The sequence below is a fragment of the Euphorbia lathyris genome, chromosome 8 (assembly GCF_963576675.1).
Source record: "Euphorbia lathyris chromosome 8, ddEupLath1.1, whole genome shotgun sequence".
Classification (NCBI taxonomy): Eukaryota; Viridiplantae; Streptophyta; class Magnoliopsida; order Malpighiales; family Euphorbiaceae; genus Euphorbia; species Euphorbia lathyris.
The window spans coordinates 70,610,975-70,683,063 of record NC_088917.1 but is presented as its reverse complement, the minus strand read 5'-3'; the positions used below and the strand labels follow the sequence as shown (position 1 = coordinate 70,683,063).

General features: G+C 34.0%; 4 protein-coding genes across 5 annotated transcripts; 1 reads left to right on the top strand and 3 right to left on the bottom strand.

The window, feature by feature from the left end:
- Nucleotides 1-6,627: 6,627 nt before the first annotated feature.
- On the bottom strand, nt 6,628-7,811 carry LOC136203773 (F-box protein CPR1-like). Its single transcript, XM_065994999.1, has one exon. The coding sequence runs from the start codon at nt 7,806-7,808 to the stop codon at nt 6,738-6,740; it is 1,071 nt and encodes a 356-aa protein (XP_065851071.1). The 5' UTR covers nt 7,809-7,811; the 3' UTR covers nt 6,628-6,737.
- Nucleotides 7,812-34,799: 26,988 nt separating this feature from the next.
- On the bottom strand, nt 34,800-42,459 carry LOC136203994 (GDSL esterase/lipase At4g16230-like). Its single transcript, XM_065995197.1, has 7 exons — nt 42,454-42,459; nt 41,235-41,543; nt 39,787-40,014; nt 39,436-39,682; nt 38,248-38,411; nt 35,362-35,652; nt 34,800-35,066 (listed from the first exon to the last, which is right to left on the bottom strand). Exons 1-7 carry the CDS (start codon nt 42,457-42,459, stop codon nt 34,800-34,802), a joined length of 1,512 nt encoding a protein of 503 aa, XP_065851269.1.
- Nucleotides 42,460-42,679: 220 nt separating this feature from the next.
- LOC136203156 (glutamate decarboxylase) lies at nt 42,680-50,531 on the top strand. Of its 2 annotated transcripts, XM_065994238.1 has the most exons (7): nt 42,680-42,807; nt 46,335-46,539; nt 46,630-46,830; nt 47,949-48,162; nt 48,307-48,417; nt 48,554-48,606; nt 49,707-50,531. In XM_065994238.1, the coding sequence occupies exons 1-7, from the start codon at nt 42,716-42,718 to the stop codon at nt 50,181-50,183; spliced, it is 1,353 nt and encodes a 450-aa protein (XP_065850310.1). In that variant the 5' UTR covers nt 42,680-42,715; the 3' UTR covers nt 50,184-50,531. The 2 variants fall into 2 exon arrangements, with proteins under 2 accessions (XP_065850310.1, XP_065850309.1); XM_065994237.1 differs by having other exon boundaries at nt 47,949-48,417.
- A 3,843-nt stretch (nt 50,532-54,374) lies between these two features.
- Nucleotides 54,375-67,345, bottom strand: LOC136202489 (uncharacterized). The gene is made up of 11 exons (XM_065993143.1): nt 67,278-67,345; nt 66,298-66,933; nt 65,417-66,185; nt 64,368-64,992; nt 63,665-63,836; nt 59,844-60,153; nt 58,470-58,580; nt 56,654-57,005; nt 56,197-56,422; nt 55,884-56,105; nt 54,375-54,684 (listed from the first exon to the last, which is right to left on the bottom strand). The coding sequence occupies exons 1-11, from the start codon at nt 67,328-67,330 to the stop codon at nt 54,531-54,533; spliced, it is 3,630 nt and encodes a 1,209-aa protein (XP_065849215.1). The 5' UTR covers nt 67,331-67,345; the 3' UTR covers nt 54,375-54,530.
- Between the last annotated feature and the right edge of the window lie 4,744 nt (nt 67,346-72,089).

Here is a 72,089-nt window from a genome sequence, read left to right as displayed (position 1 = left end):
AGTCACAATAAAAGAAACCACTTTAACGTCTAATGTCTCATTCCGAATAAAAGAAACAATTTTGCTAATAATGTAAAGATTTTACCATCTACTCTGCTTCAAATACTCATTTCTTACTTCCTCTATTTTCACGGTTTCCTCCTTTTGGGCATTCAGTTTCCGAAACAACACAATTTTCATCCGAACTCATAATATCACGTCTTTGGTACGAAAGAATTGCAGCAGTGAATGGATACAGATTTCATATTTCAATTCTAACAACCACTGCTCTGTTGCAAACCAGATTAGACTATACACAAACAAATAGCCAAAATTAGTAACTGTTATAACATAAATCTACTTCTCTGTTGCAAGTTCCCTCTTTTATGTGATCCAACTTGGATTGAAACACTTACCTAAGGATGAACAAATTTAAGAAAAACAAACCCCCTTTATATTAAGAGTTAAGATATTATATTATTATCTGCACATCTCATCATTCAGAGAGCCAGAAACTTGCATAATTGCTAGTATCTTTAAGCAGATAATGAATAATAAAGAACAAATTTTAATTAAATAAAAAAAATGTTACCATTTCAGATTGAACAGTTTCGTTGTTCAACACATTTTTTAAATAAGAAAGCAGCTTCAAGTGTCGCTGAATACAGCTCAAGAGGACCATCAAGTATAAATTCAACAAAACAATACATTTTCTGGAGCTTCAGTCTCGCTGAATACAGCTCAATAGGACCATCAAGTTTTGTTGTTATAAAATATCAATCCCAAAAAAAACAGAGCATATCTTTCAGATTCAGCAAACAATCTATTATGCAAAGAATTAATAACAGAACAATCTATGATGCTTATCATCTCCGGTCATTACATACACTTGTGTTTGATATTGAGCCTCAGTTGCTTGAACTCCGCTCACACTAGGACCTCCACCTTGGCCTCCTCGACCTCTACCACGACCTCTGCCAGCACTAGTATCACTATCGCCCATACTGCTTTGTCCCACCGTAACAGAAGGAGTGCTACCACTAGTACCTCTAGCTGTCATACAGTCACGCTGGATGTGACCAAGCTCACCACAACCATAACAAACAATCCTACCAACTCTCCAACATGGTCCAAAATGATTCCTACCATAAGTGACACAAGTTGGTGGTGGTGTAGACCTTCTCTCAAAAGAACCTCCGGCTCCAGCACTGAATGCTCGACCAGTACCCACAGATGGAGCACTATAAGAACTATGCTCACTAGTACCTCGACCATACCCAAGAGATCTCCTAAATCCAGACCTGCCTCCACTTCTAAAGCTAGAAGCTCCATGTGGAAACCCTGATCTACCAGTCGAGTGCTCATAAGACCCCCCTCTTTTAAAAGAAGTATTTTGTTCTCCCTGAGACTCTGTATATCTCCTTTTAGCACCCTCTACACGCCTCTCCTCCTGATGAGTGCGCTCCACTCTAGTGGCTGTTTCCAGTAAGATCTTAAAATCAGTAATCTTCACTGCTAGAAACTTCTGAATCTCCAATCTAAGACCCTGCTCAAAACGGTAACACTTATCCTCCTCGGTTGTCACTGCATCTAGAGCATACTTGGAAAGTTCAGCAAATCGAAGTTCATATTCAGCTACTGTCATATTACCCTGCTTCAGATTATAAAATTCCACTTTCTTCTCATCTCGGTACACTCGAGGCATATACTTATCAACAAACTCCTTCTTGAAGTCTTCATATGTTAGTACCCTAGGAGAAACAACAGCTCTCTCGATAGACTCCCACCAAGTAATAGCATGCTTCTTCAGTAAAGAGACAATGTAGTCCAATCGCTGCTCAAGAGTGCACTTCAATCTGGTCAGCACTCTTTCAGTGTCCTTCAGCCATTCCTCAGCTTTGGTAGGGTCAGTGGTACCCTCAAAGTTTTCTGCCCCCATCTTCCTTAATCTCTCATAGTTAAGATCAATTAAAGGACCCGTCTGAGCTTGAGCCTGAACCTGAGCTTGGGCTTGAGCTTGAGCTTGAGCTGCCATTGCAGTCATCATTTCAGCAAACTGATGTAAGTTTTGTGGCATACCAGCTCCCGGTACGTTTGAAGACCTAGCTCCATCACTAGCATTTAGAGGAGCAAATGATGCATGTTGGGACCCAACAGAATCCTCACTAGACGCTCGGTCAGTATGTGTTCTACCTCTGGATGACATGGTCCTACGATGTATCATATATAACATTAATGCACAGTTCAACAAATAATTTCACACAATCGTCCCTAATAACACAAATAAACAATTTCACGTGATCGTCCCTAATAACACAATTAAACAATTTCACGTAATCGTCCCTAAGAACATCGACCCGCTCTGATACCAATTGTAACACCCTGGTCCAATACCATGTAGATATTGTCCGCTCTGGTCCAATTCCAACACATTGGGCCTCACGGCTTTAAAACGCGCCTGCATGCATTGGATTCACATCTTACTAATAAGCCCCAATTACTCCCTCTCCATTTCCGATGTGGGATTCAGTTCATTCCTGTCCCCATCGCCACCCCTTAGTGCCGCACCTTGCTCAGGCCTTCTACCCCGGCGCCACCCACTCCGGACCGGGTCGTTACATGCCCACCAGCTTCCGCCTGGTTCGTCCCCGAACCACACATCGTACGTGGAGAGTCGGCTCTGATACCACTAAATGTAACACCCATTTTTAAATAGTATAGAATAAAACTGAATCTATAAAATAGCATAAATATTTAAAGATGGATATATATATATATATCATAATCGTAAATAGTATATATTTAGATGTATATACTAATCAAACACTTATCATTTAAGTAGTTCTATACATAATATATTTATATATAAAAAATAAAAATGAGAAACTAACAAGATTTTGGTTTACTGTTAATTACAAACACAAGATCATGTTTTTCTTATATATAGTTGCGCATACACATTAATCACTAAAAGATCAGAGGTAACATTTGTGATCTACTTAAAATAAACTAGATGATATTATAGATAAAAAAAATCGTAATAAATCTAATTAAGAAATTAGTTAATTAAAACTTCAACTTTCACTACTATTTCATATGAGCTTAAAATGTACCGCAAACTTATTCTGAACAAAAATATAGTTTCGATGTCGATTGAACTAATAAAAAAAAAAATTGACATACAAGGTCTCAGTAATCAATCAAGGTAACAAAAATTAAAATCCTAATGATGTCGACTTCACATACTGACTGATCGGAACCAGCGTCCCTAATCTTTTATTCTTGAAAAGTGGTGGTGGCAAGGGGTGAGCTGCCGACTCAATAAGATAGTTAATTAAATACACAATTCAACCACATGCGCATAAAATAGTTTCATACATTTAATTTATAGGTTATCAAGCAACATGTACAACGAATTGCAAACTAATAGTCATTTAATTTAAGGGCCCTACTTATCCTAGTATAGTAATACTCAATGGTTGCATGGCCATAATATTTATATCATGGGTGTACCCTATCGTAACAAATACCTGGTATCCCAATAATATACATTTAGGTACTGTCACACCCGACCCTAGACGACCTCAATCGGCATCGGGCGTGAAATAGAAAGATCATAATCAATACTTAGGAGTCTCCAATTTATCCAAATATCATTTAGTTACAATTGCAATACCAAAGTTCTAACCATAATGCTAACAATAAGCAGCCAACTTCCAAACTTCGCCTAATCGGTCGGTAACCTTCTCTATATCCTGTACTTTCTCACCTAAAAACATTAAAACATTTAAAAACGTGAGACAAAAATCTCAGTAAGAAATCTATGCATAAGGATGCTATGTTTTAAATATCAAGTGATTCGGACGGTCGAATCTCCGTAAATCAAAGAATCGATGGAGAAACGGTCGAAAATGATAATGATGCAGAAGAAGAAAAAGGAAAGGAAGCAAACGAAAAAGAAAAAGAAAAAGAGATATGGATCCCCCACCACCTCCTGGAACATTCAGGATTTATATCCAAAATTTGGCAAATGTCCATTTTGATCCTTCATCTTTATATAATCTTTTAATAATTACCTTAAACTTTTAATTTACACCTAAAACCATTGAATTTTTCTATAGTACGAAATTAATTTCACATACCCAATAATTATAATATATACTAATATCAATATATCAATTCTAGAAATTTAGACACGGACGTGACAGGTACCCTATCGTAACAAATATCCGGTACCTGACACCCTAACAAATATCATTTCTCCAAATCTATCTCTCTCCTTTCTATCTCAAAGCCGAACACCAATTTTTTTGCTTTTTGTCGCCTGATTTCAGCAAAAGTTTAATCGACGATCCCACCGTCTGATGTATGTATGTTTTAATGGTTTCTTTCTTGTCTCTATTTCTAATTCTTTGTTTCTTTTTGTGCAGAGATAATGAAACATATGGGGATTTTCAAATCAAATTTCTAACTCTAGTTTCTTTTTTCTTTTTTTGTGTCTGTTGTTCGCAAAATCGACGATCAAACACTTTTTTATTATTTTGGTGTTCTTTTTCACCCAATTCAATCATGCATATATGGTTATTCAATATAATGGATTTTAATTGTTTGTTTCTTACCTCTATTTGTAGATCTTTGTTTTTTTGGAATTGTGCAGATGATTATCCATAAAAACATATATACGTTGATTTTCATATCCAATTTTTTTTTTTTTTTGTGTTATTTTTTCCTTTAAAATTTCATGGTCTGGTTTTCAGGAAAGATGAAGATTTAATTTTCCTTTCCCATCTATCTAATCTTATTATTAGGGAAGATTAAATTTGAGAAATAAGGGAGAGAGAGAGAGGGTTAGAGAGAGAAAGGGAAAGGGGAGGAAGAAGAGGGTATAAAAATAATTTTATATTAGTTGCTTAAATTTTGACTTTTTGACCGGTCAAACTGCTGACGTGGCACGTTGACCGGTCATTTTCACCGGCCATACACCATAGTGGGAGGTCACCCCTAAGTTCGTACATATTAGTGAGACGAATTGAAGGTTGTACACCATGAGTGAAATTTACCCATACCTGAATAATATAGAAACAACTAATATTATCTATTTCTAATATTCTGGAATTTGAAACTTGTAACCTATGGAACATAAATTATGTTAAATAAAAAGAGGATAAACTTGGAACATAAATTATGTTAAATATCTCCAAGTCCTAAGAGGTAGAATTTGTCTTATATGAATTAATCCATGATATGGTAAAATCTAATTAGAACATATATATATTCAATTGTCAAAAGTAGCATCTCACAAAAGTATTGATGGTGTATAAGAAATAATAAAAAAATATTTGAAATCATTCAGAAATAATAATAAAATAGTAGAATTGATTTCAATTGTTAGCTATGAAAGAGTAATGCTTGGATTTGAAATAAGGAAGCTATGAAAATTAAAAACCAAACATCTCCTGTGAAATAATTAATACCTGGAGATGGTTTTCTTCTCCTCTCTCTTTTTCTCCGTCGAAGGAAAACAGTTCTAAGCAAATCGTGGTTCTATCGTGCGATTTAGGTTTTCTATTTTTTTTTCCTTTTTCTTTTTCTTTTAAATAGTATTCTACAAGAAATAACTGCTTCCTAATATTTTAATTTAATAAATAACACAATTATCACTAGAGAATAAATTAAAACCGATATAATTATACAAACTATGCTAATACAATTTATTTTAAATTTCAGTATATAAATGCATGAACCTAATCAATGTCTGTGTATTATTATTTTACGGGCGTTACAGATTTCATATTTCAATTCTAACAACCACTGCTCTGTTGCAAAAACCAGATTAGACAATACACAAAGAAAGACCCAAAATTGGTAAATGTTATAACATAAATCCACTTCTCTGTTGCAAGTTCCCTCTTTTATGTGATCCAACTTGGATTGAAACACTCATCTAAGGATGAACAAATTTAAGAAAAACAAACCCCCTTTATATTAAGAGTTAAGATATTATATTATTATCCGCACATCTCATCATTCAGAGAGCCAGAAACTTGCATAATTGCTAGTATCTTTAAGCAGATAATGAATAATAAAGAACAAATTTTAATTAAATAAAAAAAATGTTACCATTTCAGATTGAACAGTTTCGTTGTTCAACACATTTTTTAAATAAGAAAGCAGCTTCAAGTGTCGCTGAATACAGCTCAAGAGGACCATCAAGTATAAATTCAATAAAACAATACATTTTTAGGAGCTTCAGTCTCGCTGAATACAGCTCAATAGGACCATCAAGTTTTGTTGTTATAAAATATCAATCCCAAAAAAAAAACAGAGCATATCTTTCAGATTCAGCAAACAATCTATTATGCAAAGAATTAATAACAGAACAAAAAAAATTAAAAGATAAGAAGCAGTGATCAAAGATAAGAAGCATATATGTTTTTGGCAATGCTCTTATCATGGGGACGATCCAGTCGACTCTATTATTTGCTCAAAATTGAAATAGTTAGCTCAATTTTAATTCCATGATAATTCAATATCAAATTTCATTACAAAAAAATGAATCACATAATCCAAGCAAAAGTACTGAATCATAGAAGAAATAAATCATAATAATAATGGAAATAAAAAAATAATAATAATACTCTTGTTTGCTTCAAACACCTCTTCCAATGAATCATCGATCCGCCACTGCTTCTATTTGTTCCTCTTTCCAAGATCCTTCTTTCTTTACTTTTGCTCCTTATATTTAACACATTCTTATTTTAGGACCCTATGGATACAAGACTTTCCACACAGTAACCACAATTGTACAAATCACTTAAAGAAGAGCTTCTTATCACTTCAAGACTTGTTTCTTTAACATCATATGAATACATGTTTCCAGAAAAGATAAGAAGAATCTTATCATCTTCCTTTGAATATCCCAGAGTTCTGAACTCCTTGTTAAATTGTGTTCCAATTTCAAGCATATAAGTTTGTAGTGTTGTAAGAGCGAATAACTTAGTCCAAATAAACTCAACTCCTTCCTTCTTTCTGACATACAAATCAACCTTCCTCTCAGTGAAAAATCTGATAGAAAGACACCCTTCAAAAACCTGCAAACATGTAGGATATGCTTGGTTTTGCGAGATAGGCAAAGCTACCACAGAGAAAGTCTCTTCTGAAACATCAAATGCTACAATTGCATATGATCCCTCTCTATTTCGAGAGCATAAAAAATGCACACAACCATCTACAAAACTATTTCCATCACAAGCAACTTCAATAAAATTATATTCAGTATAGGGAAAAACGGGAAGCCTTCTCCAACAATTCGACTTCAATCCAAGAATCCAAACCTCAAATGATGGATCTGAGTATAAAAGTACTAAAAGCTTGTAATCATCTGCAGTAGCGTCATAACCAAAACCCAACGCCTTTATTCCTCTATAAAATTGGTGGAAAGTGGGAAGTGTCCTGTAGTGTCTGGTTGATGGATTCAGTATAGTAAATTTGTCATCCCATGTATTGAAGATAACCAAACCGTTGCAATAAACAGCAAGGCCGAGGTTTATGCGTGAATTCTGGAAATTGAGCAGAAACTCTTCTTGGAAGCCATCGTTTATATCTATAGCACGAAATACTGTAGAAAGTCTTCTTAAATTGGATCGGCTACTGAGAATCAGCTTGCGATGCAGCCTGTTCTTGGAAGAGGTATGAAGATGAGAATAGATAAAATCACGGCTGTCAATAATTGCACGCCATGATTTGCAAACGCATCTAAACCTAAGAAGAGACTTAACCGGCAGCCGAATCAGAATTTGGTTTCTCAAATCTTGTGGAAGATTTGCCATAATGTAAATCCTCAATCTTTGTCTGATGTGTTTTCCTTTTGTTCAAATTTATATGATAGAGTATAATATTTCTCCTTTTATAGTTTAAGATTTAGTCTATAAGATTTGAATTTTAGCATTTTATTTTCGGTTTTTGAAAATAATTATGGGTTATGTTTTCATTGACTAATCAAACATATTTAAGTTATGTTTTCATTGATTAGTCAAACATATTTAAGGATATACAAGAGTAATGAAAGGCTACAAAATAGGAAATGCCATCTTAGAATATTCACAAAGTAACTCATTTATGTCATCTGTGTTTTTGTTATATTTCGTGGATTCATTCGTTGCCGACAGGCCTGTGAACTTTCATTTCAGGCAATGAAAATGAAGCTGGCAGGCTTGTGGAGTAGAACTTTGTTGAACAAATCATGCGGCATAATTGCGGTTAGGTCTTTCTTATTTACAAGTTTTCCTTATAAAAGTTGGAGTAGGAAAAGCTATTGTTTAATTGTATGTATTTAGCAGCCAATCAATCTCGATTAAAAGGGTACAAAATTTTAGAAAAGTTTTCAGTTTTGAAAGTAATTATGCGTGATCTTTTTTCATTGATTTGTCAAACATATTTAAGGATAAAATTGTGGCTATAAAATAGAAAAGGCTACTAAGGAAATAACTCACTTTACAAATATAGCTACAAACCAGGAAAGGCTATCTAAGGAAATAATTGACTTAACAAATATATTATATACTGGAATATATTTGCATAGTCTAACACTCCTTATAGTCGAAGCAGGAGGTTCCCGAATGCTGAGACTGTTTCGAAATTATAAAAAATGATGCGTGGAAGCCCTTTAATGAAGATATTGTCGTCGATTTGATAACCCATGGTCGGTCCTGGACATAGGTCAGGAGTACGACCGTCCACGGCTGAAGGCCAAGAGGGGTGTAATTATTATATATATATATATTAATTATTTTTTATTATAAATATAGTTGTAAGGTAAAGGCTATGTTTACTTTGTTTTTTACAAAGTAAGTTTTACTTTGTGCACTCCATCATCCAATGGTGAAAATACACCAAGTAACGGTACTTTGTAAAAAACAAAGTAACCATAGAAAGCACATAGTTGTAATATTCATTCAGACCTAAAAAAGATTACTAAATAATATGATATTATAGATTTCAAATGACCCAAATTTTTGTTTTAAACTTTTAAATACAAGTTTTTTATTAATGAACATGAGAATATATAAAATCAGAGCTGTTAATAAATGCATACCATGATTTCGAAATGCATCTAAAGTGAAGAAGATATACTTCACATGCAGCAAAAAGTAGAATTTCGTTAATCAAATCATGTGGCAGATTTGCCATATCAGTTACTATCTAATAAATTAAGGATTTGTTTGGTATGTGGTAATGTAATAGAATAGAATAATAATTCAATTATAATGTTTTATTGACCAATTTAAAGCCGAGTGAAGGTGTGGTTAAGCTTAACACTGATGGCTCTTGTCTAAAGGACGGGAGAATTGCCGCAGGAGGGGTTCTGAGAAATGATGGTGACAGTTGGGTCTCTGGTTTCTCTCAGAATTTGGGAATAGGTTCGTCTTTCTCTGCATAGCTTTGGGGGATTTTTTCTGGCCTTAAGCTAGCAAAAAAATCTGGGGTGAAGAAGCTTCTGGTGGAGTCTGATAACCTTGAAGCGGTCAAAATGATATCTAAGAACAATGTTATTTGCCGAAATAGCCAAAATTTAATCAAATGCATTAGAAGGATTGGCTCCTCCTTTGATTTTCTTAGCTTTGCTCATATTTATATGGAGCAAAATCGAGTAGCGGACCGTCTTGCGGTTGAAGGGCATTCAAGGATGTTGGGTCTTTCAACCTTTTCTTCTCCTCAGTTGTTTATTTCGTCTCTGATCTTGGATGATGTGGTGGGGTCAGTTTTCCCACGCTGATCCCGGGTTAAGCGGCTTTTGTTTATTTGTTTTTTTTCTTTCATTTCCTACAAAAAAAATAGATAAATTTAATTCTAACGTTTCAAGGGAAGAGCAGATTTTGCCCTAATGTATTAAATGGTGTAAATTTAACTCTAACGTTTTCAAGCAAGATCAATTTTAGTCATGCACTATCGAAAATTTAAAAAGACTGGTTTGACTCTATTTAACTGTCACAATTCCAAACAAATTTTTTGATAAATTAAAGCTGCTTCGTACATTTTTAGTTGATTTCTTATAACTATATTAACAACACTGTAAAATATTTAGACAATTATATAAAAAAAAACATGTGTTATACGTAGCAAATTTAGATTTTAGTATTTTATTAGAATTTTTATAATTTTGTTAGTAATATAGTAAATATCTTAAACATAATTGATATCTATAAGGGTTGAAGTGACAGTTAAGCCAGTTTTTTCTAATTTTTAATAACGTAGGTTTAAAATTGATTTTACATAGAAACATTAGGTTAAATATGTACAATTTCATATAATAAGCCTCAGGGGAGTAGGAGAAGGGTGTATAAGAAGCTCTCCCGCACAGGGCTCCAAATTTAAGATGGCCTAATTTTTTTATTATACAAATCTAAATAAATTATTGTTATTAATTAGGGTAATTAATTTATTAGTCCCTATATTTTGACAAAACATACTGTTTAGTTCCTGTATTTTAAAAAACGCACAGTAAATTCCCTAACGTTTTTCTCGATGAACTGTTTAGTCCCTAATGTTTTTCTCGGTGAACTGTTTAGTCCCTCCGTTAGACTCTCATGAAGATTCTGTAAGTCAATTTGGATTTGCGTTCTCCTTTTCCTTTATTTTCCTTTCCTTTAAACTCTAATGCATCTGAAATTAACTTTGAATGTTCTTCTTCTTCATTTTCTTCTTAATCGTTCAAATTCGTAAGCATTGTGTCTGTTCTTTTTCTTATTCTCCATACAAATAGCTTGTTCTTCTAAATTGGATTTCCTATTCTGAAGTTTGAAGGTAAATAGTAAAGGGTAATTTAGTTATTTCCGAAGTCATAAACGGTAAAAAATCTAACAAACAGACGGAAGGACTAAACAGTTCACTGAGAAAAAGGTTAAGGACCTTACCATGTGTTTTTGAAAATACAGGGACTAAACAGTGTGTTTTGTCAAAATATATGGACTAATAAATTAATTACCCTATTAATTATTATGTGAAAAATTAAGTGAATGTTAATTTATTCAGAAAATTAACGCTCTAATAGTCTTAAGGGGCCCAGTTTTTACAATATCTAATTTAATTATTTAATTACATTTATAATGCTAAAAATCAAGTTAAAAGTATTAATTTGGTGTTTCATTTTGTAGAAACGTTATTATTAAATGAAAGTATTCATTTTTTTAATGAATATGGTCCAATTTTTTTTTTCATTTAGCACAGGGCCTCAAAAATGTTTAAGATGGCCCTGATAAGCCTAAATCTACACTTTTCATAAAAGGTTAGGGGTTAAATTAGTTTTTTATGTCTTATATATATAAAGAGGGATAAGGTACAAAAATACGTCTAGCGTTTATAGCCATAAGCAATTTTACCCATATCATCTAAAATTGTGCAATTTTACCCCTAACGTTGGCAGTCAATAGCAATCTCTAACGTTAATAAGTTGGGTCAATTTGAGAAATAATTCATCATACCGTCTTCTCGTTCATTAATCTAGTCATCAACACTTTAAATGTGAGTTATTTTACCACTCATTAATAACATATCAGAAACATATGATTTAGACGTGAATTTTTTAAAAAAATTATACTATCTTTTGTACGAGTTGGACAAAGAAAATTAAAATATCTGACCGAATTTATAAATATTAATATTCAATTCTATTATTAAATCACAAAAACTATGAAATCTTTTTTGGAACAGTTATATCCTTGAACGAATCTTGTGACTATGGATAATATCAAGTCACATATAACGAGACGTTCATTTTACTTGTTCAGGTAGAGCTAATTCTAAATAGATAGATTAAGTGAAATCTCCATTTCGACTCTTAATCTATCACCTTACAAGGATTTAGAGTTAATTCTCCACAAGCGATCATAAATATATCTCCCATTTATCAAGAATGATGAATGCTCAATCCAATATTAACTATTCCACAATTACTTTGTGTGATACCCAACGCCTGCCCGCACACACCCCAAGATCTTTCCTGTTATGGATCGTGTTTGAATAGAGTCAAAGTATCACACTCCGTAATCCAAAATCACTAATTAATATTCCTTTGAGTCTGAGAATTACTTATACCTACTAATAGCAATGCGATAGACATGTGACATAGGATAAATCCATCCATCCTGTTATCTCAAGTGGGTCCCCAATCCTAACGAACTCTTTCACTGGATCCATGTAACTGTCCAGATATCTCCATATCTAAAGCTTGTGAGATCAGGTCTCTGTTCATAATAGAAGACACTATTATGTGCAAGTCTCAACAGTATTATGTTGAACACTTTATAAACATATTAAGTTTATTAGTTTATTATATGAGGTTAAGTCTCACTTCATGCTTGTATGAACACTTTATAATCACTTTAAAAAAACTTCGGGATTTTCTTTTATTTGACTTAATTAGGTCTTAAAAGATGAATGTCTTTATATAGTTAAAACAAACTATATCTTATTAAAACAAACGATAGAAAAGAACAATTCATTTAAAATGTTTATATCCTAAAACAATTGTCTATAACACATAAAACCTCAATAGGTGAGACACTAACAAAGTTTAAGGACTCAATCTACTTTTATGGACAAGTTTAGGAGCTGATGTATTAAGGCTTTTAACAATTTCAGAGCCATCCTGAACTTGATATATAGTTTGAGCAGCAATTTAATGTCATCTATCAAACATCAATTAGGAAATGATTGGTGTAACCATATACCATATGTGGAAAGGAGAACTATAAAACATCGATACATTTTCACAATATGAATGCAATTAAAAATCCGATAGAAGCACCAGCTATGAAACAAAGCAATAGTAATAGAGTATTTAGTTCTTCTTTTCTTATACAACATAATTGTTTTGAAATAAATCAGATTAAATATAAATACTCGTATTTTCTCTTCTATAGATCACATGGTCGGCTCTGCCCTTAGGCAATAGAATAGAAGCACCAGCTATGAAACAAAGCAATAGTTATATATATGCATACCACATACTACCTTGAAATTTCACCATGAACTAATTGATTTCATATGTGCTAAACTAACTACTTAACATAAAAAATTAGATATAGCAACTGAGTTATGAAAATAACACCTTATATTTTTATTCTTTTCTATTGTTATGAGTTAGAGGAATATTCAATAAAATTACTTAAATTTATTCAATTTGAAGATTAATTACCAAGTTCTATTTTACAACATCAAATTCCACAATTGTAATTGTACATGGTCAATAATACAAACAACCATCTATAAAACTATGTCCACTAGGAACTTCATTAATATTATTGTATTCAATATAAGGAAAATCATGAATCTTTTCCAACAACTTGACTTCAATCCAAAAATCCAAACCTCATAAAGCGACTTTGAGGTTATAAGACTTTGCAAGTGTCTCACCAACTCCCTACACTTGCTTATTCCGTAACAACTAAATACAAAAGCTTATTAAACCTAAATTCTAAAAATATCTCTCCATCTATTCGAGAGGTAATTTTTTCGCTTCTCCTACCTTTCAACCTATTATAAGAGTTAGTGTTGCAGGTTTGAGAGATTGAATGGATAAAGATCGAGAGCTAGTATTATTTAGTTATTATAGAACAAGCAAGTTTATGGAGCTGATGAGACACTTGCAAAGTTCAGGGAGCTAATCTCTTTATAGACAAGTTTAAGGAGCTGGTGATACGAAATAAGCAAGTTTAGAGAGCTGAGACACTAACAAAGTTCAAGAAGTCAATCTACTTTTATGGACAAGTTTAGGAAGCTGGTGATATATTAGGCATTTTAACAATTTCAGAGCCACAATGTTATCCTGAACTTGATATATAGTTTGAGCACCAATTTAATGCCACCTACCAATCATCGATCACAAATTATATATATATATATATATATATATATAACCGAATAATAAGGAAAGAGAAACATAACATCTTATTAGGAAATGATTGGTGTAAGCATATACCATATGTGGAAAGGAAAAACATAAAACACCAAGACATTTTCACAATATGAATACAATTAAAAATCTGATAGCAGAACCAACTATAAAACAAAGCAATAGTAATAGAGTATTTAGTTTTTCTTCTTTTCCTATAACAACATAATCGTTTTGAAATAAATCAGAATAATATTTATAAAAAAAATGAGAATAATACAATTTTTTTAAAAAAAATATAATACAATAAATACGAATACTTGTATTTGCTCCTCTAATAGATCACCATATATGGCTTCAAACGTCTCTTCAATGAATCGTGTATTCGTCACTGATTGTATCTGCTCATCTTTCTCCAATATCTTTTTTTTTTTTTGCTCCTTATATTTCACACATCCTTTTCTTCATGACCCTACAGACACAAGACTTTCCATGCAGTAAATAGACATGTAGAAACCACACAAAGAAGACCAAGACTTGCTTCTTTAAGATCATATGAATATATCTTTGTGCGAAAGATAAGAAGAATCTTATCACCTTCCTTTGAATATCCAGAGTTTTAAAACACTTGTTAAATTGTGTTCCAGTTTCAAATACGGGAAATTGTAGTGTTGTAAGAGAGAATAATTTAGTCCAAAAAAACTCAATTCCTATCTTCTTTCTAACATACAAATCAACCTTCTTCTCCGTGAAGAATCTGATAGAAAGACACCCTTCAAAAGGCTGCAAACATTCAGGATAGCCTTGGTTTTGGCAAATAGGCAAAGCTACTAATGAGAAAGTCTCTTTTGCAACATCAAATGCCACAATTCTATGCAATCTCTTTCCTTTTCGAGAGCATAAAAAATGCACGCAACCATCTACAAAACTATTTCCATAACAAGCAACTTCAAAATTAATGTATTCACTATATGGAAAAACCGGACCCTTTCTCCAAAAACTTGACTTCAATCCAAGAATCCAAACCTCAATGAATTGATTTGAGGATATAAGTAGTACAATCTTGTAATCATCTGTAGTAGCATCATAACCAAAACCCAAAGCGTGACCTCGTCTATAAAATTGGTGGAAAGCGGGAAGTTTCCTGTAGTGTCTGGTTGATGGATTCAATATCCAAAATAACCCAAATTTGTCATCCCATGTATCCAAGATAGCCAAACCGTTGCAATAAGCAGAAAGGCCGAGCCAATTGTATGAATGCTGAAAATTGAGCCGAAACTTTTATTGGAAGCCAGAGTTTATATCTACAGCACCAAATTCTGTAGAACGGGGCATCAGTTACGGAGAATCAGCTTGCGATGCAGCCTGTTATTGGAAGAGGTATGAAGATGAGAATAGATAAAATCACGGCTGTCAATAATTGCATGCTATGATGTGAATCAGAACTTCGTTGCTCAAATCATGAGGCGGATTTGCCATAACTTCAATCTGTTAGGGTTTAGCTGATTCTCTCTTTCTTATTTCCAAATTTTTCTTATCAGTTGGAGTTGGAAATTGGTGAAATTGCTCAAATCATGGTGGAGTCTGATATTTCTCCTTCTCTCAGTTAGAATTTAGTATATAAGGATTTGAATTTTAGCATTTTGTTTTCAATTTTGAAAGTACCAGTTACGTTCACATGGACCCTGATGACCACGTAAATTTGGTCATTCACCGTTAGATCTAAGCGGATTAGATATTAGCTTTAGGATGTTCTGAGTCTACACCTTAGGATTTTAATCCGTCTAGATCTAACTGTGAATGACCAAATTTCCGTTGTCAGCAGCGTCCATGTGAACGCAACTATGCTACACAAGAGTGATCAAAGGCTACAATTGTGACTACAAAATTGGGAATGCGATCCTAGAATATTCAGGAAATAACTCACTTGACAAATTTTCAGGAAATAACTCACTTAAGAAATATAGATACAAAATAGGACAGGCTATCCAAGGATATAATTGACTTAAAAAACATATTAAAAATACAGGAATATATTTACAAACTTTAAAGAGTTGTTGTCTAGGGTAAATAATTTATTAGATCACAATTAGGAAATTAGATCACAATTCAAGCTACTTACCATTTTAGGACAACAATAGAAAATGAAGTTTTCTTACCATATGATAAAAAAGAAGTAATCTTGAGTTCCATTTTGGTCAACCTTGAAATAAAGAAAAATTCAAGTAAGTTTCACTATGGTTGATTGGCTTAATACATCATTTGCCCTCTGAACTTGTCCAACATGGTTGATTGGCCCCCTGAACTTTCAAAATGTCTCGATAGCCCTCTAAACTTGCGTAAAATGTAATCATTTAATCATTCGGTTGTAAAATAATAAGTCAAATGCGGAAAATATGTTACACGTGCCTTAGAATGTTATTACATACTTCACAAAATAGATTAAAACATGTTAAAAAAGAACTTCTTACTTATTCAACTATAAAACATTTTCTTCTCTAATATTATAATACATACTCCGATCTTGGTCGTTTTACTTTTTTAAGATGCGTGCAACATATCTGCCGCATTTAACCTACTTTTTTTTACAACCGAGCGATTAATTGATTACATTTTATGCAAGTTCTGGAGGCTAACTGAATATTTTATGGAAGTTCAGAGAGCTATCGAAACACTTTGAAAGCTCAGGGGGCCAATCAACCATTTTGGATAAGTTCAGGAGACAAATGATGTATTAAGCCTATTTTTTTTAATGAAGTTTTTCTCTCTATACATGTCTTTGGCGACCTACCAATGATCCAAATTGATGACAATAACTTCATTGTTTGTGAGCTGATAAAAGCAAACACAATTAGGATCAATATCTACTTAAATTGATAAATTATTTTAACATATCATCACATAATTAATAATATTCAATTACTTAGGAACTGCATTTTAGGCTTCAAATTGCCTAATTTCTTCTTTGCTATTCCAAGGCAAATGATATCTACTGATATTTTTATTACAGCTTTTTAGTACATGTATAACTGCATACAATAGTTTTTACCTAGTCAGTAACTGCACAATAGCATAACTAAAAATACTGCTTAATATTTTAAAGGGATAATTTTAAATTAAATATTGTAGTTACAAGTATTTATAGATCGACATCTGTGAGTTTTTTTTTATAAACCAAACTTTATAGTTTGTGCAGTTAGCAGAAACAAAGCGAATATCTTAACTCTGTTAAAAGAATTATGTGGCAGAGAGAAAAAAAATTGACTTTTGACAAGTCAACTTCTTCTTAAAATAATATAATAAACATAATTATATGTATATATAAAATAATGTGCAAGATGTGAAGGTTGATCACATGTGTGTATATTTTTTAATACATACAACAATTAAAATGTTGGCTTCATTCATATACTTAAAAAACAAAAACGACATGTTGAATAATTTTGTGGGGTTAGATGCAACAAGTTAATAAAGGTATTGTGGAAACTTTAGATACCTATATAAGCCAAAAGGGATACGCACCGTACCCGTTCGGTCATAGAGTAAAACGGGTGGCGCACGCTGTCCGTCCCACGGGTGGAATGGGTGGCGCACGTTTCCCGTACAATGGATAGAACGGGTGGCGCACACGTTTCACCATGTGGCCGAACGAAAAGTTCATCTGTTCGGTCCGTGGGATGGGTAGCGTGCGCCATCCATTTAGGATCGAAATATTACCTCGTGTTCGAATTCGTCCACTTCCAGAATGCTCGGATCCATTTTCATAAAATTTCAAGTTCTTGCTTGGGAGAGAGAGGATTTTGAGTTTTTGGATAGAAAAAATAAAAAGGACGGAAATGTCCAACAGGGGGTGGTAATAAGTAATTTAGGGGGCGATATTTAGTAAAACCATCAATTCATAAACTTCTAATTTATAAATTATAATTCTTAAAATATATTAAAACTATTGATTTTACTAGATTGACATAATTCAAAATCGCTACTTTTTTTATTTTGCTTAAAACCTATAAAAATATTAGCACCGACCCTGCCTATGCCCTCTAAAATGATGGAGTGGACCCTATCCCCATTACTACTCCTAACTACCAACACTACACAAAGTCCTAAATCATACAAATTTGATGTAAGTATAAGCCATAGTGAAAGGGTCCGGTTTTTCTTATAGTGAATACATTAATTTTGAAGGGTCCGGTTTTTCTCAAACCGGACCTTTTGAGAATATAAGTAGTACAACCTTGTAATCATTTGTAGTAGTGTCATAACCAAAACCGAAAGCGTGTCCTCGTCTATAAAATTGGTGGAAAGGCCGAGTCGTTGTATGAATGCTGAAAATTGAGCCGAAACTTTTCTTGGAAGCCAACATTTATATCTACAGCACCAAATTCTGTAGAATTATCAAGGCAGGGGCATTAGCTACGGAGAAACAGCTTGCGATGTAGCCTTTCAATAATTGCATGACATGATTTGCAAACGCATCTAAATCTAAGAAGAGACTTAACTAGAAGGCGAATCAGAACTTCGTTGCTCAAATCATGCAGTAGATTTTCCATAACGTCTCTCTATTAGGGTTTGGCTGGTTCTCTCTTTCTTATTTTGAAGTTTTCCTTTTATCAATTGGAGTTGGAAATTGGTGAAATTGCTCAAATCATGGTAGAGTCTGATATTTCTCCTTTTATCAGTTAGAATTTAGTATATACGGATTTGAATTTTAGCAAGTAATTAGGCTATGAAAGAGTGATCAAACGCTACAAAATTGGAAATGCAATCCTGAATATTCAAGAAATAACTCACTTAACAAATATGGCTACAAAACAGGAAAGGCTATCAAAGGAAATAATTGACTTAACAAATATAATAAATATACAGGAATATATTTACAAACTTTAAAGGTTTGTTTGATTTAGCATTAGTTAATAGTAGTTGTTGTTGGAGTTAGCCGTTTGTTGTTGCAAGAGGTTGCGGTTAGCTGTTTGTTATTAGGTGATTCATTATTGGTGTCATGTAATGTAACCATATAGTTGTTAGAATGGTACGAGTTGCGAGTCGACTCGTACGATTCGATTCGATTCATGAAGAATTTGAGTCGTATCTATGGTACGACTTGGAAGCTTTATGAATCGGCTGAGTCACCACCGATTCTATAGCTCCATTCATATACTTAAAATAACAAAAAAGACATGTTGTTGAATAATTTTGTAGGGTCAAATGCAACAAGTTTTGTGGAAACTTTAATACGTACATTTGTATGGCTTATATTTAGATCAAATTTGTCTGGTATAGGACTTTGTGTAGTGTCGGTAGTTCGGAGTAGCAATGGGAGGGGATTCTCTGAAAACCGCGGATATCCGAACCGACTAGGATGGGGACTAACATTAAAAATTGGGGATGGGGACGGGGACGGGGAAATTTTTTTCTTTGAAACCTAAATGGGAATAGAGATTAGGATTGCTATATCCGCCCCGTAGGGATCCCGCCTCGTTACCGTGTAAAGCCCCATGAAATCCCTGAATAAAAAATTATTAATTTTAAATAGGGAAAAGTACAAAAATAAACTTTGTGGTTGCACCTGTTTTCAATCAGCACCTTGTGGTTTAAAAAATTACAAAATGGTACATTGAGGTTTATTCCGTTAGCAAACACAGACCAAATTGACTAACGGTGTTAAAAGTCAAAGGAAAACGAGTTAATTTGATCCTTATATTTATTTATTTTCTAAATTAATTCCCCTTATTATCTAATTATCACAAAAAAATCAAAATAAAAATAAAAATTTAAAGCAACAAATAAAATAATTATTTTATATTTTAATAAAAAAATATTTTATCGGTAAAATCATTTTTTTTTATTCCTATCACTGTCAAAATTTAACAAACCACTTTACTTAGAATTCTTTAACCTTTCTCTATGTATATCAGTATATAAAAATTTGTAATTAAAAATAAGTAATTCTCCATTATATGACATGCTGCTTTTTCCCTTCATTCCTTTCAGGAGCAGTTGTGGTCTTACAAACTATACCCATAGTATGGACGGATCCTTTTCTTCATACAAATGTATAAAAGAGGTCAGCTGCACTTAAAAGCTGAGTACTCTCTCAAATACATCATCTTCTTCATCTCTCTTTAATTTCTTATTTTTATTTTTCTTTCTCTTTCTTCTCCCTCTTCTTCTTTGTTAATTTCTCTCTCTAGTAATTGTATATTCAGATTTCTGTTATTTCATTCTTTCATCAACAATAATTCCAACTTCTAATGTAATATCCCGAATTTTTAGAAATATTTTAAATTTGGTGACTAAATTATTATTAGTTTTCCTTTCAAGAGAAAATAAAAAAATCAAATTTCTATTTTGTAACATTTTACTAACATTTCCTATATATATGAATAAACTATATAAGTTATTTAACTAGATTGATATTGATATTTATATTTGTATTATTATCATGTTTCATATTTATTCTCCTTGAACAAAATGAATTTATGTGTTTTAAATATGTTATTAGAATCATGCATAAGATCGGTGAATGCAATTATCTGTTATTTGTATCTGTTACTAGTAGCGCGCTTACCATTTATCTGGTCCTGATGATGTGCAGTATCACCACTTTGTTACACTGTACCAAGTGTTTTAAAGCTTTTGCTTTATTTTCTAATTATTCTGATATTTGACATTTTGAAAGGCTTTAGAGCTATTTTTGAGAATTGATTATCAGTATTTTGAAATTGTCATCTTGTATTGACCCTTTAACTTAACTCATTTTGAAATACTATATTTTGAATTATAACTGTCATGATTGAAAATATCAGCTTGCCTGCGTGTTTCTTTTCTGTTGTGTGCTATAGCTACCGGTCACTGAGGTTTTCGCTCGTATAGACGAAAATCTCATACCACGTTGAATCTTTCTTTTTCAGATTAAAGTCTATGTTCGTGAAGTGGCCCTTGGATTAATATTGAAGAACACTGCTTAAGAATTTAGCTTTTTATTATCTTTTGGAGACTTTTGATTATTGAGATTTGACTTGAATAGTTAGGTTCCTTTAAGTTTTTATGATGTAATTTGAACAAGTTTGATATTTTGTTAGTAAATTTTAGGATTTTTATTAGTTCAGCATTAAAGCTAGCATAGATTAAAATTAACTTAATTTATGCGCCGGTCATGGCCTAGATTGGGTCGTGACATCTAACACCATCTTAATCATTAATCAAAACTCAGATCCCCAAACACTGGATTTTTCATTTTTAAGCTCAGAAGAATTAAATCTTCAGTTCAATTACAAAAAAAGCTCAAACCTTTCAAAGATGACAGATCACAGATAAATCTCAATTTTTACACTTCCTTTAACAAATTTCATACCCTAAAAAATCCTAATTTTCTTTTCCCAAAATTCGAATTTACTAACAATGAAACCCTAACACAGATCCGTCACTCACAGTAATCCGGACTGTGCACTCAGTTTTTGCCTCAATATGATGTGTAAAAACATGGAGAACCCAAATTCGACCCGCCATCTGAATCCTCGATTCAATCTCCATCATGGGTCCGAACAGGAACCCGTCATTGCCTCCGGTGTAATTAGGGCCTACATTCACGGCGGCGTCAAGGGAATTGGATAATGAGAAAGATTGGACAGAAAAACTAGCAGCCATGTATTGGGTGTTTCCGAATTCATTATCAGTAGCGTTGGATATTGCAACGACTGCAATTGATTTCATGGGCTGAACCGACATTGGAACACCGTAGATAGCACTGGTGATTATGTTGTAAACGCCTGTGAAGATCAATGTTGTGCCCAAGTTAAGATGAGCAATGAGAGTTAATGCCAGTACTATTGGTATATAAGTTCCTAAATCTCCCATCGCGCCATTCACTTCTCCCCATTTTGATTTGAACCGAAGATTTTTTCTTACTTTACAAGCTATGGAGGCTGCAATTTTGAAATAGCACAATATTAAATTTAATTGATTTTAGAGAAAGAAGAAGAGAGAGAAAGAAGAAAAAAATAAGAAATTAAAAAGAGATGAAAAAATTTTATAATTGATTTTTATTTTTTATTTTGGGATTTGTTTTTGATAATTAGATAATTAGGAGAATTAATTTATAAAATAAATAATTATAAGGATCAAATTAACTTTTTTTCCCTTTTAACTTTTAACACCGTTAATTCATTTGATATGTGTTTGCTAATGGAATGAACTTCAAAATATCATTTTGTAAATATTTAAACCACAAGATCGCAATAAAAAAAACAAGTGTAATTACAATGTTTATTTTTTATATTTTTCCCTTTCAAATGTTATTCCTTATTCACAATTCATTTTATTCTAACCATTATTTTTATATCATAACTAGTCGAAAATTTTACTATGTATAATTTAGATAAATAAATAAATTGACATATTTACTTTTAAATAATTTTATATCATGCTATGAAAAAAATTTATATTATGTATATTTGAAATTAATATATATTTTTTAATGATAATTCAAATTAAATTAATTTTAAAAATAATTGACTACTTTTTTTTTATAGAATTTTAACTAAAGATGAATGATTTATGGAAAATTTTTACAAAATTCAATGATTTGTGCTTTTTAGGAATTTTAATACATTTTTATATTCCAAATATTCTGTGAAACAATAATAATAAAATAGCAGATTAATTAAGAAATATATTAGAATATAATTAAAAAATCAAAAATTGAATTAAACTATAATTAAAATTAAATATTATATTTACGATACAAAAGAATTACAATATAGGTTAAACAAAAATTGAATTAAACTACAATTAAAATTAAATATTATATATACGATACAAAAGAATTACAATCTATTTTAAAATGGAAACAACATCAATATATTATTCTATAAACTATTACAATCAATACTTTTCTAATGTTGCATATGAAGAAACTTTATCAATTCAATATGTTACATATAGAAAAAATAAAATTCGTAAGAATTAGTCACAAATTCATCTTGATGATAATTATTTTGGTTGATAGAATTTCATGATCACCAAGTATTCGAATTCAATTATTCATTCTGCTACAATAACCCAATATATCTAATTGAATCAGTTTAAGATGACGATTTCTCCTATTTTCATCTCGTAATATCTCATCAAGACATTCGATCAATTTGTTCTTCATTCTTTCACTATATAGGATATCAGCCATACTCACAGATATCACTTATTTGACTTCATTAATATTTTCTAATAATTATATATTCTTGAATTTTGTAAGTAAGAAACACAAACAAAAGAATTGAAAAAAAATGAAGGGACAAAAAAGATAATTAGGAGAGAACCATCTTCCTCTCGGGTTTTTTTTTTTAATAAGAGAGAATGTCGAGATATAAGCGTATAAAGAGGAGAGTGAAAATATTTTTTGCTCATGAATTAAACATTTTATTTTTTCTTAATGAAGTATTAAGTCCATAAATTAATTTTAGTTAAATATAATTAAATCGCAATTGTAACCACTCAATAAAAAAAAACGTTTTATAATTAATATGTGAAATTAATTATATTAATTAGAATCACTATACTCAACATTTGAGAATTTGAAGAGATTCAAATAATAATATTTTCTTAATTAATATTTTTCAATAATTTGTCCTATGATCATATTTCATTTTCATAGGTTAAAAACTCTTGAAATACTAACAGTTTTGTACGAACCATAATATAATAGTTAAAAATATATAAGCCAATGTTGCAAAAGCAATTATCTCAATATCCATAATTAATGTACATTTTTAGGATTTTGAGCATCAAAATTTATTTTTATTTACCTTGATTTTGAAATCGTATCTAGCATAATCCACATTCTTCAAGAATAAACATCTTATCAAGCGTATTAGACGCTTACAGTCTCCTTGTCTAGAAAATTGGGAAAAAATAACTTCTTGATAATAATAATAATAATAATATAACATAATTTATATTGAAATAAACTTCATTGTAAGTATAATATTCCAATATCTCTTTAATATTTTATTTAATATGTATCAAACTTCAATGAACAACTATCCTGTGAAACTTTATATCTATTTGTACCAAAATGCATAAAAATAAAAACTACAATCCGTATCAATTAGCTAAACTCAAACTAAAAAAATTAGTGGATTTCAACATGTTCCGAATTAGAAAAATTAATCTAACTTCAATTAAAACTAAAAATTGAGTTCATAAAAAGCCGAAAATCTAAATTTTAGTTAGAGTTAACAATCAAAACGATAACACCTAGGAACATATACTAAAGAAGAATGCAAATATACAAAATCTTTATTTTAGTCATTTTGAAAAATAAATAAATAAAAAAGAAAACATGGATAAGGTAGCGAGAGGCATGGAATCTGGATAACGACAGAAATGGAATTTCATCTCTGAAAGATGAAACTATAACAACAATTGTTTAATAAAAATAAACAACAGCACAATTGAGAAAGCCAAAATTTGAGTTCATATAAAGCCGAAAATCTAAATTTTAGTTAAGAGTTAGCAATCGAAACGATAACACCTAGCAACATGTACTACAAAAGAATACAAATTTACAAAATCTTTATTTTAGTCATTTTGAAAAAAAAAAGACAAAAAAAAAAAGAAAACATGGATAAGCTAGCGAGAGGTATGGAACCTGGGTAACGACAGAAATGGAATTTCATCTCTGAAAAATGAAACTATAACAACTATTGTTTAATAAAAAGAAAACAACAACACAATTGAGAACAAAAATAACTAAAACATATGGGAAAAAAATCGAATAATTACCTTGAGAAACATAAGAATTTCTTGTAATTTTTGACACTTTTGTATTTTCCGATTTTAGTTGTTCATGCATCTTCTATTTCTATCGGATTTCTTCAATTGAAGCTATCAGTTTGGAAAAAAAGACAAACAAAAAAGAAAACATGGATAAGATAGCGAGAGGTATAGAACCTGGGTAACAACAGAAATGAATCTGAAAGATGAAACTATAATAACTATTGTTTAATAAAAATAAAACGACAACATAATTGAGAACAAAATAACTACAACATATGAAAAAAATCGAATATTTACCTTCAGAAATATAATACTATCTATCGTGTCCAATGAATATAATGGTGGAATACTATTTATCATGCTTTATATAGAAGTTTATTTGTGACTTTTGGATTTCATTCACTTTGTGTTTTTTCATCTTCCCGTAACTCTTGTTTTCTTTTATTATTTTAATTAATAGGCTAGTAAGGGGTGATGGCGGATGGGGATGGGAGGGCGCTGGAAGTGGTTCCAGGGTCGGAAGGGGTGATGGTGGATGGGGATGAGAGATCGGACGCCGATGGGTGCGAGAGGCGTAAGAGCGGAGATCGGGTTCGTGATCGATCGAGGGAACGGGAGCGGTTGGCTTGGAAGGGGGGCGAAGGGCCGAATCCGGCAGGGGACATGGTGGGTGCAGGGGAATTAGGGGCGGTGAATTCTAAGGAAAGGGATGAGAGGGCTGCGGTGTTTGGGTTTGAAGGGGGAGGGATGGCTGCCTCTGGTGTGTTTGGGAAACCGGCGCCCGGTGCGGAAGTGCCGGAGGAGAGCGAAGGGAACTGGGGGTTGGTAAGGATTAGGGATTGTATTGATCCGGTTGCGGAGAAAGGTCCTGTGGGGGATGGTGTGTATGGTGCAGATCCGTATGGGATGCGGATGCCGATTCAGGCTGCGCAGGCCGCGCAAGCCACGCAAGCCGTGCAGGCCACGCAAGCCGCGCAGGCCGCGGGAAGGCTGGCTTCGGGCCCTGTTTCAGGGAATTTGGGCAAACTTTGCTCGGGTGATGGTACGGATGAGGGTTTTGCTGTCACAGGGATGCAGGCAGTAGTGATGGAAGGCCGAGCTAGGGATCAGGCTATGGCCCCTAGCCCTAGTGCTATTCCGGGCCCGAAACAAATTGTGGATAAAACTGATAATCTTATTTTTAAGAATGACTGGGGGAATTCTTCCTGGAGAGATAAGGTGTTGGGGGTGGTCGAGGAGGAATCCATGATGGAGGAAGACACTATCGAGGATGAGTCTGAGGAATTCTTTTCCGACTCTGATATTGAGGATGGAGAACAAGAGGACCCGCTGTGTCCCAAGATTCGTCTTTCCTCTGAAGACAAGCGTGTCCTAAGATCCAAGTGGAAATTAGCCTTAATTGTCACTGTTCTTGGGAAAAGGATTAGCTTTAACTACTTTGCCCAGAGGATCCAGGCACAATGGACGAAGAAAGGGAAGGTTTCAATTACGGACCTGGAGAATGATTATTATGTCATTAAATTTACCAGAGCGGAGGACTTTAATGCAATTGTTAATGGTGGTCCTTACATCATTTCCAATCATGTTTTGGTAATAAGGCCATGGGTTCCAAATTTTAACCCTCATGATTGCTCGGTTAACAAGATCCTTACTTGGGTTAGATTCCTAGGTTTGCCTATTGAATACTACAACGAGAGATTCCTTAATAAAATTAGAGGCCTAGTTGGGAAAGTTCACCACATAGACAAAACTACCATTGGGGCAGTGAGAGGCAAGTTTGCCAGGGTCTGTATCGATATTGATCTTGTGAAACCTCTTCTGTCTAAATTCTGCATTCAGAATCAGGTCTTTCATATTGAATACGAAGGCATCCACAATATCTGCTATGAGTGTGGCATGTTTGGCCATACTTATGATGGCTGTCCTAATAGAAGGAAGATGGTTGAGGAGGTGGTGGTGCCTAACATAGGTAGACCTGAGGAGAATCAAGGTGAAGGAAAGAATTTTGGCTCATGGATGCTGGCCAAAAGGTCGGTCAGAAGGAAGCCACGAGCAAATGCTGCTCGGAATCAATCGCCAGTCATCAGTAAGGATATGAGCTCTCTTCAAATTGCTCCCGAAACCAAGGTTAAGCCCCCAGACATCAAGAATGGTGCTGGTGTGGAGGTTGCTTCCGGTTCAGGGTCAAGATTCGGAGTCCTATCTCTTGAGGATGAACAGGATCCGGAGGTTTCTAATGAGCTTATGGAGTTAAGCATGCCTGGCCTGGAGTCTACCGAGCCAGCTACCATCCTATGCGACTCTATTAATCCTCTTTTTGATTCCAATGATATTGCCAAGGTGAGCTCCCAGAACATTGGATCAACTGAAAGGGTCATGACAAATAAGGTTAGTAATTTGAAAACTCTTGTTGATATCCCTATAGGAAAGAATATAGGAGTCAATAAGTTGAATATGAAGAAACCTAAAGCTAACCCTAAGAAGAACCATAGTTCTGTGGAATCTTGGGATAAAAGGGGGCCTGTTGGCACCTCTTCAAGGCTCTCAGGAGCCCTGAATAAATACCTGGTCTAGGGTTGGGACCTGTGATCAGTAGTTTTCTTTTCTGATGGACTTCTTTGTTTGTAATGTTAGAGGTGCGGCTAGCAAGGCTACCCGCATCCATGTTAAAGATCTTATTAAGCAGTTTAATCCTTCTTGCTTCGCTCTTCTTAAAACCAAGGTGAGTGGTTCAAAAGCAGATGAGGTGGTTAGAAAGTTTAAGAATTGGAGTTGTATCAGATCTGAGGCTACTGGTAGGGCAGGGGGGATTTGGCTATTTTGGAAGCCAGATCGTGTTAATATTGACATTATCAGTATGGATAATCAATTCATTCATAGTAAGGTTTGTTACCCTGGTAACAAACCCTTCTTTGTAACCTTTGTTTATGCCGATCCGGTTTTGACTAACCGAAAAAGGCTGTGGGAGGTTCTCTACTCTATAAGTACAAGCATGGTAGAGGCTTGGATGGTGGCTGGGGACTTTAATGATATCGCCCTTATGAGTGACCATAGAGGGGGGGTAATTATTATGTGAACTAGTGCCTTAATCACAAGCAGAATATTGATTTATGCGGGTTGTCTCATCTGGGAGCCGTTGGTCACAAGTTTACTTGGAAAAGGAATAGCGTGTTTGTTCGGTTGGACAAAGTTTATGTGAATGTTGCTGCGATTTATAGATTTCCTGAGGTGAACATTCTGAATCTTCCTTTCCGTCATTCTGACCATTGTCCTATCCTCGTTAAGCTGAATAAAGGTCATCGGCTTAAAGGGAATAAACCTTTTAGGTACCTTGTTGCCTGGGATTCCCACCCTGATTTCAAAAATTTTGTTAAGGACAATTGGCAACCTCATTCTAATGTTATCCTAGCCGCTGAGGGGTTTAAAAGGAATGTGGTGGATTGGAATAAAAACATCTTTGGCCATATTATCAGAAGGAAAAGTAAACTTTTAAAAAGGATGGAAGGCATTCAATGCTGTTTGGAGGTCCGTTTTGATCACAGTCTGAATTGTCATCTTAGATCTCTCCAGAACGAGTTGGAAGCTGTGCTTAGACAGGAAGAGCTTCTTTGGTTTCAGAAATCTAGAAAGGCTTGGATTAAGGATGGTGACCGGAATACCAAGTTTTTCCACCTCTCTACTATTATTAAGAGGCAGAGGAATCAGATCGATGCTATTAAAGATTCCAAGGGTGATTGGGTCTATGAGGATGAAGATATTCGTCGCTTAGCCCTTGATTTCTATAAAGACCTTTTTAAAGAGGATGAGGTTGATCTAGATAAAGCCCTCTCTGGGATTTCCTTTCCTAGGCTGGAGGAGGATGTTATTAAGGAAGCTTTTCATCCTATTGACTAGAAAGAAATTGATATGGCCTTCTCTAGTATTGGAGCTACTAAGGCTCCAGGGATTGATGGTATTCCGGCCAGTTTTTACCACAAGCACTGGGAAACTGTGAAAGAAGGCATTTACAGTTTTGTTAAAGGTGTTTTCGGTGGTTCCAATGATATTATGATGGTGAATAAAACTCTCCTGGTTCTGATCCCAAAAGTTGATAAACCTTCCTCCTTTTTACAAATGAGGCCTATTAGCCTTTGCAATGTGTTATACAAAGCTATAACTAAAATTGTGGCTAATAGACTCCGGCGTATTCTTCCTGAGATTATAAGCCAGAATCAGGACAGTTTTGTTCCTGGCAGGCAAATGGTGGATAATGTGGTTATTGCCCAGGAGTTGGTTCATTCCATGAAGATTAAGAAGGGGGAGAAAGGGATTGTGGTGCTCAAGCTGGATCTGGAGAAAGCTTATGACCGTTTAAACTGGAGCTTTCTTCTGGATAGCTTAAAAAGAGCTGGTATCCCGGATAGTTGGAGGAATCTGATTGAGGATTGCATTTCTTCTCCTGTTTTTCAGGTTCTGATCAATGGAGATATGTCTGATGAGTTCTCTCCCTCCAGGGGTATCCGTCAAGGGGATCATATGAGCCCTTTCCTCTTTGTTATTGCTATGGAGAGGTTATCTCACCTGATCCAATAGGCTGTTAACAAGGGGACTTTGCATCATGTGTCCATCAACAAGTTCTGCCCTCCTATTACCCATTTGTTCTTCGCTGACGATGTTATGATCTTTGTGGAAGGGAGTGAGGAGCAAGTTGGTATGGTGATGGATATCCTTAATTGTTTCTACGCTGCTTCTGGCCAGAAGATCAACATTCAAAAATCTCGGATGCTTTGCTCTAAGAACATGAACAAAGGCTTGTGTAAAAGGCTAAGTGATTTATCTGGTATCCCTCTTACTCAATCTTTGGGTAAGTATCTTGGGATTCCCCTCCATAGCGACAAAGTTTCCAAAGCCTCTTTTAAAGAGACTCTGGATAAAACTAATGGGTTGTGTGCTAGTTGGAAAGCTAATTCTCTTTCCCTGGCAGGCCGTCTTACGTTAATTCAGTCAGTCAATTGTTCGGCCCCTAATCATATCATGCAAGCCTGCAGACTGCCTGAGCCTGTTCTCAATGAGCTGGACAAAATTAATCGGCGATTCCTCTGGGGTGATTCTGGAGAGGGGAAAAAGATTCACCTGGTTCCGTGGAAGGAGGTCTGCCAGCCGAAGAGTAAGGGGGGTCTTGGAATTAGACAAGCTAAGGACAATAACAAAGTCCTATTAATGAAGCTCCTCTGGAGAATGTGGCAATGCCCCTCCTCTCTTTGGGTTCGTCTTCTCTGTGATAAGTATAGAAAAGACAAAATCTTTGGGGGCCCTAAGGAGAGAGTTGTCAATTGTTCCTTCCTCTAGAAAGGGCTTAGCACTGTGTTTGCTGAGTTCTGCTCAAAGGTTGGCCTGGAGGTGGGTAGTGGCAAGTCCATCATCTTCTGGAATAATATCTGGATAGGAGACAAACCGTTAATAGAAGGTGTAGATCCCCCCCCCCCCCACCTTATAATACCCGTAATTGGAGGATAGCCGACGTGGTGGACTCTGAGGGGGACTGGATTTGGTCTAAGATTGATATTTTCTTTAGCCTGGATACTCTCTTCAGAATTAGGGGAGTGAAGGTTAGTAATCAGGAGGAAGACAAGGATAGGCATTGCTGGGCCTTGACTAACAATGGTGCTTACTCCTGCAAATCGGCCTTTGAAGCTTTTACTCTTAACAGGTCCGTTCCTCTCTCTAGTTCTTGGAAGTCCATTTGGGCCCTTAGAGTCCCTTACCGTATTAGGAGTTTCATGTGGCTGGGAGTGAAGGACATGTTGCTTACTAATTCGGATAGGCACAGAAGGCATTTAGTGGATTCAGGAGCTTGCAATAGATGCAGAGGTCATATTGAAACTTTGTGCCATGCTCTTAGGGACTGCTCTAATAGTAAAGAGGTGTGGAAGAAAATTCTTCCTCACCACATTCTCTCTCCCTTCCTTGCCCACTCTGAGAATGACTGGTTCTCTGATGGTGTTAGTGGAAAGTTACTGGCTAACTTGGAGCATGGTGACATTTTCTTTGCCATCATCTGTCACCAAATTTGGAAGTGGAGGAACGAGGAGATTTTTGGTGATAAAACTACTTTTATTTCCAACCTTTCGGAGTTCTTCTCCAAAAAGCTTTCTATTATTACTAAGAGTTTCAAAGGGGATTCCCTTGCCAGGGCTACCCAGAAAAGAGAGGTCCACCTCATTGGATGGAGCAGGCCTAGAGATGGGGTGGTAAAGTTGAACACGAATGGCTCTTGCCTTTTCAATGGGAAGATTGCAGTCGGAGGGTTTCTAAGAGATGGGGGGGTGCCTGGCTTTCTGGGTTCACCCAGAATCTGGGTATGGGCTCTTCCTTTTCTGCAGAGCTTTGGGGTATGCTCTCTGGTATTAAGCTTGCCAAGAGTCTGGGTGTTAAGAAGTTATCTGTGGAGTCGGATAACTTGGAGGCCATCAATATGATTTGTGATAATCATGTTATTTGTCTGAATAGCCGCAACCTCATCAAAGCTATTAAAAGGCTTAGCTCTTCCTTTGAGTCCTTAAAGTTCAGCCACATTTTCAGAGAGTAAAACCGGGTCGCGGATCGCTTGGCGGCAGCTGGTCATAAGGGGATGTTAGGTGTTACTACCCTTTCTGTTCCTCCCATCTTTCTTTCTTCTCTTCTTATAGAAGATAGGATTGGGGTTAGCTTTTCTAGGCTAATTCCAGGCTAGGTTTTTTTTTTCTTTGTTTGTTGTTTTCTTTCTTGTTTCTACCAAAAAAAAAATTAAATATTTTTAATCTGATTTTTTACTACATTGACAACTCATCAAAAAGACTTCTAAAACACTTCTTCTCATTTCTCTCTACGTAATTATATATAGTACAGATATCATTTAATAAACTTTGATGGACATTAATTTATTAACATCACTTGTCAAGGCTCTTATTGCTTCCATTTTGCAGGCTACATTAGAAATCATTAGCCTTGAAAATTGAAATTAATAACTGCTACTACCCAGCAATAACAAGCTTACTTAACTACTTATTGTAATTGAAATAAAGAGTACTCCATCGAGTGTACTTGCAAACTTTTTAAAATTAATTTACTGGTTACAGAAATTATTTAATAGTTTGCTCAGTAACCAGCATAATAATTAAACATTTTTGTTACTTTTCTTTAATATCATAATTAAATTTTTTTTTGTATATATAAAAATTAGGTATATCTTTAAATTAATATTATTGGCCCTGTTTGGGAATTAGCTGTTAGCTGATTTGACTAGCTGTTTGTGTAGACCTGTTTGGTAAAACTTAGCTGATTGATAATAGCGGTTTGTGCAAAAAAAATGAATAAGGACATTAATTTTGGCGCAGGAGAAGAGGGAGTCTATCTATTAGAGTTAAAGAAGTCCATTAATTTTAATATTCCAAAACGTTAATTGAAAAAGCTCCTTTTAAGAGCTTTTTCTAAATTAGCGTTTTCATGCCAAAACTCTCTCTCAAACCTCTCTCCACCAAACACTCCAATCAGCGGTTTCAGTGGTCAAATCTCTAAAGTTGGTCAAAACCGCTCTTTTTAACCTAAAACACTCTTTACCAAACAGGGCCATTATTTTATTGGAAAAGAGAAGTCCCCATTACCCGTGGAGTCTGCATGGGGAGGGGACGAGAATGAAAAAATCCTCGAATTATTTAATGGGGATTCTCCGAAATCGTCCCCGTAAATATTGAGGACGGAATGGAAAATGCATTTTCGTTCCCGCCTCGCACCATTACCACCCGTATTGGTATTCATATTCGGCAAATTAGAGCTCACATGTTTTCTTATTGTATTGTGAAAATTAAGCGAGTGTCATGTAGTAATAAAAAAAAATTGAAGAGCTTTTGTGTCATTTTGTTTTTATTGCGTAAACTAATAGTTCTTCAAAATGATAAATTCAATAATTACCAAATAGCAATTCTAGTCCCTTTACTCTAACAAAGTGGTATCAGAGCCTAGGTTGAGAGAGTTTTTTCTTCCACAAAATAAAATATTTTTCTTAAATTGAGTGTTTGAGAGACCTTATAAGAAAATAGTAGACAATTCCAACAACATCTCTTTCCACTACCATCAGTTCATAAAAACCAATTATTCAAGATGGTGTATTCGAATGAAGGCATTACTCGGATGTCAAGATGTTTGGGACATTGTAAAAAAGGCTATGTAGTTCCAAAAGACGAGGCACGACTATCTTAAGCTCAAAAAGATAATCTACAGAAAAATCGTAGAACTGGTCAAAAGGCGCTTACTCTCATCCATCAAGACTTGGATGAAGTCATGTTAGGGAGGGGAGCCAAAGCTACCAGCTCCAAACAAACGTGGTAAATTCTACAAGTGTCTTTTCAAGGTGACAAAAAAGTTAAAGAGGTTCGTTTGCAAATGTTGAGAAGAGAATTTGAGAAAATGAGGATGAAAGAGACGGAGGCCGTTATTGATTACTGATCTCGGGTAAAATCTATCATGAATCAAATATGACAATATGGTGATAAAATTGAAGATTCCAGTTGAGAAAATTCTATGATCGCTATTACCAAAATTTGATTATGCAGTGGTGGCAATGGAAGAGTCCAAAGACATCAGCACAATGACTATTATAAAGTTATAGTGTCATTACAAGCACGTGAAGAGCGGAGCGTAGAGAAGAATCAACAGAACAAATCTTAGCAACAAAGGCTTCGGTTAAAGACGGGGACAACAGTCGACAAATAAATCAATTTGGTAGAGGACACAAAAGAGGGCGATAAGGAAATATAAGAGGAAGAGGATGTGGAAGAAACCAAGGAAAATGTGACAATAGCTACAATAACAATGAAAAGAAGCACTCCATCCATAAGAGACAAAAGCCACAGATATGGACGTGGACGCAGAAGAGGAAATAATTGACTTAACAAATATATTAAATATATAGGAATATATTTACAAAGTTTAAGGGTTTGTTTGGTTCAGTTGTTAGTTAAGAGTTGTTGTTGTTGCACACAGTTGTTTGTTGTTGCAATAGGTTGCGGTTAAATGTGTATTATAAGCTAGTGTCTTTTAAAATTGTGGTTAATTGTTGTTGTGACTACATGTCTACGATAAATAATATATTAGTTCCTACATCCAATTAGAAAGTTAGATCACAATTCAAGCTCTCTTACCATATGATAAGAAGAAGTAAACTTGAGATCCATCTTTCCATTACTTGGCTTCGTCACTCCTGAAATTAAAAAAAAAAATTCTAGTAAGCTTCACCATTTACTCTGTGTTTTTTTTATGAAGTTTTTCTCTCTATACATGTATTGGCAACCTACCAATGAACCAATTATAAATTAGATGACAATAACTTCGTTGTGAGCTGATAATATCATAGATTAATATAAAATCTATTATTGGGCCTTAACTATCAGCTTGAACTATCAGTTAAATCGGTTCCAAGACATAGTATTAGAGCATATCATTCCAATGTTGCACATAAATTCAGTAATTTAATAGTTCTTCAAAATGATAAATTCAGTAATTACCAAATAACAATTCTAGTCTATTTACTCCAATAAAGTGGTATCATAGTCTAGGTTGAGAGAGTTTTTTCTTCCACAAAACAATATATTTTTCTAGAATTGAGTGTTTGAGAGACCTATAAAAAAATATAGACAATTCCAACAACATCTCATTCCACTACCCTCAGTTCAAAAAAAACAATTATGCAAGTTGTTTGAATGAAGGCATTACTTTGATGTCAAGATGTTTGGGACATTGTAGAAAAGAGCTATGTAGTTCCAAAAGATGAGTCATGACTATCTCAAGCTGAAAAAGATAGTCTATAGAAAAATCGTAGAACTAGTTGAAAAGGCGCTTACTCTCGCATCCATCAAGGCTTGGATGAAGTTATGTTCGAGAAGGTAGATGAAGCTACCACCTCTAAACAAGCATGGGAAATTCTACGGGTGTCTCTTCAAGGTGAAGAAAAAGTTAAAAAGGTTCGTTTGTAAATGCTAAGAGGAGAATTTGAGACAATGAGAATGAAAGAGATTAATATCATTTTCGATTACTCATCTTGAGTAAAATCTGTCGTGAATCAAATGTGAGAATATGGTGATAAAAGTGAAGATTCCAGAATTTTTGAGAAAATTCTGCAATCACTACTACCAAAATTTGATTATGTATGGGTGGCAATGGAAGTGTCCAGGGACATCAATGCAATGACAATCGTTGATGAAGGTATAGTGTCATTACAAGAACGTGAAGAGCAGTTAGAGAAGCGTAGAGAAGAATTAACAGGACAAGTCTTAGCAACAAAGACTTCGGTTAAAGATGGCAACAACAGTCGTGAAAGAAACCAATTTGGTAGAGGACGCCGAAGAGGGCGATAAGGAAATGGAAGAGGAAAAGGACGTGAAAGACACCAATAAAGAGGTGACAATAGCTACAATAACAATGAAAGAAGCACTCCATCCACAAGATGCATAGACTAAGGATGTGGATGTGGATGTGGATGTGGATGTGGACGCGGAAGAGGAAATTGGAGGTTGAATGAAAGACGTGACAAGTCCAATGTTTAATGTTATAATTGCTCCAAGTATAGTCACTACACAACAGAATGTTAGAGTCCTCCAAAGGAGATAGAGGAGAAAGCCAATGATATTCATGATGAGGAAGTAACAGGCACGCTATTACTTACCTATGAAGGAGACGAAAGTCATGAAAATAATATATGGTACCTTGACAATACGATAAGTAACCATATGTGTGGTGACAAGAAGATATTCATGGATCTCAATAAATCTGGTGGTTCCAAAAGACCTGGAAAATAATTTCAACTCTAGTAAACGATTGGCTTTAATCTGATCCTCGGGAAGTAAATCCCTCACAAAAATGTTCTCCCTAGTAGCCCGGGAGGATCTGATTTCTGCATTCCCTTCACCTATAGCTAATACAACAGCTTCGGTATTAACTTCCTCTTCTCTACCTTCTTCTTTCAGCGAACAGAGGTGAATTAACATAAAATGCACCTACATCCAAAACTGAAAAGAAAAACAAAGTTCAAAGCTAATTCTTTGTCTCAATCTGTGGTAGCCTTTACAACTCTTATAGATAGTTTCCCCCTTCTAGTTAAAGAGCGTCAAAGGCTTCTCAGGCCGAATTAGGCCTAGCATCTCCAAATAATGTCATTGCATAGTATATTGTGACAAAAGCTACTGCCTGGCTTGCTCTCTTTTGGTCATCTCACGCTTTGCCTCCCAAGTATTGGAATTCCAAGGTTCTTCATTCCATTTAGTTTCAAATGGGAAACCGCCTGAATAAAAAATTTAAGGAAGAAACAAATTTCCCCCAACCAAAACCACTTCAGTTTGAAATCTTAACTGTTTTGCATCTTTCCAATTAGGAATCCCTTCTGGTAATAAGTTGTCTTCCAATAAATTATATCCTTCGAAGCTTTTTTTTTTTACCATTTTTTGACAAGAATGAAATAGGGCTCCAGTTAAATTGATGTTAAAATCTTCACAACCCTTCATGAAAGCAAGTAGTTTTACGTAGGAGTTTTGGCAAATCTGGTAGGGGCACAAACAAAATGCATTTATGACACAAACTAATCCAAGAGAGAGAAGAAATTGCATACCACACTTCAACAATTGGAGAAACATACCCATATCCTAGTGGGTTAAAAGCTCTTTGATCTTCAATAAACAGCTTAATATCCATCTCTTTTAATTCAGGGAACAAGGGCACAGTATCCACAAGGTCTGTAACGGTTAAGGAATAAAGTTGTTCATAAACCTGTGAATTCACCTACTTGGAAGAGTCCGCTTTATTAGGATGTTGTTTTGGGTCTTCTCAAAGTTTTTGGTGAGTTTGGACTTTTTTTTGGAGGCATAATAATTTTTTGGACGTGAATAAAAGGTAAATATTATTCAACGCTCAATAATAGGGGATTTCTTGGATTTTTTTTTATCAAAAATTTCATACAAACAGAAAAATAAAGAAAGCTTGAAGAGAAGAAAAAGAGAGGAGAAAAAAACACCAATAATCTATTTCCATGTTATGTATAGTAGCCTAAAAGAGCATTTAATGTATCATTATTATAACAATCTAAAAAAAATTATAATAATGAGCTCAAATAAATACACCTCTACATGCAAAAGTAACATTTGTAAAGAATGTAGAAGATCGATAAGTGTGATTGTAGAATGATCTTATCTCTGCGTGCTTTCTCATGATTTAATACTTTATCCCACGCACCCATTTGACATTATATCACACATTTGCCTACCATTCAGAAAAGAAAGTTGGCGACGTGTTAATAATTAATTAAATAATTAAAATAGTATTTACTATTATTTTTTTATTTTTGTGTTATATTTAGATAATATCATAAAATATTATTTTATATCCTTAAAATTAAAAACATTTTAATTATCATTTAACTTTAAATACATATACATAAAAAATTTAAATCTAAAAAATTATATATTTTAAATTGAATTATAAAATATGTATCCAATTATTTAATTATATCTGTGTTAGTAATATTAATAAAAAAATAATAACTATTTAGTCTTAAAAAGTATATTTCTTTTTTAATTTTTATATTTATTAAACTTTAATATATTTTTAAGGTAAAGCATCATTAGGTTCCTGATCTTTCATTTTTTGGTTTATTAACCCCTTGATCTTTTATTTGGATACATTAAGTCGCTGATCATTTATTTTTGGTCTCATTAAGGCCTTCATAACCAAAAAAAATGTATTTTCGAACATAAAATTCGGTTAACTGACTGTTATTCATTATACAATTGCATTTAAAATTTGTATTTTTTACTGTTTGAAAGCAATTTTGGATGTGTAATGTGGCTGTAGTAAAACTGTAAAAACCTTAATTCAAACTGTAAAAAATATTTTTTTTAATAATTTCAAATACAGATTAAGTTAATAATGTATTTTTAACAGAATTACATGTTCATAACTTACTAATTTGGCCATAAAGAGTTTAATGAGACCAAAAATAAATGATCAGGAGCTTAATGTATCCAAATAAAAGATCAAGGGTTTAATGAACCAAAAAATAAAATATCAGGGACCTAATGATACTTTTTGCCTATTTTTAATTTTATCATATTAAATTTATTAATTTTGAAAATTTAATATCTCAAAATATCATCATTTGATATTAAAAACATATTATTATTAGTAAAAAAATTTAATATTATACATGTGAATAGAAATATAGTTTTCACATTATTTTTAAATCCCGATTAAACCTATAACTTTTTATGTTTTTCAATTCTTTCACCTGTCCGGTTTTAATAACCATATTTTATAATGGGACTACTAAAATTCATGGTGAAACTACTAAAATTTTGCACATATCAACTCTATATGGGAACGATTGTTTTATGATTACAAATGGTGAATTGGAGAGAATTTTCAAATTAGAATAGAGAAAAAATATATTGATTAATTTGGCAAGAGATTATGCATGTAAACAAAAATCGAGTAACTTTATCTTGATTAGTATTTTTGGGATTACATGAAAGTGATTAACTAAATATGGAAAGTTGTCTAATATTAATGGGATAAACTTGAGATGGATGATTAGAAGTAAAAACCTTAGAAACTATGTAATAATTAGCAGCTTCGGTTGTGTGTGCTCCATCAAAAAATACATATGCTTTCCTGTCTTTGCACACAGCTGCTCCTTTAAAGCATGGACTGTATTTGTGACCCATGTATTCCATTATTTGACAACATGGATTCTTTGAATCTTTGAATCCTATCCAACAACATCAAATATTATAAATTTCCTTAGGCATGTCAGAGATAATAATAATAATAATAATAATAGCAATAAGGGGTGGAAACTAGTCCAGAGACTAGATAATAATAATAATAATAGCACTTATTTATAGGGGGTGGAAACTAGTCCAGAGACTAGAGGGATGATCGCTCTCTAACTGTTGGTTGCACACTTAAGTAGGGATAATGTCACTTCCTGACAAACCTCTCACATTGATTTATTTTCATGTATTTTTGTAAGTTGTGTAATTTAACGTAAGAAGTCGTAAGTTGTATATTTTTTAAAAAAAAGTCTTGTTTAAATTGTGATTTCTAAATAATTATGTTAATATTATCAATTATTTTCAATTTATTATTTACTATCTCCATTTCAAAATAATTGTCATATTACCAAATTACAAGTACCAAGGAAATTATTGATTTGCATTAAATTTATAGAAAATGGATTAAAATACCCTCAACTCATTAATTAAGATACAGATTGAGTAATTAGTGTCAAACTCAATAATAAGAAAAAAAATAGGAAAAATTATTTTGAAAACTAAACCTACAAATAATATGAAATAAGAAAATTTGAACTCGTTTTATTTCAAAACTAAACTTGACAAATTTATTTTAATCCTTTTGAACTTGTTTTATTTCGAAAATTATTATTTTTTATTTTGAAACTCAAAGAACTTCATTTTTAAATTAAAATTAAATTTATGAAAATTTTAAGAATAATTTTTAAAGGAAATTAGCATTTAATTTATAAATAAAAAATAAAAATCTCTATTTTTTTAGTACATTTTTAATTTGTTTAACTCCAAAACACCTGGTCAGGGTTTTGGAGTAAAAACAAAATTAAATTAAATCAGTTCCAACGGGTTGAACTTTAGAAAACTATCCTCTAACTTGATGAAAACTTGTTCTACACTAAACACAGGGCTAAAATCAATCCCTCTGAATATAATTTTCTAGGCCCGACATCTTAAAATAAGAAGTAATATAATTAAATTTACCTTGAGCAATAGGGTCGGCAATAAGATCGATAATGATATTGTAAGTGTCAACGAAAACAAGACGAGAACCGGGCATTTGTGAGTGTAAATCATCAACCATAGCTTTCAAGTGAGAATTGTATAAAATAGCAGCATTGTTCAATGTTTGATTACACTCTTGTTTTGGAGATACTCTTTGCACTGGATAACAACCAATTGGATATGCTGACATTATAACAAATTTTCTACCTCCTAATCTGTACAAATTCTGCACTCATGACCACAATTTTAAATTAATTAATATCAATTAATTACTAATTAAATAAATAAATCAATTGAGAAATTAATGAATTAAATTAAATTAAAATGTACCTTGATGTGGGCAGAATACAATTTGATGAGAGTAGTAACGAAGGTTTCAATAGTTTGAGTGATTGGATTGAGAAAGTAATTTTCTGTGAAATCATTAACGCCAGTTGCCATAATAAACATATAATTTCTTAGGAATTTATCCCTTCTCATACCTAATTGAATCTCCAATTGTGGTAATAAAAACATCTCAAAGTTCATCATTTGTATGTTCAAGGTTGCAAGCTTACCCTACAAGGTTGTAAAAAATGTTATAGGTTAGTTGGACGAATATGGTTCCTGTATTTTTCTAATTTTTAATAAATAAATTATTATATAATATAATTAAAGTATAAATTATGCTATGTAAAAATAACAATAAGATGGAAAACATATACATTAATTGGTACTTGTTACATTATAATGCTCTTAAAAAATAGGGTAAATAATCTATTAATCGATGCATTTTTAACTAACACAATGTTTAATGCTGATGTTTTAATAATACCATGTTTAGTATTTAACTTTTGTTTTATTAAATAATTTAGTAAAGGATTAAACTGTTTAATAATCTACCAGAAGATAAAAAAAAAATAAGAAATTCTATAAGGATTTTGTAAAATTAAAAATTAAAAATATATATGGCGTTGAGGGAATGTAGAGATTCAAAAATAAAACAATGTGATCAATTCAAACATTTGAGGGGATTTGAATAGAATAAAAAAAATTAAGGACTAACCAATGTATTAATAAAATACAAAGACTAAATTGTGTGTTTGGTACGAATAGTGACTAATAAATTATTTGCCCTAAAAAATAAAAATGTGCCAAGAAAATAACATTAAAATAGCATTTGATAGTTTTAGTTTTAGGTTATTTGATATTTGAGAGCCGGTTTTTAAGGCCCGGAAAAAAATCTACAAACCGATTTACATCGCCCGATTTAAAAAATCGGAATGTGTATTATAAAAATCTCCGCTTGGACGGATTTTTAAAACACTCCAATTATATAATTAGGGCCGCAAATGAGTCGAGCCGCTCATGAGCGATTCGGTGTTCGGATCGATAAAAGCACGACCACGTTCGACTAGATTTATAAGCCAGCTGAGCTTGAGCACGATGAAACTCGGATCGAAAGCTCGCGAATAGACTCAATTATAGGTTCATGAGCAAACTCGATTATATTCTTCATGAACACGCTCGTGAACAAGCTTGATTCAATTATTTTTTAATGATAATATTTCTATACAGGGGAAATGTAAAGCTCAGTTCGACTATATTCTCCATGAACACGTTCATGTACAAGCTTGGTTCGATTATATTCTTCATGAACTGAATTGACGAGCTACTCAGTGAGCAAAACATGTGAACCAGCTCGCGAACAACTCATGAGCAGGTTCTCGATTACCGCCCTAATTATAATTGAAGGGAAATTATAGGAAGAAATGAATAAGAAATAGATGGAATCTTACAAGTGTAGAAGTGGTATTATCAAGTATTCCAGAACCACCAGAAGCAAAATCAACACCATAGATAATATTTTGACCCTTTGTAGTAGGATCAGAAAATGATGGAATCAAATTAGGAAATTTAAGATATTCAGCCAAAACATCAACCACAGTTTTTCCATTTGAGAATCTTCCATTTGGACCTTTAGGATCATCTATTCCATATGGTGCATAATTTGTTTTAGCATTTACTGGAAGGAAGATATTGTTTCCATTATCAAGTGAAGAGCTACCAAATGCAAACAACCCTTTTATTTTACTTTCATGATGTCCCTTTGAATAACAATTCAATGGATAAAATGAAATTAAAACAATAATTAGTGATAATATGGATGAGGAGTTTAGGCTACCCATGATATATATATATGTGTATATATGTATATATATCTTGGGTAGCCTAATTCCTAATTTGCTTTATTTTTTCTGCACATACTTTTGTGTTTATATATATATATATATATTGGTAATAGATTAAAAATAGCAAATGATTATGCATTGTTAATTCTTTGAAACAATCATAACGACTTTAACTAATTGTTACTAATTCATAGAATTTATGTCTGATAATAGAAAGGCAAGAGGAGTTGTTATGAAATGTTGTTAGCCATGAAATCTAAACCATGCTATTTGTAGTTCTTAAAGAAACACAAAAATATCATTTTATGGTGACTGGACAAAGTGATTAAATAGGAATTATGTAATTAGAGTAGTTAGAAAGATTATGACATTATGCAAACAATTGTTGGATGGATAAAGATAATGCTACTGTTTCGAATGGTGCACCAACAAAAAAGAACAAAGTTGATGCATGTATTGAAGATGTGAATCCTGTTTTTTTAGTCAAGTATTAGGTTAGTTTTAGGAGTCAAAGTATTAGAGTGATACATTAAAACTATTGAATATTTTGTCACTGTTAAATTTTTGGGTTATTATTTACCCAATCTCCAATTTTTCACTAATTTCCTCTAATTTTAATATTTGGTTTTCTAATTTCTTAGAGCAAAAGTGCATGATTTAAATGCTAACTAAATTAATTAAAGAAGAAGAAAAAAAAGAGCTAATATTAAAGAGAAGTAAATATCATATTTATAGAGAGAGACAACCAGAAGAAGAAGAATAAAAATAAGAAAAAAAAATTGTACAAATAATAGCTAAATTACCATTAAATAGACTACCCAATTACATTCATATTTAATATATAGAATTTGACTAATTACAATACAAATCATTAATAAAATATTAACATTTTTCAATATTCTTATGGGTTCGAGAATGAGCCCATGCCATGCCATGCCACGCCACTACTCAATTGTCAAAAGCAGCAAAAACAGGTTGCATAGCTTGGATATGAACACGTGTCCAAATTATTGTAATGAAAGATATCATCTTCCTTTTCTAGTCTGGTTTCTTCTTCTTCTTCTTGATTTCATAAGATTTAAAAAAATATGGTAATCACAACAGCCATTAGGCAGTCGGAGTCGGATGAGGTTTTGCATTCAACTTTCGCCTCCAGATATGTTCGCAGCCCCCTTCCCAGGTTGTTCTTCTTTCTCTCTTCAATAACTTCTAAACATCACAGTTTTTTTTTTTTTTTTGAAAAACTCAAACCAGTGTATTATTTTTTTACTTCTTTATAATCTTCTGTTTATATCATCAATTTTAATGGATCTCATTTTCATGTGAGGTTTAGGTTTTGAAATTGAATCATCAGTGTCTATGAGTATAACTTACACATAAATTTGAACAATTATAGATGGATCTTGGCAGCGAAATTGGTCGGTGGAGGCCGATTTTACACTTGTATGCATTAAAAAAATAAATGTTTACTAAATCTAACTTGTTGAATTTATTTTTCCATATATATATACGTGTTAGATTATGAATCAATTTTTAAGTATTAATATAAAACTTCTTAAAATTAAACTAATTGTTTCTAATAAAAAAAATTAATAGGTAAAAAAATTTAGAAATTTAGATTTAAAAGGCTAATAATTAAAAAAAAAATATGGAAATTTAGATATTTAGATTTAAAAAGAGCTTGATAGGTAAAAAAATTTAGAAATTTGAATTTAAGAAGGTCTAACCGGAATTACCTAATTTTTGGCCTTTTTCAATCAATTTTGAACTGTTAATTCAGCACCTATCAAAAAAAAAATTAGAGACAGAGGGCTGGAACCAGTAGTTTCAGGTCATGTGATCAAAACCGGAGTAATTAAATACAATCTCAATATGTTAATTTTATATTAATTATATAACCTCAATTTATATCCCAATTTATCAAATATTTAATCAAATTTTTAGATCAAATGTTCAATTTATCAAATACTTAATTAAAACAATTATAACGGTAAATCTGCACCTGATCTTGGTGATTTAACAAAGTAGAAATATATATTTATGACTATAGTATAATATTAAAGCAAATCAAGAGGTGGATTACAAATTTTGTAAGCACGTGTACACAGTTTGACTACGTGCTATGTGTTCATATTGACAATAAATGTTTTATTGCAGTTACAATTAAATATCTCTGTTGAATTTCATCCTTACCTTGTAACCCTTGTTTCAGTATTAAAATTATTATTTACCAAAAAAAAATAGTATTAAAATTATCATAAAAATCATTAATTGTTGGTATCCAAGTTTAAAACATTAGGCTCTAGTAAGAGCAGACAAGAATTTTTTGGAATTAGTAGGTGCAGATAACTTTTGGGATTAATCGAAAATTAGTCAGAAATTAATTGAGGATTAATTTGTTTATATTTTTGTTTTCTAATTAAAATTTTTATTATACAATATAAAAAATAATAATATAAAATGATTTAATATAGAAATACATATATATTTATAATATATATCCTTGAAAACGTTATATCATTGAAAGAACTCAAATAAGGAAAAAATAATGTCTAAGCAATATAATGTATCAAATATTATGAAACAATCAATAACATCATGAAAACAAATAGATAACGCAATTAAACACAAATATTTAAAATAAATAAAATTTACTAAAAACCTTGCAAAAATGTTAAAAAAAATTAACTATAATAAAGCAAAAATAAAAAAATAAAAATAAAAAACATAGAAAAAAACATATTTGTTTATTTTGATTGCAACCCAAGCGGCTCACATTCAGCCTTAATGCAGCTTAGGCAGTGCCTAGGCACCCAAAAAACGGCCATGTGACCAAAAAGTGCCTAATAGGCCTAAGCGGGAAAAGTCTAAAAGAATTTTTTTATAGTGAGCATCCAGACAGTCGATTGAGGTGGGAGGGATTGGTTCTGAAGTGGAAGATAGATATTGTATGAACATATATGATCCACGAGGATTGGCACATAAAATAAATTGGGTTAAGGTGCAAAAATACCCCTAACGTTTTGGGCCAGGAGCAATTTTACCCTTAATGTCTAAAATGGTGCAATTTTACCCCTAACGTTCGAAGCCAAGAGCAATTTTACCCCTAACATTGATAAATTGGGTCAATTTCAGATACTATTATAAAACACAAATATTTTTGTTCATTATTCTACACAAATTGCATAATAATTCGTTCTAAAAAAAAGATTTCATGTTTTTTATAATTTAATAATAGAATCTGAGATTAATAGTTATAAATTCAGTGGATTTTTTGAATTTTTTGTGTCTAATCCGTACAAAAAGACAGTATATTTTTTTATTTTTTTCACATCTCAACGAATGTTTGTGATTTGTTACTAATAAAATGACACACATATGAAGTGTAGATAACAAGATTCATGACCGAGAAGACAATTTGGTGAATTATTTCTCAAATTGACACAATCTATTAACGTTAGGGGTAAAATTGCTCTTGGCTTCCAACGTCAGGGGTAAAATTGCACCATTTTAAATGTTAGGGGTAAAATTGCTCTTGGCATAAAACGTTAGGGGTATTTTGCACCTTAACCCAAATAAATTTAATTAGTGTTATTTTATTAAAATATTCTTATAAATACCTCTAGAAATAGAAATATATATATAGACATTATTATTATTATTATTATTATTATTATTATTATTATTATTATTATTATTATTATTATCATCAACAAGATAGATTTGAATTTTTTATTAAACGCCCTGTTAATTTTGCAAATGATATCTAATTTTAAATAGATAATTTTTCTTTCAAGCGCATTTATTGAAATTAATGATCAATTTCTGAAGTTGACTAATAGGATTAATTTACACCACAATCTAGTTTTGGATATCAATTTTTCAACTTCGGATCAAATTAATTTAAAACAACATGTGTTAGTGTGTGATTCGTAGTTATTTGACACATGTCACTTTCTCGTATTACCACATGTCATTTTGGACATTTTTCAATTTGGTATCTAAGATAAAATTAGTTTAGAAAGCATGTGTCAGTATATAATTAGTAGTTATTTAACATATACCGCTTTGTCATGTTGGCTCGGGTCATTTTGAACTAATTTAATTTCAAATGTAAGTAGGGACAAACCAATATCCAAAGTTGATTTAAAGCTTAAACTATTGCATTTATTATAGGTCTAATACATCCTCAGCCCCCCAAGTTGTCCAAAAACTAAAATTGATCCCTGAACTTCAAAACATCACTATTAACTCCTCAACTTGTTTATTTGGAACAAATAACCCCTAAAGTTACTTATTTGGAACAAATAAGCCCTCAAATAACCTCTAAACCCAAAAAAACATTCAACATAACATTAGAACAGGTATAAACGATATCCAAAATATCAAAACTGCTGATACATTAACAAAATGGCAAAAAAAAATTCCAAAATCACAGATATTAGGCCTTTATTATATTTGGAAATCCATCTTTTAATATAATTTTGGATTCTTTTTAAGGCATTCTAAAAAATGGACAACAAATTGTAAAAGTAAAATGAAAAAAAAGGGAGCACGATTTACGGAGGGAACCTCACTAACACGACACAATTGACACGACTATCATTTTTCTTACATTTATATTACATATAATATATGGAATATATATACATAACACATAACACGATAGCATGAATTATCACCCTTAAAAGAAGGTGTCGGGTGCAGGTTTAAGATGCCAGAAAAGTCGATACCGAAGGAAGCAGCATATCAAGTAATAAATGATGAGTTGATGTTAGATGGGAATCCAAGGCTGAATTTGGCTTCCTTTGTTACAACATGGATGGAGCCTGAATGCAATCATCTTATCATGGCTTCCCTTAACAAGAATTATGTTGACATGGATGAGTATCCCGTTACTACTGAGCTCCAGGTTTTTTAAACTTTTGTTGTCCATATCATTTCGTTTTCGATGCGTTTTTCAGATATGGTTTTACTTTACACTCTGGTTCTGGCGTTGTAGAACCGGTGTGTGAATATGATAGCTCACCTGTTCCATGCTCCGGTTGGGGATGATGAAACTGCAATTGGAGTGGGAACTGTGGGATCATCAGAGGCGATAATGCTGGCCGGATTGGCGTTAAAACGGAAGTGGCAAAACAAGAGGAAAGCTGAGGGAAAACCTTATGATAAACCTAACATAGTCACTGGAGCTAATGTACAGGTGAACTTTGTATTTGTTTTGTTTTTTGATCTAAAAATGAGTCTTCTGAAAACTTCCTTTGCTTTGGATTATTGCTGCATTTGATTGTTTCTACCAGATTAGTTTGGCTCCAAAAAATGTTTGACAGTCTTACGTTCTTGTTATTTTGCAAAAAAAGATGGATTTACTTCTCGCTAAGTATACTACTTTAACCAGTTAAAAAGGCAACGAGACGGTCTGAGTTGGGGTGACTTCTCGTTATATGGTATCAGAGGTTTTGTCACTACCATATATTCATTCCAGCAAACTTTGCATTTTCCAATGAACTCTTCTCAAAATCGCAAAAGGTGCTGAGTTGGAATTCTATTCTAATTCTAGCTAAGGATTTTTGGGGTTCCGGAGGATTCAAGAAAACCAGGAACGGAGAGCTACCCCTCTTTCTGCCCACTCTTTGATCTTAGGAATGGTCGTTTTAAGAATGAGTGATTGCCTTTTTCCGACTCTTACTACCCAATCTGAGCGCGGACAGCTAATGTAGTCCACTTACTGAACAGGGTTCTATGGTCGGTCTGCGACCCTGGCTACTAAAGGCATCCTTAGGGTGATCTCATAGTTCCTACGAGGTGGGGACGATGGGGTTGGTCCATTGATTTTCCTTTATTTTTCCGTATTTCGCTAAAGGGTTGAATAGAGATAGTGCATCAAGCTTTTCGCAAGGGTCAACTTGATCCTCTTCCTAGGAGAGCCATTGACTCCAACTATCGTCCATGTACGATCTGTACTAGATCTCTCACCAAAAAAAGGGCATCAAGGACTATGTTAAGTATACTACATTGACTAGTCGGAGAGGCAACGTGTTATTCAAAAAAATTAGTCAATCCTTCTCTTTGAAGTACTTGTACTTCTAAGTAGAGGTAGCAATTTCTGACACAAAAATACGATTTACAAACATAACCCGACTAACATGACACAATTAACACGAAACCTGAAATTGCTAACTCTACTTTTGAGGGTGGGATTAGGCTCGAGTTTTTCTTACTTGAGAGAGTACCTTAGCTCTGTATTTTGATGTGTTTGAATTGTAGAAAGTTCTCATTTGGAGAAATTGATGTTATATTATGTCAAAATTTGTTACATAGGTATGTTGGGAGAAGTTTGCCAGGTACTTCGAAGTTGAACTAAAGGAAGTGAAGCTAAAAGAAGACTACTACGTGATGGATCCTGCGAAAGCAGTCGAGATGGTGGACGAGAATACAATCTGCGTTGCAGCCATTTTAGGATCAACCTTGACCGGAGAATTCGAAGATGTCAAGCTTCTGAACGAACTTCTTACCAAAAAGAATGAGCAAACTGGTTGGGACACCCTAATTCATGTTGATGCAGCTAGTGGCGGATTCATTGCGCCTTTTCTTTACCCAGATCTCGAATGGGATTTCCGTTTGCCATTGGTGAAGAGCATCAATGTTAGTGGTCACAAGTACGGCCTTGTTTATGCAGGTGTTGGTTGGATTGTGTGGAGGACGAAAGATGACTTGCCGGACGAGCTTATCTTTCACATAAACTACCTCGGATCCGATCAACCAACTTTCACTCTCAACTTCGCCAAAGGTAAATAAAATGGCTTCTGTCTCATCTGTCTGTTTATTTTGTTAGTATTTTTTTCATTTTATTGATTTGCTTTTTGGTCATGTTTTGACAGGCTCTAGTAATTTTATTGATTTGCTTTTTGTTTATATTTTGACAGGCTCTAGTCAAATAATTGCTCAATATTATCAGTTTATAAGGCTTGGCTTTGAGGTAAAGTTTAATGCACTGCTGTGAAAGAGATGTCAATTCTGAGTAAAAGTAACTAATTTATCTCCATTTTATTAGATGAAGGATTAATTTGGTCTTTTACTTGACAAACGGATTATATACGTTTGAATCTAGGAAGCACTGACACCGGTATTCTTACCGGTGCGAGTGCAACAAACGTCATTTTCTACAAAATATAAGACACGGGTGCGGCAGTGACACGTTTTATATATATATCATAAATAACATTTATAATAAGACAGTAATTCATTAAAAAACATTTAACAGTTCAAACAATATAAACTACTAAATAAAGGGGCTGTTGCTATATTATTTTCCTTAGATTTTGATTTCTTTTTCTATTAGGGTTTTATTTTATTTTTATACACCAACCTCTTTTTTTCTAAAACTATTAAAAATATAAACCAATATATTCTACTTAACTAACTCATAAGCCGTGTCCCCATATTTAAAAAGAAGTACAAAAAGGAGAGGACACTTATTATGGAGTGTCGGTTGGGTGTCCCCAGAGTGTCCTAATCGTACTTTAGGGTCTGCTTGGACGAAGATTTGACAAGGTTCGTTAAAGTGAGGGGGAGGGGATAGGGGGGAGGGGAGGTTATTTAGTGAACCTCGGGTTCCCACCAAATTGGTGGGACTAAAATTGGGATTATTTCAAGGTTTTCTAACCTTCATTTAACCCCACCTCCATTTAAACTCCTTTCCAAGCAAAATTAGCTAAATAACCTATTTTTAATTAACCTCCTCTAACCCCAAAACAAGCAGACCTTTAAGCTCCTAGAAGTTTCGGTGCTTCCTAGGTTTGAATGAATTGTGCATTTTTTAACTTGTATTTTTTTTCTTTCGGGTCAAATTTATCCAAAAATGTCTCAATCACAAACACGTGTCTAGGAACAACGATTTCCACGTGCTATTTTATGGATTAGTATGACCCTACTACTAAATTGTGGTATCAATTTGATCTTGTTTTCTCAAGTTGAAGAATCAAATTGATCTCTAATGTACTACATCCCAGTGAGAAACAACAGATACGTGAAACGAAATCTGAAACCGCGTTTTCATGTACCTTGTTCTTTTACTAGGGATATAAGGAAATCATGGAGACCTGTATGGACAATGCAAGGATACTGAAAGAAGGACTAGAGAAAACAGGGCGGTTCGAGATCCTCTCCAAGGACATTGGAGTTCCTCTAGTAGCCTTCTCCTTGAAAGACACTAGTAAATACAGTGTGTTTGCAATGGCAGACAATTTGAGAAGGTTTGGCTGGATTATTCCGGCGTACACTATGCCTGCAGACGCCGAACACATTGCTGTACTGCGGGTTGTGGTAAGGGAGGATTTCAGCCGGGGTCTGGCGGAAAGACTTGTTTCAAATATTGAGCAAGTTCTGAAGGAGATGGACTCAATGCCTAGCCATATTTCTAGTAAAACTGTTGCTGTGGATGAAGAGAGTAATGAAGAGAAAAAGAGTGTAAAAAAGAGCCAGAGAGAAGTAGAAGAAGATATCACTGTGTACTGGAAGCGAATTGCGTCAGGAAAGACAACTGGAGTCTGCTAGGCATCTGAAAGTTTGCTTATATATAGACAATGGAACATGTCTTTAAGTAATATAAAAAGTAAAAACTATGGGGTTACCATCTTATTTAAAGAGTAATCGTTTCTAACTCGTACCTTAGGCTTGATGGGTCCAATTTTGGTTCTCTTTGCTTATGATGAATCACAATCTGAAGTTTGCAGATGGCATGAGGAAGTAAATGTTGTTTCATGATGATTTTATAGTTTATAAGAATTCTCATCTTTCTTTTTTCAAGTTTTTTTATTGTTGTTGTGTTGCGTTTCAAACTTACCTAGTGTTCGAAATTTCTATTTTGAATGAAATTCAAATAAATTTAATCTATTTGCTTAATTTCTATCTTGGGAAGTTACAAAATAAAAAAGTAAAAAGTTTCATATTTGAAGAGTAGCTAAATATCAATGCTATTAAATCCGTCCGGTTGAACCGGTCGAACTGGAAATCGGCCAAGTATCCGGTCTGGGCCCGGTCTGGGCGGCTACAGGTTTTTGTATGCACAAACCCAGGTTTTTGTATGCACAAAAAAACCGGACTGACCCAGGGTTAAACCGGAAACCGGCGATCTGGCTGGAAACTGGCATGACCCCAGTTTTTTATATGTTTTTGTTTTAAAAAAAAAAAAGAAAGTCAGTTATTTTTACAGATTTAAACAATAATGGAAGAAACCAACTCTACAAATCTAAATAAATAATGGAAGAAATCAACTCTCTCAGCAAAAACCTTTTCTTTTTCGTCAAATATATGAATATCATAATTAAATATAAAATTACAACTAAATCATATCACCAAATTTAATTTTTAATATGTCATTATTCTTAATATATTATGATTTTACACCATAATTTAAAAAATCTAGATTCCAATTCATAAACCCTAGAAAATACATCCTAGACTTCTAATTTATAAATTCTAATGTTCAAAATGTATTAAAAGTACTGATTTTACTAGTTTAACATAATTCAAAATTATAATTTGATATAGTTGTAAATACTTTTTAAAATATGATTTTGTGTGTAATTTTCCAAAAAAAATGACAGAAACAGACGGCCCATCCTCTCCTTCTTCGATTTGTAGACCGCCATCTTCTCATTTTTCGTCAGTTGCTGAGTTTCTTTTTTCTCTTTTAATATTCTGCTTCTCTAGAAAAAGTTATTTAGGCTTAAATGGTAAAAGCAGCAATGGAGGAGACAGGTGTGTGTGGCTAATAAGCACTGGAAAGGATGAGTCATTTAATTGAAAGGCAAAGAGAAAAAAGGCAGACATTGACTTAACCTTTTTAAGTCTCCTATGATATATAATTTCGATTTTGTATATATAAATATTACTTGTTTACAAATATAGATATATAATTTTAAATTATATATAATATAATTAACCGGTCCAATCAATCCAAATCATTTAGTTGAACCAAGTGATCCTTGACTCAATTATAAATTTGATTTGACAATTATAAATTTGATTTGATATCCGATCTAGTTCGGATAACATTACTAAATATATGTGACTTCTTTTACGAAAACAAACCTTTATTAGCACCAAAACAGAAAACACCTACAAAACCAACAAACTCCTATCAAGGTTTATTACCTGACACCGAAACAAAACTCTGTTCTTAACAGAGTTAATAATAAGCCCAACAATTCAAGCTTTCATTACTACACAATTACTCCTCTCCCTCCAAATCCCAAATTTGGTGGCAATTCTACGCATCGAAGCCTTTATAGTTTTACCAACTGCTTTTCTAGATACCCTGACAGTAAAAATCCAAAGAAAAATTTATCCTTATCAACCATAGATAAAGAGTATCATAGAACCGATCAAACTAAAACTTAAATGGTTTAACTAAAAGCTTAAGGTCTAATTTATATTAATATATGATACAAACCCCGTACACGAAGATCAACTAGGTTTGAAACGTGAACAACACGGACTCATCTTACCATGTGGTGAAATTAAATCAACAAATGCAGTTGCCAAAAATCGAACCCTTGATCGCCTGGGAAGTATCCCCTTTTTTCTTTTTTTTTTAAATGAGGGGATATGCGGGGACACGTCGGGGATACTTCGGGGATACTTTAAGGGTTTTTTTAAAAAAACTTTGAAAGTATAAGGGTTTTTTTTAAAAAAACTCAGTAAATAGAAGGATTAAAATGAAATAATCCAAGATTACTGGTATATAGAGGGTTATCGCGATTGAATTGAACCCTAAACTAAATTGAAAATCTCTCCTGTCGATTGAACCCTAATCGTATCGAGTTCTTCTGTTCAGTCGATCCCTCTCACTCATAGTTATTAAAGGCGCATGGCACACTAAGGCGCAAGGGGTCCTGGAGCCTTGGCGCACGGCGCATGGCTCGCACCATAGCGAGACAAGACGCACTTACAAAAATAAAAATTATAAAACTATAAAACTAACATAAAAATGCAATGAATACTAAATCATGAAAATATCTTAAGCATAAATAAAATGACTATGTCTCTCACTCTTCAAATGACTCTGTCTCTTCCTCTTCAAAGAGTCTCTTCGTCTTCTAGTTAGTTAAAACGTATAATCTCTCTCCTTTTTAATACTTTTTGTTAATAGAACACGTGTTCCATTCCAGATATATAAAAATAAATCACAAAAATTCCAAAAAACTGCCCATAACTGCCTCTAACAGCCAAGGCGCGCCTTGGTGCGCCTTTGGCAACTGCCTCTTGGCGCAAAATGGCGCACCAGGCACGCGCCATGGCAGTTGCGCCTCGCCATGGGGCTGCCATGGCGCTAAGGCCTGCGCCTGGTGCGCCCCATAGGCGCGCCTTTAATAACTATGCTCTCACTCATCTGGTCGATTCCCTCTCATTTGGTCTTCCTCTCATCTGGTCGATTCCCTCTGGTCGAGTTTTTCCTCTCATGGTCGATCTGCTTTGATCGATTTCTTGCTCTTATCTGTGCAGTTAATATTATAGATGTTATTTGTGGTTTTATAATGATTTGAGAGTATTATTTGTGTTTTTATAATGACTTTATGAATATGATTTGTGATTTATATATTTATGTATCTTTTGAATTTTCATTATAAATGATATATATATTATTAATTATATATAAAATTTGCCGTATCCCCGCCGTACCCGTATCTCATATTTTTTAGAAATGCCGTTTGCCGTACCCGTAGGTGTACCCGCACCCGTATGCGTACCCGTATCCGTGCTTCATAGTGTACAACATAGGTCTATCTTAGCATGGGTTGAAGTTCAATCGGGGTTGCAAGAGTCAAACTCTTGATCACTTGGTCAAAGAGACTCTGACCATATAATAGAAAGAATTGAACTAAAAGAATTTGAAAGAAGAAATTTTTTCAATTTATACCATCTAACTCTTCAAAAAAAACTTGGAGTCCGATCACACAGGATCTGAATATTTAGTATGATGATCCCACTTTACTTAAAAACATTCATCAATTGTCTCCTCTCTATAGCAGAAAACACATTTCTTATCAATGGTAGAGTATTCCATCCCCACATTTCTTATCAATGGTAGTATTCCATTCCCCAATTCTGCTTTTCATAGCAACTCTACCCCTTAAAGGGGGCCGAATAACAAAACTGTGTCTAGGAATATAGCTATGACCCCAAATAATCTTCCACCAATGAATCACAGGATGAACAGCCGAAATAGCTCTATACGCTTTGCTCACAGAGAACTACGAGATTTATTAGCTCTATACTATACCTCAATACGACATACTTTGTAAAATCCAACTGTTAGCAGTTTATGAAGAACACGCGTGCTCAATTAGTATTGAATTCTTTTACATTTAGCAAATTAGTTATTGAATTATTCTAATATTAAGAAAATCTTGCAAATATAGCAGATGATTTAGTAAATAAATCAAATTAAAAAAATCCTCTTGCATGAATACAAGGGTTCAAAGATTATAGAGAGGACCATTCTTAACATCATATGCTGAAATTTGTAAAACTTTAAAAGAGTTTCTGAGCAGCTCGAGTTAGCATCTTAAACATACAAACTAGGATAATAAACATCTTTTTTTAAAGAGATAATGAGCAATCTCTTTAGATGTACATCACTAACAGTCTAACACTAAGAAAATTAAGAAAAATACTTCGCAGAGAAGAGATGGCAATAATGGACTGACTTTTACTAGTAAAGGATTACTTTAAAGCAGAAGATTGATTCTAACAATTCAAGGCAAGCCCTCTCATTTCTAGCATAGCATACAAGTGTCTCCACTCAACAAAACCCTAATCGTGCATCTACAATACAAACATCACAGATTCCTCAATGGTGAAACAAACACTAACCTTTTCTATATATGACAGAAATTCTCATAATGGAAGCTCATCTTGCAATAGAATCTCGTAAATGTCTGTCCTCAAATTCAGTTCCTTATCTCGCATTACTTCTTGGAGATCCGAGAGCTCTTTTGCAGACAAGATGGAATTCAATTTTAAGAAACCATCAAGCCATAATTTTTTGGACCTGAAAAATTCATTTCAAAAAAATTAGATTAAGTAAGAAAATAACCATCAGATATCATAAGTGGTAGAGATTATGCTAATAATCCTATTGATACTGTTATAGAATAAGTCAATATAATAAATGTAAGCATGCCTAAGGCTGCTATGACAGCTAGATGGCTGCTAGTAGGGTCTAGTGAGGCTGCTATGTTTGCTTAATTGCAGAGTAACTTAGAGAGAACTTTGTATAAATATGTGTATTCATCTTAAGGTTAATATATCAATGTAGTCTCTTAATCTACATGGTATCCCATGGATTTCTCTCTATTTCCATGTCTATAACAGATACTATTGACCGAACGTCTACACATCCAAAGGCCTTAAGGGTTTATACTCGCAGGAAGCACCGGGGGGGCTTATAGGAATTGACAAGGCAGCAAGTTATTAACAGGGTAGTATGGGAAAAAATTAGTTATTGCTCATGATGAGCTGTAAGGGAGGTATCCTTTCTGTTATATAGCGTTTTGCTGTTTTGGCAGTTATTTTGGGTTTCTTTTCTGCATCTTATTGCAGGGCTCTATCCTAGATAGGGAGGGAAGATTTTTATCCTCCTGAGGGGATCGATCAAGTTCAATCCATTTTTTACATTTTTTCCCTAATCAATATATCATCAGCCATGTGCCTTCTTCATTCTCTGTTTTTTCTTATCTTTGTGAAGTGTTGTTATCAATAAGGCAGGATGCCTCAAGTACACCGTGTTTACTCCTAGTTTTAAATTAACCACTCAACAAGATAAAGCCAGATACGAGAGTCAATGACGGATTCATATACAAGGAAAAGTTATCTTGGCATGTCTAAAACTAAAAACGTTCAATTGCCACATATATTTATGCTAAAACTATAGGAGCAATATGTTGCAGATGAAGAAATTCCAGTGTTTCTGCCTATAGTTTCATCCTGTACCTGTAGAAATATTGCAATGTTATTTTAGAGAAGAAAAAAATCGGCGTTTATGCTATTTTCTGAAAAGACACCAAACCAAGCAAGATTTAAGCTTCCTTACCTATGCGTATTCAAGCCCTTAGATTTCCATAGAGTTTTAGTAAATCAACACTAAAAAAATTTGATTAAAAAAAATCAATAAAAATAGCACATATTGGCTGCCTTCTTCTATTAGTTGCAAAAAGTTTTCAAAATGAAAATATGTTCACAAGCTCTTACCACGGACAGGCATGAATAGCTCGGAAGAAAATACGCCGGGCAGCAATAGGATTTTGCTCCACATCAATTTCATAAGCAATGTATAAGCGCCAGAGTATGACTGAATTATGCAAGTTCTCATTAGCCAATGCTCTTTCAAACAGTCCATGGATTCTGTGCCGTGAGCCTCCTCTACTCATCTCAAATGCCAACATGAAAATCCACACACTAACCGAAGGTTTCCTGAGAAATCCAAAACATTATCACCCAGTTAATTAGCAATCTAACACACTACAATATATATAGCAAAAGCAGACTCAAGTAATTATCTTACTTCTGACAGTAATCATCAAATACCAATCGCAATTTATTGGGTGTCCTATAAAGATGGCTGATCTCCACTAAGGCCTTCAAAACTTCAGAACTGCAAGGATATAACTGCAAGCCCTGCAAGATGGACTCCCATAGTTTTGATGAGCTTGATTGCTTATGATGTCTGAAAAGCATCTTCAAATAGTAGTTAAACAAAAATTCAAGCTGGTTACTGTGCCGCCTTCTTTCTGCATGTTAAAGACAGATAATGAGTGAAAGGAAAATGTTACATTTAATTTCCAAATATCTAATATGTTTAGCTATTACAAGCTCAAAGACAAACGATTGACTGCAGAACTCGTAAATCCCTCTAATAACCTTATTAATTCAATCCAATTGCATTCTTTTGTCAACAAAGCACCTTTTTTGCACCCAAAAAATAAAGGCATGGGAGAACAGAAAAATGAAGTGTTACCAACCTGGAAGCACCATATTAAAAGCTTCATCTAACACTTCAATACCCGCTGCCCAACCAGTTGTCAACTCTTCAAATAAAGCTGCTGAACAAGTTAGAGCAATAGAATGATCATTTATAATACCGCGCATCCATGCTGATTGTACAGTCCTAATTTTTTCTTTAAATCCTTGGTGCGCTCTCAGTAACTGCGGGCTTGATGGTTTGCATTCGAATGGATGATACCTTGCTCCACTGCCTATGCAGGATAGAATATGCAATGTGCGACAGGATGATTCTTGAGCATTGTCAAAACCATTTGCAAGTTCAAACTCAGCATACCAGAAATATAAGAGAGGAGCATCAGATTGTAAATTCTGCAGAACATCAATAGAAAGTCAATATGACATCATGCTGCTGCAAGCACGAAAAAAAAAATGCAACTCAAAAGCAAGACCCAAAATAAAGGGCTCCAAGTCAACAAGGCCCGACTTTAAATATCTACACATGCAAGTATCAGCCATCAACAAAAAAAAACACGGAATATGCATCAAAAAGCAAAGAAAATAAAAAATCTCAAGCCAAAAGGCAAGATGAGTAGGGGTGACCAGTAAAACGTATTAGAACATTGACGAATAAATCAACTCTAATGTATATAACCAGAAACTAAGGAATATGAAATGGCTGTTATTCTTGCAAGAGGAAGCCTCCAAAAAAACATGAAAGCTAATGCAGGACGCAATAAGCTCAAAAAAATAAAGACAAGTTCAAAGACATGGTAATTTAGAACCATTCCAAATTTTAAATTTATTTCTTGAGACATTGAAGAGTTTTAACTTTTAAACGTATATTGCCATTCAATGACTATTCAAGCAAATAAGAAACTGGTTCAGCATGTAAAATCTTTAGAATGTTGAGGGAACTTAGTAACTTTTAGCATTTCTAGAACAGGCTGGTCCCAATATCAGGTCTTATATTGAGTTCAATAGTAGTTTAAATTTTTATGTAGTCCTAAGCAAGTAGTCCAGTTGTAATTTAACCGGTCAAATATTTTTAGATACAGATTACTTTAAGACCATACATGCATATCCTCTAGCACTTTTCTTCCCAATAGAGTTGATGGATTGGAGAGAAGGCCTGAGTATTGGGTTGTATTATGCAATTCAGCTCCACATCCAATGGTATGGAAACCTTTGTTTATCCCCAAGATTTGTAGTACGAAGAATAAATTAAATTACACAAACTCCTTTACCTTCTCAACTATTACCAACTCAAGCAGCTACAAGAGGTACCAGATTAATCTGATTTCATTCCATACACAATGCTTCAGTTATGCAAATCCTTAAACTCAACTTCCATCCTTAGTTAATTATATTTCTATTTTTCTTTTTTAAAAGAAAAATACAAGAGCAAACTAAGATTCGGTGATAAATAAAAGTGGAAGAAAACATATATAAGGATTTGAGAAATACCACCGCGCATACGGGGCAAACCAATAAACAACTGAGTAATAGTTTGAACCTACCCTCCATTTAAAGAATGAAGTCTATGAAACAGAAAGCACACTAACAGACAAATATTGAAGGTTGAAATAACAAACCAGCAAAATAAGTTTTGTCCTTCAATTTTTTAAGTGGTCATGGTCCAAAAATGAAAATCCATTGAAACATAATTATATGTGGAGGTAAGTTATCAAGAATACAACAAAAACTAAAAGAAAATTATATATATATATATATATATAGTTGTCTTGTATTCTTCGCACATTCATGAGTCCCACCAAACCTGAGCCCTAAAATTGACCCATTGAATATCATATTTAAGAAAACATATAGATTTACCTTCGGAAGCCCTTCTATTGACAATAATGCCATGTCAAAGACTTTTCTTGCATGATCAACATTACCAGAAGCAGCTTCTCGTTGTGCATAAACTCCACACAGCAATAGATCCTATGACATAACACACAAATATGTGATATTTTCAAAACACAAGAATTCAGATACTATATATTCTATTTGAAGCACATTAGCATTTTATCCCTCCTTCAGCTACTTATGTGATACAATACAAATAATACTAAGGACCCAGTACTTGATCAGCCCATGGGCCCAAGATCCTGAGTGCTTATTGTAGAAGAAAGCAAGGACATCTGGATGTGGCTGCTGATACCAGTAGTAGTTAATTATCCCTTGGGATTGAGAATAGGAGGTTATATGTACTGTAAAGGGAGAGACTAGGGGGTATGATGAGAATTCTGTTATTGGAATCCGCTTAGGCTTCGGAAAGTAAAATTCATTTCTGGTGTTGGCTATCTTCTTTAGCTATTCTTTCTTTCATTGAGAACTTGCCCCTTTTCATCAATAGATAAAACTCATAGCAATTCCCACACTGAGATTGCTATTATCTTCTATCATTGTTACATTTCTTGAGTAATTTCTCATCAGTGTACCTGACGCTTGAACAAATTTAAGGCACGCTTGATCATGACCTGAGTCGGTAGTTAGAAAAAAATATGAAACGGTGAGGAATATCCTCTAAGAGCCTCGGATTTGGTCTTCAACTACGTCATATTTTTGAAATTTACACTTTCTATTCCCAAGACTTTTGGCTAATGAGCTAATTGGTTATTGGAACTAGCAAACCAAAATAATTTTTGAACATCAGCTTCCTAATTTTTGCAACTGTAGAACTTAAACAGGCTACCTTGCTATCATGAAAGTGAACGCATGATTCAATACACACTATCTTCCTTCACCACGTAACTCGATACCCACCTAAGTCTAACCCTTATCTTCCCCCCTCTGTAACTTCGATGTGCTTAATTTCATTAGCAATTGATGCATTAGTAGGTGTACAATAGACAAGCCAAAAGCAACCTCACTTATCACCCTTGAAATCACCCTTGAAATCAATCTTTAAATGGATGACACTATCAACCCTCGAAATTGACTTTAAACTAGTCATCTCCCCACAACTTAAAACTAAGCATTTCAGCATTTCCTCATTTTAAACTAAACCATGTTGCTTAAACATATGTAACTTCAATGGAAGGGTACGAACGTAGTTTGAGTTATTTACTTTTTTGCTTCCCTAATGACATATGAGAGAAGCATATTCTACATCTCTATGTGAAAGAAAAGAAAGAAAACTGCACGCCATGAAAATTGAGTAACAAATCATGAGCCATTACAAGAAATATACAGCAGAAATACCTGTCTGTCACTTTTTAAGAGGGACTTAGCCAGAGCTCGACACGGGGTAGAAGAATGGGCTCTTGTAACAGAAAAATCTTCAGCAACAAGAGCAGCCTCTTCCAATAGGTGATTACGTGGAAAAGCAGTTAAACAGAGTAAGATAGCATTACGAAGAAACTTCATGACATCAATTCGCTTAGAATCATCACAAGCACCGCCCAAAAGTGAGATCATAGTACTTCCAGAACCCAAATTGCATGCAATAGAATCTGGCAACATTTCTAGGCTAAGGATTTTCTCAGCATAACTTGAACTGTTACTGCAAATCCTAGAATAAGAGAGTAAGAGAGAATACAATTAATTGATCTGACAAACAAAACCATAAATGGAAATTACAAACAAAAAGCATGACCACAACAACCCACATGTAATTGTTACCAAGCATCCACCACTTAAGTAGCACACACCATAATGCTTTCTTTTTCTTTCTTAAAGTTAACTAGATGATAAATGACCAATAATCAATATGAAGTTGATAGGAATTGATAGTGGATACGAGCACAGCATATATATGAAGGATCATATGTTGCTCAGTTTCATATGGACCAAAACACAGTTAAAGTATGGTTTATATATGGTCTCTCGAGACATTCAATTACATTAGGTACAGATATATCAGTAGCTCTCGCCTACAGGTAAGTCAGCAGCTCTGAAGCTACTGACATAACAGAATGCTTCAGTTCTTAAAGATTGCATTGTCCAAAAGAGAACAATACTTGGCTAAGGAGTTTATATAAGTAAAAACCGCTTAACCAAAAGCTTATTACCACACGCTTCATCAATAGCCTCTTCAATAACACATTTTAATTTTTACAGATCTTTATAAGCCTTTACAACTCTGCCACTTATCAACACCTAGGAAGCCCCCAATATGATTAAGCAGTAAAATTCTTAAAGTTGCTTGAGCAATAATTTCAAGCACCAATATATGTGGAGATATGATGTACAAATTTGGATTCTAATGCATCCCGCTTGTCACATTTGGGGCCTAAAAGCGCACAGTTTCTTATTGCTCAAGTACACATTTGGGGACCCACTATGTGAGTGATTTCTACTAGCATCCACGTTATGGTCGATTTGTCTAGCCCTCTTATTCATCAGTATACTTAAATTTAACAAATCCTACCGCTTTATTCATAGTTTCATACAGTTTCTTAAAGTTAAAGCCATCCTCTTTTTCACCACGTAGAATCATACATTCTTCTCGATTGGATTCCCTCGCTTAGTAACTTGAATCCGTAGAGTGAATTGCAAATATATCTAAATATTCTAACTGAATCAAGGAAAAGAAAAGTAAATTGGTATCTCAGTAAAAACTAACCAACTTGGTGGACTTTTTCAACTTCTTGCTGTAGAAATCCAATCTTGATAAACTTACTAATACTAATTATTATGTACATGAACCATCTATTATGACCTTCTAATTTACCTATTATTCTTCCTTCATCTATTGTTTTATTGTTTGATTAAGTATACATGGATTTTTTAGTATTAAGCATGATAAATACCATTGACTAAAATTCTAGAATATATAATGTAAAATTATACAATAAATATAATGTTAAATTTATAATAGGAAAAGTAATTATTTCACAGAACTACATCTCCAATTATCCAAATAACAATTTCATATTTGTCAAGCTATGTCATATTTGTGTACTTCACCTATTTTATAAGGGCATAATTTTCTGTCAAACAATTTTGAGACCATTCACTGATCTATGATCCCAATCAATTACTTATTTTTGTCTTCAGTTTCAATTTGGGAACTGGGAACCAGCCCTTCATTCTTTGTTATCTGGATATTTGGGAAACAGACTAAATCAACACTAAAACAGCAAACCTTAATTGCTCATCACAATTATCTTGCATATGTCGTTTTCTTAATCCAAGCATGCCAGAACATGCACAAACACAGAGGAAGGTAGTACTAACTAACGAATGATAAAAGACATAAGCATGCAATTCTCTCCTCTGCAGTGCCTCAACATGACATGAGCATGCAAGGGGTTCTGAAAAGGGATGAACAGAGGGACAAACAATACATGGGGAGAGAGAGAGTTTAAATTGCTTGAAAAGAATGATAAAAGACATAGAATGACAACGAAAGACAAGACCACTGAATACAAAAGGTTGCCTGGTAAATTACTAGAAAGAAACATTAAACAGAGATTGCCATTTGGCAGTGTATAAAATGCACTAGGGGATATCATATGAGGCGTGTCAAGGGAGCATTTATTAAATCTACAGAGTTGTGATAGCTGCAATATGCTACAGAAATGGGTGGTCTAGTTGTCAAGCCATGAAAAGCCAAGGCACCTTAAAATCCACAGCCTAGTTATAAGGTTCTAGAGTCAAGGAGGAGAGAAACTAATTGTACACCTCACTATTAGTTGCATGTACAGCTTATGGCTTGGTTAATGTTTGCAAAAACTACAAATTCATTAAATGAATTCAGAAAGGGGTTACTGAAATTAAGGTACAGATTTAACTAGTGAACATCAATACTTTGAATAATTTTATTGAATGCATCAGGTTAAATTCAGTATCACTAATAAAATTACTTAACTATCACAAATAAGATCTAACCTTATCCACTAAAAAGGGTGTGTACGAGGCTCCTACGTGTTTTGGCTTTGAGTTTGAGCCTATATTCATAAATGTGAAAACAAACTAATCATAGAAGTGCCGGCTGTGAGTTTGAGAGTTTGAAGTAAGATGTTATTTTGCACAAATATTAAGAGATCTAGTTCAAAAGAAGCTAGAAAAGTGAAAACTGCACGAGAAATAGTGACTAGAATTGGAATAGTGAGGATCCTGGGATATTTCTAGCTGGAAAGAGGCATCCAACTTATATACTAAAAGTAATCATTATGACCATTTCTTAAATTGGTAACAGCATGATTAAGGGCATCATCCAAGCAACTTCTGCCCATTATACATACTCACAGTGGTAAAAATGTACAAAAATTCAGTCCCAGCTATTATTTGAAACCACAGAAGCAAATCATGTGAGAAATCAAGCAGCAGCAAGGAGTAGTTAATCAACAAGCACTGAAAAGGCAGTATAATGAACAAAGAGATGGCAAAATCCTACAGAAAACATGGTTGGCAATTGCATCAAAGCCTATTAAGAAGGGTTAACCAGAAAGTAGCTCTCCTTCAAGCAGCCCGCAACAATAAGTCCACCGAGGAAAAATTTCCTAAACGATCATATTTGTTTGAATTTAATTCTTAAAAATGCCACTAATTTCGCATTGCGTTCATACACGACTTGACAAAAATCTTCTCTCAGTTTCTTTCTCTATATAACTAACAAAACTGCACTAGTCCCAGAACTACATAAAAAAAGGACTTTTCATAAGCAAGCTGCATTAGCTTTCATGTTCTTTGGAGGCTTCCTATTGCAAGAATAACAGATGCCCATTATATAACAGCAATTTTATTCATCTGCTACAAGGAGAGAAAAGCAATAGAAGATCTCTCCTAATTTCAAAGATTATGGTTATTTGAATTTAATTCCTAAAGCTTCAATCACTAGAGATGTATCACAAAGCTAAAAACGTTCACTAGCATTTAATTTTTCAAGTTTGATTTTGCTTCCTTATTTTTCAGTTTATATGTCCATCAAGCCGATGATTGACGTAAGGAAGAGACCAGATAAGTACCAATTTTGACTCACACAATCTGTATACCATGCTACTGAGCCAACAATCTTTAGGTTGAAGAAATGAAGCAGAAAAAGATAACTGATTAAGCAATTATTTCGAAAAACTTACCACTGGGACATGTCCCCACCAAAGAATTCAATAAACTGAGATATGAAGGAAAAGCGGGCTTCTTCTGAACTCAATGAAAACAGGTATTCACTGATATCTTCAAATAATATGACTCTCAAAAGTTGTTCATCAGTTTCTCTTTCTGGTGTGTCAATATTCTCGGAGCTCCTCTCTGTTTCATCATTTTTTGTTCATAACATCAGTGACCATCAACACTTAAAACAGCCATAGCAAATAAAGGGATAACTTACAAATTTAGACCTACTATTATTGGGAGAGAGTAGATTTAGCCTACACGTACAAATAAGAGCAATCTTAAACCAAACAGTTATCAGACTGTAAAATTTCAAGTTCCATTAACAGAAGCTGAGTTTTTTCTTTCATGTGTAATTTGATGTTCTGCCATCCTGCAATCTCCAAAGTTCTGGCCAACCCAACAAGGCTTGAAATTGCACATCTTCTGCTAATGGAAAAACCCATCTTTCGTTGGTGAGGCTTGAAATTGCATCGCCCGGTAAACATTAGTCTTAAATTGCAGTGTTTTGTACCTGGAGGCTAAATATGCTCTTTCCCAAAAACCATAGGGCCAAATTTGTGCCTTATCCCACAAATAAACTATAATAACAGATTGACAATGCTTGGGTGTAAAGACACCTAATAGAGAAATATGCTACACACACAACAGTATAGGAGAGAGACACACCAGATTTTCCATGCACAGGCATCCATTGTTTACAATCTCGCAAAGACTCTTCTTCAGACCATCTAAACCAGGTTGAAGTATCTTTAACCTCACTGCTAGGAGCAGCATCCACATCAATGCCAAGTTGTTTTAGCAGCGCTTCAGTATCATCTTCCGGTTTGATATCTTCACCATGAGATTCATCTAGTTGATCCTCTGAGGCTGGATCATTGATGCTTACATTTGCTTGGTTGTCATCAGTTTCCATGTGTTTGGATATTGGTTCTGACCAGCCAGTCCAACCACCTTTCTCTTCATTGAGTACAACCTCCTCTTTCATGGTACTTTGCCTGTTCTCTTCCTCTTTCTCCAACCATGAAGACCAACCTATAGCCCCTTCCTCTCCAATTCTTGGACCATTACCATTCCAAAAGTGCTCAAAAAGTCTCAGTTTCCCATGCTCACTTAAGCTTAATGAAGGACAAAACAAACTAAATTCAATTTCAGCCTGAAATAAAGCAGTGGCCAACTCCTTGTACCCAGCCTGCCACTCAAACCTACAAAGACTAAGAAAAACATCAACTAGACCAAGTTCTAGCTGAACTGCAGTTGGATCTGTGGACAAAGGTTTTGAACTTTCATAAACCTGTAAAAGAAAATTCAAAAGAAGGAGAATAAGAAGACTGAGCATATGCAATTTAAATCCATGACCGATAAAAAAGAACCATGTAGTTTCCTGAAACTTACAAAAGTTATTAGAAATTTAAAGAAAGAGCCCAAAGACTCATAATTCTTTCAATAAAGGTATTACTTGCTGCACACTATCCAATAAATTATGTTGACTTGGTAAAGTTGTGTAATCTTATTAGTAACTGAATTTCAAATATGATTTTAGTCATAAAATCAGAAGACACCCAAATATACAACATGTTCAGACATGATATGTAAGAATGCCAAGCCAGGTTGAAACAATGGAATTCAAACAATGTGAAATACAATATCTGAAACACGAAAAGTCTTAAAATCCAAGACGGACATTTGGAAATACAAGAAGAAAATTGAATTAGAACCTGCCTAAACTGCTTGCTAGATGCAGAAGATAGAGCTTGGATTGCATGTGCATACATTTTTCTAACATCTGAAACCTTAAATCTGGAGAACTCCCCTTGAAAAACACGCAAATACTCTTTCCATAACTTGGCACTGCCAGGATGACCCATAAGCACCTTTTCCCATCTGGCAATTAGTACATCAGAGCTGTCCCTTCTCTGATAAGCCTTCAGAAGATAAAGCAGCAGTTCCTCATTGTCAGGATTAAGCTCAACAGCTTTTTCCATTATGCTAATCTTCTTCTCAAGCATCTGCAAGCGAGCACCTCTCTGAGGTAGCTTATTTGCAACCCTATCTTGAAACTCTGCAAAATCTATCCATAATTTTTCATCATAAGGATGCTCTCTTGTTAATTTGTTAAACTCCCTAGTCTTGCGGAGCACTTCATCTTCCCAGGATTCTTCTACAAGTGAAGGTCCTGAGACTGAACCATGATCATCACCTTGTCCAGAAATTTGTGTGTCAGACAATGGTATGAAATCATCTGAAGCAATGGCCGAATGCTGCTTGGGAGCAAGAAGCCTAAGACGCTTTAAGTTCTTATTGCTCTCCACTGCAGCATACTTTGCAGACCAGTAACGGCCATTTGATTTCAGCTTAATGTCTAAAGAATCAACATCACCATCACGTTCCAACACTGAATTCTTCTGATCCGACCGGTACAGACCATGAAAACTAAGGGCAGCTAGTTCTGCAGACTTATATGGTTTGTAGCGGGGAACATTCATCCTACAATAAAGCAGAAAGGATAAAACTAGAATCTATTACCATTCAAAAAAAAAAACGCTATACTGGAGTAATCAGTTGTGTTACATAGACTTGCAAACAGAAACAATTTTACCTGTAAAGAGAGCCATATACCAGATTATCAGCATCTCCATGGGAATCAAAATAATAATCCTTAGAAACCCTAGCATTCGACTTTGTGGAACCAACCTGAGCATCAGAATTGTCATCTATGGATCTCCTCCTCCGTTTTTTCCTAGTCTTGTCGCGTTTTTCCCTTCTCTTCTTCTTCTTTCTCTCATTACCACTATCAAAGTCAGCTTCGGAACCAGAATTTTGCTCTTCTTCTTGTTCATTATCTTCCTCTTCTTCTAGTAACTGATATGAAGCGGACGATGATGGGGGATTCAATTCAGGCTTCTGCGAATTGGATTCTTCTTCTTCTTCTTCTTGGTCTGATTCCGTCTGAGTTTGAGCCTTCCGAAGAGAGAAAACAGTATCGTCTATGACAGATAGATTGGTGGTGAAGCTGGTATTGCAAAGCCATCCGGAATTAGGAGCGTTGTTGGTGATGGTGGCAGCGGCGGTGCTGCTGCTGCTTGGCACAGTGCCGGGTGAAACAGCAAATAAAGGGAACAGAGAGGGTTTTGCTGCTGCTGCTTCTACTTCTTCTTTCTCCATTTTGCAATTCGAAAATCCGAATCCGGAGATATAATCAATCAGGCGTTTTGGTGGGAAGTTTGGAACCCACCTGTTGAATGGAATCAATATATTTGCTTTTCCATTTTCATCAAATAAAAAAAATATATATATATTTGCTTTTTTATATATATAATCTGAATATTTGCTTTTAAAAATAATAAGAAAAAGATCGGGACAAATAAACTCAAATTATTCTATTTATTTTTTGTCTTTTTCTAAGTTTTAAGCCAACTTAATTTAATATCATAAATTAATTTTTCATTCGATACTTGTTATTTGTTATTTTAGTTCAAAAATAAAAATTAAAGTATTTAGATCATCAAAGAAATGGTTTCACCTATGTGAAGATATCAAACCTCTCTTGCAAAGAGGTCAAACAAGTTAATAACGGACCTTTTGCGAGTTACAGCGTTAGCACCCTCCCAAAATTGAACATTTGATCTCATGGAAGAAAAAGGTCGTTCCCTCCGTGCTTTTGTGGAGGTTTGATTCGAGATCACGATGGTATGTGGATCGTTGGCTTTACCAAAAATATTGGTATTTGTTCTATCAAAAAGGTTAAACTTTGGGGATTTTTGAAGGATTCTCGTTTGCTTGGACTAATGGTCTGCATTTTGTGGAGGTGGAATTCAATAGCCAAACAGCAATTAGCCTTTTATAGAGAAATGAACTGATTCCTAATGAGTTTCATAACTTGATTGATGTCATTAAGGAGTTGCCCAATCGAGATTGGGCAGTGGTGATATCTCACACTTATAGTAAAGGAAACAGAAGTGCGGACAGAATGGTTAACCTCGTCTATGATCTCACTTTGGGCTTACACATCTTTGATCAGCCCCCTAATGTAATTCATGACTTTCTTCAATAAAACGTCATGGGTGTCTCCTTTCCCAAATTGTGTTTCATGTAGCCCTTAGACTACTCTAACTAAAATAAAAAAGTAATTTGAGCATCTATAAGAAATTCTTTTCTTAAGAGATTTACAATAAATTCTTAGTTCTCTTTTTACAAATAATATAAACAATTTGTTATTAATCATTTAAGATATTAATACATGACATTCCTAATAATACTCATTATATTCATTTCTTACTTTTTTTTTTTTTTTACTAGCTTTGGGGTTGTGCCATGTACAGATTCATCTTTTTTTTGGTAGGAAAAGAAAAATAAAAAAACAAAACACCACAACACAACACACTAGCCCGGGATTAGCCGAGGAAAGCTAACTCCCACATTATCTTCAAAAAGAAAAGACAGCAGGAACTCAGGGGGAGAAGAGAAAATAGACACACACAATGCCCTCTCATGGTCCTCCGCAGCAAGCTGATCCACCACCTGATTTGCTCTCTGTAAACATGGTAAAAGTTGACAAAATCGAAAGAAGAGCAAATCCTTCTAATTGCTTTAACTAAATTTTGGCTCCCCAAACACAGAGATCTTTTATCCGAAATCATATTGACCGCTTCAAGATTGTCAGACTCCACGAGCAGCTTTCTAATCCCCAGATCCTCCGCCCACCTAAGTCCTGAAAAGATACCCCAGAGTTCTACAATAAATGAAGAACTCAAGCCCATATTCTGAGAAAAACCTGACAACCAAGCACCACCCGCATCTCTCAAAACACCGCCAGGAGCAATTCTCCCGTTCTCTTTACACGACCCATCGGTATTCAACTTCACCACCCCCTCACCTGGTCTTCCCCAACCTAGCAGATGAACAGCCGCCCCTTAGTTAGACCTGGCCAAACTATCTACCTTAAAACTCTCATTTATTGTTTTAATTTTCCTGAAGAAGAACTCCATCATATTAGGAATGAAAACAGTTCCCTCTCCAAACACCTCTACATTCTTCCAATGCCAAATTTGGTGGCAGACCACAGCAAACAAAATTACTCCATGTTCGAGCCCAGCCAACAGCTTCCCTTCAATTACTCCATTCTGAACCAGTCTTGTTCCGAATAGAAAAAGAAGGCAGAAAGACACTCTTCAGGAAAAAAAATTCTCCACACGGCCGCACTACCAACACAATCTCTAAGAACATGGCAGCTAGATTCCGCATGAGCTTTACATCTACTACAAGCATCAGAGTCCACCAAATGGCGTCGTTTTCTTTCAGCATTCGTCAGGAGCCTATTTTTAGCACAAAGCCAAAGAAAACTCCTAATACGATAAGGAACCTTCAATGACCAAATAACCTTTCAAAGATTCGAAGGGGGAGCATCTAGATCGCGATTAAAGGCCTCATCCACGGATTTACAAGAATAAGCATTGTTCTTAGTAAATGCCCAACAGCGAATATCGCCATCTTCCTCCAAACTGCTAACTTTAACTCCCTGGTTTCTCAGGAGAGTTTCAAAATCGAAAAAACGATCAAATTTAGACCAATCCCACTCTCCATCCTCAGCCACAACATCCGCAATTCTCCAATTTAGCAGCTCATGTGACGGAGGAACAGTACAAATCTCCAACAAATGATGCTTCCCTAACTAGGCATCATTCCAAAAACTAATCAATCTACCATTACCAACCGACCAACCAATACTAGTGCAGAACTCTAAAAAAACCGCATTAACCCATTTCCATAAAAAAGAATAAACCTGAATTTTTTCCTTATGCCCCATAAAAATCCTATCACTCTTATACTTCCCGCATAGGAGCCGGACCCACAGCGCAGACGGAGATTGCCACATCCTCCAAAGGATTTTCATTAATAACACTTTATTATTATCCCTAGCATATCTAATCCCAAGGCCACCCATATTTTTAGGTTGACAAACCTCCTTCCAAGGAACAAGATGAATTTTCCTTCCCTCCTCCGAGTCCCCCCCACAGGAAGCGCTGATTAACTTTATCTAAACCGTTTAGCACTGGTTCAGGAAGACGACAAGCTTGCATAATATTATTAGGAGCTGCGCAATTCACCAACTGAATCAAAGTAAGACGATCCGCAAGAGAAAGCGATTTCGCTTTCCAACTAGCACACTTACTATTAATTTTGTCAAATACATCCTTGAAAGACGCTTTAAATACTCTCTCACTATGGAGCGGAATCCCAAGATATTTTCCTAAAGATTTGGTAGAGGAATGCCCGATATCTCACTCAACCGTCTACAGAGACCTTGCTCCATATTATTAGAACACATCATCTGAGACTTTAGGATGTTAAGTTTTTACCCTGACGGAGCAAAAGCAATTGAGGATATCTATAATCACACCAATTTGCTCCTCACTCCCTTCGACAAAAATAATCACATCATCCGCAAAGAACAAGTGCGTCACCGAGGGTCAAAACTTATTAATGGACACATGATGGAATCTCCTAGTAACCATAGCCTCCTGTATAAGGTGAGTCAACCTCTCCATAGCAATAACGAACAAGAAAGGGCTCATAGGGTCACCCTTACTAATGCCCCGGGAAGGAGTGAAATCATCTGACATATCTCCATTTATCATAACTTGAAACACTTAAGAATTAATACAAACCTCAATTAACCTCCTCCAATCCTCCGGGATCCCAGCTAACCTCAGACACTCAAGAAGAAAAATCCAGTTAAGTCGATCATAGGCTTTCTCCAGGTCAAGTTTTAAAGCCACAACACCATGCTTTCCCTTTTTAACTTTCATCGAATGAACCATTTCCTGTGCAATAATGACATTATCCATCATCTGTCTATCAGGCACAAAACTACCTTGATTCTGGCTAATAATATCTAGGAGAATACAACAGAGTCTATTAGCCACAATTTTAGTGACAATCTTATAGAGAACATTGTACAAACTAATCGGCCTCATTTGTAAGAAAGAAGAAGGATTATCCACTTTAGGTATCAGAACAAATATATGAATAAATTAAAATTAATAAGCTTAAAATAATTAATGACATAAACGTATTGTTTAAATTAACGTTTACTATTTTATTTTGATATTTTCTTTAAATATTATAATTTATTAATTTAGCATGCCTTAATTAAGAAGTTAAAAATATTTTCACAAAACATAAAATTTTCGACAATCGAAATGGGCTTTAACTAATACGTTTGTGCAGAAGTGTTCACTTAGTAAGTAATAGTCACTCTTAATTATATTAATAAAAAATTATAATACTAATTATAATAATATTCTTTAATGAGAAATTTACAAATCTGGCCCAATGAGTAGGCTCATTTACATATTTCTCATTTAAATACATTCTACCAAACTAGACTCTTCCATTACACATATATCTTTCACAAACATGACACATATGGTCGCCAATCTGCCACACCATATGGTCGATCGCCCACCCGATGTAGCCGATTGACTAACACCTGAATATAGAAATTTTGCCTTGTTTTGTGTCGTTCGGGTTTAGTCTGTATTTCCTGATTTCGGTCAATTTAAATTCCATTAGGCATATTTAGGTGTTTAAATGTCGAACATGTAAAATTTGATTAATTACGGGTTAAAGGGTAGTTTTGAAATAATTAAATTAATTTGTTAAAATAGATAAGCGTCGGATCAAATTGTTATACTATTTTGCTAGACTTCTAGGACCTGATTAAGTCCTATATGATCGAGTTCGGTGTCATAGAGTAAATCCGAAAGACGGGTCACAATGTCTCGCAGCTAACATTTGTCTATTTTATAGGTTTAATAGATTTGTTTAGGGCTAGATCAAACGTATATGATTTTGATATTAAATTGGGATGTAATTTATAATTCTGAATGTATTTATCGCTCTCTGTAATCTGTATGGTGAATGGATGTAAACTGAAAACGGATTAGAAATATTTGATATTTTAACGAAAGCCAAGTCTACGATTATATTAATCAAACCCTTAACTCATTTAGTTCACGAACCACTCTCTCTAGAGATGTCATAATATGAGCCCATATGTCTGATTTTATTAATCAAATCACTCATTTTGACTTCCGTGTGTATTTAATGTGGTCCGGAAAGGACGTTACATCAAAATATATAGAGAGAGAGAAAACTATAGTGTTATCAATTAAAAATGACAAATGAATCCAACCTTTTTAGCATTATATCTCATTTCATATTACACAAATTCAATAACTAGAATTTGATTGATGAAGGGAGATTTCACTTTCTTTTTCCGTTCATATATTTCCTCTTTTTCATTCATACCAATTTTTGTCGAGACCAATTTTAAATTTTTAAAAAAATTTACGCAAAATTTAAATAAATGTAATTATTTAGAATATG

Excerpts from the sequence above, each read along its gene's own strand:
- LOC136203773 (XM_065994999.1), bottom strand. The coding sequence starts at position 7,808 with ATGGCAAATCTTCCACAAGATTTGAGAAACCAAATTCTGATTCGGCTG.
- LOC136202489 (XM_065993143.1), bottom strand. The coding sequence starts at position 67,330 with ATGAGATCAAATGTTCAATTTTGGGAGGGTGCTAACGCTGTAACTCGC. Across the intron at positions 60,154-63,664 it reads GGTGGGGACATGTCCCAGTG|GATTTGCAGTAACAGTTCAA; the intron begins GTAAGTTTTTCG and ends CTCTTATTCTAG. Across the intron at positions 56,423-56,653 it reads TTTTAATATGGTGCTTCCAG|AAAGAAGGCGGCACAGTAAC; the intron begins GTTGGTAACACT and ends TTTAACATGCAG.
- LOC136203994 (XM_065995197.1), bottom strand. Across the intron at positions 39,683-39,786 it reads TGTATTCTGCCCACATCAAG|AATTTGTACAGATTAGGAGG; the intron begins GTACATTTTAAT and ends TCATGAGTGCAG. Across the intron at positions 38,412-39,435 it reads TGCCGACCCTATTGCTCAAG|GATTCAAAGATTCAAAGAAT; the intron begins GTAAATTTAATT and ends GTTGTTGGATAG.
- LOC136203156 (XM_065994237.1), top strand. The coding sequence starts at position 42,716 with ATGGTAATCACAACAGCCATTAGGCAGTCGGAGTCGGATGAGGTTTTG. Across the intron at positions 48,418-48,553 it reads CACTCTCAACTTCGCCAAAG|GCTCTAGTCAAATAATTGCT; the intron begins GTAAATAAAATG and ends ATATTTTGACAG. Across the intron at positions 48,607-49,706 it reads TTATAAGGCTTGGCTTTGAG|GGATATAAGGAAATCATGGA; the intron begins GTAAAGTTTAAT and ends TTCTTTTACTAG.